At 35.2% G+C, this 63,021-nt stretch overlaps 3 protein-coding genes across 6 annotated transcripts; 2 read left to right on the top strand and 1 right to left on the bottom strand.

The window, feature by feature from the left end:
• The first annotated feature begins 16,302 nt into the window (after positions 1-16,302).
• LOC125494659 (uncharacterized) lies at positions 16,303-17,373 on the top strand. Its single transcript, XM_048638340.1, has one exon. The coding sequence runs from the start codon at positions 16,303-16,305 to the stop codon at positions 17,371-17,373; it is 1,071 nt and encodes a 356-aa protein (XP_048494297.1).
• Positions 17,374-22,800: 5,427 nt separating this feature from the next.
• On the top strand, positions 22,801-29,019 carry LOC130590325 (uncharacterized). 2 transcript variants are annotated; one of them, XM_057392457.1, is made up of 7 exons: positions 22,801-22,950; positions 23,063-23,149; positions 27,328-27,600; positions 27,721-27,868; positions 28,155-28,290; positions 28,394-28,598; positions 28,726-29,019. In XM_057392457.1, the coding sequence occupies exons 2-7, from the start codon at positions 23,080-23,082 to the stop codon at positions 28,827-28,829; spliced, it is 936 nt and encodes a 311-aa protein (XP_057248440.1). In that variant the 5' UTR covers positions 22,801-22,950; positions 23,063-23,079; the 3' UTR covers positions 28,830-29,019. The 2 variants fall into 2 exon arrangements, with proteins under 2 accessions (XP_057248440.1, XP_057248439.1); XM_057392456.1 differs by having other exon boundaries at positions 27,299-27,600.
• A 23-nt stretch (positions 29,020-29,042) lies between these two features.
• LOC104887542 (U-box domain-containing protein 11) lies at positions 29,043-56,849 on the bottom strand. 3 transcript variants are annotated; one of them, XM_057392458.1, is made up of 8 exons: positions 53,728-56,849; positions 52,955-53,022; positions 52,356-52,781; positions 52,022-52,119; positions 51,866-51,911; positions 51,026-51,085; positions 37,369-37,410; positions 34,807-35,426 (listed from the first exon to the last, which is right to left on the bottom strand). In XM_057392458.1, exon 1 carries the CDS (start codon positions 56,618-56,620, stop codon positions 55,625-55,627), a length of 996 nt encoding a protein of 331 aa, XP_057248441.1. In that variant the 5' UTR covers positions 56,621-56,849; the 3' UTR covers positions 34,807-35,426; positions 37,369-37,410; positions 51,026-51,085; positions 51,866-51,911; positions 52,022-52,119; positions 52,356-52,781; positions 52,955-53,022; positions 53,728-55,624. The 3 variants fall into 3 exon arrangements, 1 of the variants encoding a protein (XP_057248441.1); XR_008967911.1 differs by lacking the exons at positions 34,807-35,426; positions 37,369-37,410; positions 52,955-53,022; positions 53,728-56,849 and adding exons at positions 29,043-29,475; positions 29,597-29,878 and having other exon boundaries at positions 52,356-52,849; XR_007271749.2 differs by lacking the exons at positions 34,807-35,426; positions 51,866-51,911; positions 52,022-52,119; ... (1 more) ...; positions 52,955-53,022; positions 53,728-56,849 and adding exons at positions 29,043-29,475; positions 29,597-29,878 and having other exon boundaries at positions 51,026-51,850.
• Between the last annotated feature and the right edge of the window lie 6,172 nt (positions 56,850-63,021).

The raw sequence follows: 63,021 nt of genomic DNA, 5'->3' as shown, positions 1-63,021 counted from the left end.
GTGTAACAATAGTGCTCATCAGCAACTTTTGGTTTTGATGCAGTCTTTTGCTTTTCAGAAGTTTCTGACTTGGCAACTTGTTTGCTTTTGTCCTTCTTAATAGCAATCCCAATCCTATTGAGCGATTACCCTTTACTTACCCTAGGAACATCATCATGTTCTTTTCCTGGCTCGTTAAGGATGTTTCGCTCAGTCTGAGTTAGCCTTTCATGCATTTCTTACATTGTTGTTTCCTCCCCTTGCATGTGAAAGTCGTTAAACTCGTCAGTTCTGAGAACGATTCTAATTTCCCTTTCACTTGCAATGAAAACGTTCAACATTCAATTTCTCTTTCGAAAGGAGAAGTATAAATTAAAAGTAGAATTGTTGGTGTTGATGTTGTTGTTACTAAACATACTTACTAGAAGAAATAATAAAGCAAGATTCAATCAATGTTTATCAAGAAAGCAACAATTAAATAAATTTTAATTAACTATTACCCTTTGTTCAAAATGAAAGTTCCTTGTTGAATAAACAAATAACCAAGATCCCCTCTCACTACAATCAAACGGACTTTGGCCCTACCTTCAATTTATAGTAGTTAAGGTAAGCAAACACTTTACTAGTAATAACTAATCATAATTCTTGGTAGACAGGTTAACAACTCCTTGTTTACTCCTATTTCTTAGCTTCAAAACCCAAAACTTTGTCTTTTGATGATTTTGTTGAGTTAAACCAAACATTAACATGTAAGTTTCAAATACCTACCCTACTATCCCCGAAAATATGAGCAACACCCTGCTTTGGCAGAACTCATTACTCATCATCTAAGGCTTTATAGGTGTTGTTTGGAAAAGCAATTAAAACTAAAGCAATTAAAACTCAATATTACTTTTAGGGACCTAAGTTTACTAATATGGTCAATCAATAGTGAACACATGAATCAATTAATCATAAACAAACTTAGAAGCAAGCATTTAAACAAAATAAATGCAAGAAAATTATAGAAGCAATAATTAAATGATTTAGTATGGCCCTATACTTAGGAAAATAACTAATCTTCATGAATCTTCCCTTGAATCTCCGTGGATCACCATCCTTGAAACTCCTTGGATCTCATGCTTGATTAAATAATTTGAACTAAATAAATAATGAAAATTTAAAGTTACAAAAATACAAACGATTCGCAGATCATATTCAATTTACATTCAAACATAACGATTCGTAGATCGTATTTACTATCCCAATTTAGGCCATAATACTAGTCATCACATGCAAAATATAATATTATACATATTATATTAAACATACACGCATTTATAATATCAAAATAAAATAAATACAAACTATTTACTTATTAACAATTAATAAGCAAATAAAACTTTCCATAATAATCATAAAACTTAACAAATTTAAGCTAGAAATTATTTAGGAAATTTTATTATTTTAATTCAATTACTTATTTAAATATGAAAATAATATTTATTATACATAAATTTGCAAAAAACAAAGAGGAAATTATGGATTTATGCTCAACATTAAAAACTGAATTTTTCCCAATTTTTTTTTTGTTTTATTAAAACTGCAGTAAGTTACTACCTGTAAATGACGACAAGCATGGAATCCCATCAGTAGATACCAAACCCACCACCGCCTACCATGCAAGCACCAGGACACCGTCCCGCTGTCGAAACCAGACCGCCGGCCAGAACCCACGTCGCACCTCATCATAGCTTTCTCGGTCAGAACATTTGAGCCCCTTGCCGGCACAACAAAGCTGCCAGCGGGACCAATATAACGGTCGTTCCAAGCGCGCCCCATTCTACCCCACCACTCCTCGCAAGCGACCCAACCCCTATTCTCGCCGACCCAAAACAACCCTCCATCGTGGCTCTACAGATGTTGGTGGTGCCTCCCAGCCATGGTGGGCAACCCTTTTGAATTTTGTAACAATTTACCAAAATTCCAATTAATCTTTAATAAACAATTTATTTAAAGATTTAGGATTTAATTGAGTTTTAATAATCCGAAAATTAAGGCAAATTTTTTTCAATCCATCAACAAATCTTAAACAAATTTTTAGGTTTGTTGAGATTAGAGTTTAATAAATAATCTTCATTAAACATTAAATCTTACAAGAATTTAAGATAAGGGAAAAAAAAAATCAAATTATATCCAAAAAATTCAAAAAATTAACAATTAAAATCTGAAAAATACGAAAATAATTTTTTGGGTGATTTATTAAATTATCATAACAAATTCGATCAAATATCTTTATTATTATCCTTAAATTCTATGAATAATCAAATTAAACATAAAATTTAACTAAAACTCACAAATAATATGATAAAAATTCGAAAATTATTGGGAAAATAATCAAATTATTTTCAGCCATCATATCATTCTAGATCTATTGGGTGATTAAATATTAGATTTATTTAACAATTCAAAATCAAATATATTTTGTTAAAAAATTATTTCAATAATTAATCAAATTAAACATAAAATAATTTTAAATCTAATAAATTATATATTTAAAATCCAAAAAATATGAATAAATTAACGGTTAATTTTGTCCATAAATAACAAAAATTTCGAACCTTTATAAATTATTTTGAACACAAATCCCTAATAAATCAATTATTTACAATGTCTAATTAATTAATGTTAAATTACATGGTAATTTTAATGTGAGTCAACTGGTCGGATTTTACCGCTCGGGTAATTTTAAACACCTCTGCCCAACGTATTATTTCACATATAAAATCATTGTACATTGTGAGATTAGTAATAAAAAAATCAAACAACTTTATTTTCCATGAACATATATTATATATACACTCGTATAGCGACACTATCATGTCAGCATACCCAAAAAAAATTGAATTTCACTTAAAAAGAACCCAGAAAAAGGAAGTTAATATCATTCATACATTCGTTACGTTGATTAAAAACTGGGGATAACCCTCTTGGAACAGAAACGTCATAGAAAGAAAGGGGTAAACCAGTTGAAAATGGATAGTAAATCTTCCAGAAAAGCTTCACTTTCGGGATCCGTCAAAGGCCCGGTAAGTGTCGCAAGCATCCGACTGAAAATAGTAGCATGAAGAAGCTGGATAGCCGGTGGTTGATTCGACAACTTCATTTTATTTCCAGTGGTATAATGGTAGGTGATGGGTGCATCAAACCAAAACTCGACGAGGCGAGGGTGGATGCAGCAGCGAAGAAGGTAGAGGAGAGCAAGTACTTTCTGAGATTTTGGAGGTCCAAGGGTGAATCCTGATTAAGTCCAAGTTTTTTGAATGTTTTATTTTTCGGTGTAGACCGAAAAATAAACAATTTTTTGGTCCAAAATTTTTGAAGTTTGATTTTCGGTCCAGAACATAATTTTCTTTGTTGACTTTTACATAACTTCTATAGTAATCTATTATTTTTTGGCTATTAAAAATATTTTATTGTGTCTTGATGATTTGAATCAAATTTTTCAACTTAATAAGAAAAAAAAATCATTACATGAAATGTTATTGTTTATTATATGTATATTTTTAATTAAATGTAAGGGAAATTCTAGGCAGTTTTTGAGTCAAGTATGTTTAGTGATGAGTTAGTGGTGTTTTTTGAGAATAAAAATGACTATTTATATCCATGTGAATTGTGTTGATAAAAATTGGCATAAATCGAGATTTTGAGAGAAATGATGACTTGGAGTTTTTGGGTATTGATGACATAAAATTCTGCTTTGGAGCAGAATTTGGTGCACTAGAAAAATTAAATGTGATACTCCTTCATGTTTTCTGACAAAGAAAGGTGGAGTTGAAAATTTTCAGAGGTGGACGTGGATTTTTGGGCCATAAAAAGAAAATTCCAAACCCCAAAATTTATAATACGGCTACATTCACAAAGTACACATCCCTAATGTAATACGGCTATATTCATTAAATATAATTATTAACTAATGTGTGTTGTTAATATTGCTCATGTACCGGTATATTCTTAATGTTATGAACCTAATAGATAAATTCGTCATATTTGTATTTGATAATAATAGGATTTAAAATTAAAATGTAATTTTAACGATAATGAATTACTAGTATACAAATATCTTTAATTGAAACTCTAGCATTAATGAGTAAGCATGACGTGAGACATTGGATTGGTCATAATTTCACAATGGTTAAAATAATAATTTGTGTAATTTAGACCATTTAATTCTTTTTTAAAACTTGATGGTCGATTAAGTATTTAAGTTGGTTTCATACATAGATAAAATAAACAGATATATTTCTTCTAAAAATAGGTAGGCAAACAAAATTTTGTGATGGGTTATATTCTTGTAAAAATCTATAGGTATCGACCATATCGAAGAATCGCATACTGAATAGACCAATCCAAGTTTGGTTTTCCTCATTACACTCAAAATCATAGGACCAATCAATAAAATATCTTTTCCCATTATGTATAATCCAAAAGATATATATATATAAAAAGAAAAATAACATTAAATATCAAATAAAAACTGTGTTGGAAACAACATTTTGAATAGGTCTTTTGCGAAAAACAACCTTTCAAAAAAATTGGCAACTTAAATCTTTAAACTAACTTTTTTTTTCTTTTTAAACATAGGTCTTGTCGTCCATTGAACATTATACTTCAGCCCTTTATCCCTTTAATATGATTATTTTTCTTCTCATAAATCTACAAATTTCCCCCTCCCTTACAAACAAATTTTAGAGGTTTTAAGTTGCCATTAAATAAAAAAAAAAAGCGGTTTTTCGCAAAAAAAGTCTTATATAAAATATCGTTTTTTATAAATTTTCCTAGATATAAAAATGTGCGATTAATCAAATTTACCTTTTTGGCTTTTTTGTTTTAAAATCTTCAGTAGCAACTATTCCATTGTTTTGAAAATGAATCAAAAATGCTGAAATTGTTTTTTCTGGTAATGATCTAAAAACTTGAATCATATGATTCAATGATAAATCAGGCACATCGACACCATCCAAAACACCCATAAGATTCAGTTGAAACTGAATCAGATTTTTTAACTTCAAATTGAATACATAATCCTAAATCACAACAACAAATTAAACATTAGTAGAAGTGAGAAAAAACCATTATATTCTTTAATCAAACTAATAAAGTAACTAATTAACTTAACTATTATACACTTTTTTTTCACAGGGTCCAATTATTGGATAATAACTGAATAAAAACACACACCTCGCCAAAAACACGAATACACAAATACTAAATGCCAAAAGTACAGGTTCACTGACATTTGGCACATAAGATTCTAATTGTCCCCTACAACTCTGAGAAGGTTCATATATTTAACTATATACATTGTCAATTTGTCACCAATATAATTTATCATGATATATCCAAGTCTAGACGAAAATAAATCACCCTCAACAACACACAACGCTCAATACTAGGGGTGTTCATAGCCCGTACTCTTTTTCGAGTAAGAAGCGAGTTAATATCATTCATACTTTGGTCACCTTGGTTTAAAACTGGAGGGTTAATGCTCTAGGGACAGAAACAGCATAGAGAGAAGGGGTAAACCAGTTGAATATGGATGGTAAACCTTCCAGAAAAGCTTCACTCTCGGGATCTGTCAAATGCCCGGTAAGTGTCGCAAGCATCCGACTGAAAATAGTAGCATGAAAAAGCTGGATAGCCGGTGGTTGATTCGACAACTTCATTTTCTCTCCGGTGGTGTAGTGGTGGGTGATGGGTGCATCGAACCAAAACGCGACGAGGCGAGGGTGGAGGCAAGTAGAGGAGCAACCCCGAATATGAGATTTTGGAGGTCCAAGGCTGAACCCTGATTAAGTTCAAGTTTTTTTTGAATGTTTTATTTTTCGGTCTAGACCGAAAAACAATTTTTTGGTCCAAATTTTTTGAAGTTTGATTTTCGGTCCAGAACGACAATAATTTTCTTTGTTGACTTTTACATAACTTCTATAGTAATCTATTATTTTTTTGCTATTAAAAATATTTTATTGTGTCTTAATGATTTGGATAAAAATTTTCAACGTAATAAGAAAAAAAATCATTACATGAAATGTTATTGGTGTTTATTATATGTATGTTTTTTATAATATGTAAGGGAAATTCTAGGCAATTTTTGAGTCAAGTGTGTTTAGTGATGAGTTAGTGTTGTTTTTTGAGAACAAAAATGGCTATTTATATCCATGTGAATTGTGTTGATAAAAATTGGCATAAATCTGGATTTTGAGAGAAATGATGACATGAAGTTTGGGTATTGATGACATAAAATTCTGCTTTAGAGCAGAATTTGGTGCACTAAAAAAATTAAATGTGATACTCCTTCATGTTTTCTGACAAATAAAAGGTGGAGTTGAAAATTTTCAGAGGTGGACGTGGATATGGATTTTTGGGCCATAAAAAAAAAATTCCGAACCCCAAAATTTATAATACGACTACATTACACTAATACGGCTATATTCATTAAATATAATTATTAACTAGGGTGTGTTGTTAATATGCTCATGCACCGGTATATTCTTAATGTTATGAACCTAATAGATAAATTCGTCATATTTGTATTTGATAATAATAGGATTTAAAATTAAAATGTAATTCTGACGATAATGAATTACTAATATACAAATATCTTTAATTGAAACTCTAGCATTAATTAGTAAACATGACGTGAGACATTGGATTGGTGATAATTTCACAATAGCTACAATAATAATTTTTGTAATTTAGACCAAATAAAAATTGTGTTGGAAACAACATTTTAAATAAAGTCTTTTGCGAAAAACAACCTTTCAAAAAAAATTGGTAACTTAAAATTTTAAACTAACTTTTTTCTTTTTAAACATACGTCTTCTCGTCCATTGAACATTATACTTCAGCACTTTATCCCTTTAATATGATTGTTTTTCTTCTCATAAATCTACAAATTTCCCCCTCCCTCACAAACAATTTTAGAGGTTTTAAGTTGCCATTAAAAAAAAAAAAACTGTTTTTCGCAAAAAAGTCTTATATAAAATATCGTTTTTTTATAAATTTTCCTAGATATAAAAATGTGCGATTAATCAAATTTACCTTTTTTTGACTTTCTTTGTTTTAAAATTTTCAGCAGCAACTATTCCGTTGTTTTGAAAATGAATCAAAAATGCTGTAATTGTTTTTTCTGGTAATGATCTAAAAACTTGAATAATATGATTCAATGATAAATCAGGCACATCGACAACACCCATAAGATTCAGTTGAAACTGAATCAGATTTTTAACTCCAAATGGAATACATAATCTTAAATTCACAACGATAAATTAAACATTAGTAGAAATGAGACAAAACCATTATATTCTTTAATCAAACTAATAAAGTAAGTAATTAACTTAACTATTATACACCTATTTTTTCACATGGTCCAATTATTGGATAATACCCGAATAAAAACACACACCTCGCCAAAAACACGAATACACAAATACTAAGTGCCAAAAGTACAGGTTCACTGACATTTGGCACATAAGATTCTAATTACCCCCTACAACTCTTAAAAGGTTCATATATTTAACTATATACATTGTCAATTTGTCACCAATATAATTTAGAGAACGTATTGTGTCGGACTCGTCCGACCATAATCTTTGGTCGGACGACTTTCAGGTGGTTCCAATTTTTTTTTCAGTTAGTCTTAATTTTTTTTCAGGTAGTCTTCATTTTTTTTCAGGTAGTCTTCATTTTTTTCAGGTAGTCTTCATTTTGTTTTCAGTTAGTCTTCTTTTTTTTTCAGTTGGTTTTTGTACTTCAGTTAGACTTACTTTGGGTTTCAGTTGGTCTTTATTCTTTTTCAGGTAGTCTTCATTTTTTTTCAGGTAGTCTTCATTCTTTTTCAGGTAGTCTTCATTTTTTTTCAGGTAGTCCAACTGAAAAAAAACAAAGTCCAACTGAAAGAAAACAAAGTCCAACTGAAAGAAAACAAAGTCCAACTGAAAAGAAAACAAAACACTAACCTCTGCTTTCTCTCACTTTCTCCTTCTTCTTCATTCCTCTTCTGCCATCTTCTCTCTTTGTCATCAAGATCTAAAATCTAAATGATTTTGAAGCTTGCTTTAAACAGATCACCTCAATTAATGGATTATGCTTTTCAGTTGGTTGTTTGATAATTTTAGTTAGTTGTTTTATAGTTTCAATTGTTTGTTTAATGATTTTAGTTAGTTTCTTTATTGTCTCAATTGGTTTATACTTTATTGGTTTCTTTATGTTTTATTGGTTTCAGTTAGATATTCCTTCTTACTCCAGTAACCAACTGTATATTATTTTCGTTGCAAGTTTGCAATAGAAGACCTAGAAGTTTTGGTGCAAGCTGCACCTTACAGCAAAACGATGATGATGAATGATGATGTTTCAGGATTCTCTCTTTTAACAAACCCAAATCTCTGTCTTCTTCTCCTTTCTCTCTCCTCTCTTCTTCTTCTTCTTTCTTCGCTCGATCTTTGGTCACCTCTACCATGGATGACCTTACTGCTGATTCTACCATGGATGCTATTCAAAGACGACTTATGTTTGAAGATGACCTTACTGCCGATTCTACCAAAAACATCACAATTTTGTTTTCAGCAAAGCAAGGGAAGTTTCAGCGAAGAAGAAGGAGAGAAAATGGGTCTGTAGCTTTGGATATTTTGAACCTTCTTTTCGTTTTTCTTTTTAATCTTTCTTTTCTCCTTTGCTGTATATTATAGTACTGGGCTCAGCCCGTCTGACGAGAATATTGGGTCAGACGGTCTGACCCAATACTTTCACTATAATTTATCATGATATATCCAAGTCTAGACGAAACTAAATCACCCTCAACAACACACAACACTCAATACTAGGGGTCCCCGCACTCTTTTTCGAGTAAGAAGCGAGTTAATATCATTCATACCTTGGTCACCTTGGTTTAAAACTGGAGGGATAACGCTCTGGGGACAAAAACAGCATAGAGAGAAGGGGTAAACCAGTTGAATATAGATGGTAAACCTTCCAGAAAAGCTTCACTCTCGGGATCCGTCAAATGCCCAGTAAGTATATAGCAAGCATCTGACTGAAACTATTAGCATGGCCTGAAGAAGCTGGATAGCCGGTGATTGATTCGACAAATTCATTTTGGGTGTGTCGAACCAAACAATGACGAGAAGAGAGCAGAGCAAACAAGCAGAGGAGATAAAAGAAAGAGTTCGACGAGGAAGATGTTGGTGTAGCGGCTGGTACGCACCACGGTGGACGTTCGTAATGCTAGACGGCCTACGATTGAGTGGTGATGTAAGTTGTGCGAAAACAGGGGCTTGAGGTGGCGAATGTAGGGAAAATTCCGGGGAGTATTTGAGTGAAATGATTTAGTGATGAGTGAGTACCGAGTAGTGGTTTGAGGGAGCAAAAATGAGTATTTATATCCATGTGAATTGTGTTGATAAAAATTGGCACCAATGTGAATTTTGAGAGAAATGATGACATGGAGGTTTGGATATTAATGACATGGACTTCTGCTTTGGAGCAGAATTTGGTGCACTATAAGAATTAATGTGATACTCCTCCATGTTTTCTGGCAGAGAAGGATGGAGAAGATAGGGAAAATTACAGAGGTGGACATGGATTTTTGGAGGCATAAAAAGAAATTTCTAAACCCAAAATTTATAGTACACCTCCCTAATGTAATACGGCTATATTAATTAGATATAGTTATTAACAAGAGTCGTTGTTAACATTGCTCATGCACCCGTATATTCTTAATGTTATAAACATAATAGATAAATTCGTCATATTTGCATTGGATAATAATAGGATTTAAAATGAAAATGTAGTTCTAATGATAATGAAATACTAATATAAAAATATCTTTAATTGAAACTCTAGCATTACTTAGTAAATAGGACGTGGGATATTGGATTGGTGATAATTTCACAATGGCTACAATAATAATATGTGTAATTTCGACCATTTAATTCTTTTTTGAAACTTAACTGTTGCTTAAGTATTTAAGTTGGTTTATAAATAGATAAAATAAACATATATATATTTCTTCTAAAAATAGGTAGGCAAACTAACTTTTGTGATGTGTTATATTCTTGTAAAAATCTGTAGGTCTCTTTAAAACTTTTTTTGGTAGGCTATTCTGGAGATTCTTGTACTTTGTCGTATTTATTTATAAAATGTTCAATGAATACATATTTTAGGATTTCCTTACCATAAACAAAATGCAAGGGCAAGATTAGTTAATATCACTAAGGTAAATTTGCCAGAAAAAACCTTATAAAATGTCAACTCGTCAAAAAAAAAAAGCAACCTTATAAAATTTTTCTTGTGACTTACTAACTTTAGCTTCATTTCTTTTGCCAAATGAAACATCTAGCTTCTTTTCCGACGTTGATTGTTACTTTCAACCTTTTCCCTCTTTTTCTCCCCTATTTACCTTTTTATTTTCTTCTAGATTTATTAATCCAACAAATACCTCAACTCTATATAATATAATCCAAGTTCGTAAAAGCTCTGATCCAAAAATTATAATTTTTCTCTAGTTTTTAAATTACTAAATGATGTTCTAAATGTGGGTCAATGTCGGGAAGTGGCTAGTTAACGCCAAAAAAGAGATCAGAGGTTTCATCTTGCAAAGAAGTTGAAGTTAAAGGTTGAAATAATAAAAAGAACTTTTATAAGGTTGTTTTTTTTGCAAAACGAACATTTTAAAAGATTTTTTTGACAAATTTTTCAATAAATAAAAGTTTTAAATTCAAGCAATTTCAATGGCTAGCAATTGAATAACCTTCCCTAATTTTGTAGATGTTCTAATTTTTATCTTGATTGGGTACTTATTCCGTCGGTAGGTGGTTATACGTGATTTAGGAAGTAAAGTTTATTTTTTTTTGTTGTACCATTATAGAGTACAATTATAGAGTTTTAGGAGAATTTGGGTAAAATCCTAAACTTTTTGCAAGGGAGAGCTGCCGAGTGCACACAAATACTACTACTCCCTTTCACTTTTAAAGGTCCAAGGACAACAATGTTTTTTTTGGTCCTACTACGAGGACAACAATGTTAATATTACAATATAGACAACACTCTTTACTATTCCGTAATTTTTAAAAGTTGAACACATTATAATTTTTGGAGAAGTAACAAAGATATGATTGAGGAGTAAAGAAAAATATTTGCTTGTCCGTAACTTTTTTTTTAGGGAACTTGTTCCCAACTCTTAGCACACAACATAAATCAACTACGTGAAAAAATTATATAATATTGATATTTATTAATTTAATATATATTATATATTGCAACAAATTTAACAAGATTTCACATGATCATATTATTTCTTATAGATCAATAAGCATCTATTCTTTTCAACTTATTTTTACTTATTAGAACTTATCTAAATTATTTAAACTTATTAGACCTAATTTGAACTCTCTTTTGTTTTTCCTTATAATGACTAAAAATAAGGTGAAAAGAACAAATCTTGAGCTTTCATGATCAAATTTCCTAATATTTGACCAAAAAAATGCAATAGGGCAATCCTAAAAATGCAATTGCAATTGAAGACTGAGTAATTCTCTTAAAGAGCAGGTATTATAGACTAGATATTAAACAAAAACAAAAGAAAAAAACATCAAATTTTTAAATTGATGATGATACTTATAATAATCCTATGTTCTTAGATAGATGCTACGGATTCACTTTAGCACTATTCACAATCTCTACTTTGACCATATGTTTTTAAATATTTATGAAATTCAATATTAAAAATACAAGTCGTTGAATTATTCTCGACGTATATTTTTCGAATATTATTTTTGTATTATTGATGGTCAAATTTAAAGTTGTGTATTAATAAATGTATAAGTTAATATGAAGCATCTAAAAAAAAAAGTTAATATGAAGCCTCTTTGAAAAAAACAAAGGGAATAATAATTACTTATTTAGATTTGAATTAATTTGTTACAGTGGACTTATTTATGGACTGTACATATCGTGTAGATGTAAAACCCCACACAGCAATCAACCAATCCAGATTTGGCTTTTTCCTTGATCATTGGAAAGTGGTAGTGGTTTTCGGAATACTGTCCTTTTGGAATATTTCTATAGTGGTCGTGATGAAATTTTAATGAATCCCGAATAATTATGAACTCACATTGTAAAATATAAAATCATTTTAAACCACTAAATATTTAGGATTACCATAAAAATTTCAAACATTGTAAAATATTTAGCTTTCCGGAACAGGCAAGTCTTCCAGATCTTTTTACAGCTTTTTATAAAAAAAAATCACTTTTTTTAAAAAATAATTACCAATATTAATATTTTTTTTACAACAAGTCATTTTGCACCCATTAGCTAAATTTTGCTAAAACTAGTGGTTGGATCTAGTGCGGAAGGCTAGAATTTAGAAATAGCTAGATTGGTAGCACAAGTCACCAAATAGCCTATCCTTATTTCTAGATAATAAAAAAAGAAAAATTGACTAGAATAATCTCAAGTTTCACTATTCTGCTCAAATAATTCCAAATTTAAGAGACACCTTATCAAAATAATCCAAACTATAAATTTTTAATGTATTGTAGACCTAAAATAAATTAGTGGTCGTTTGGTTGCTAACTAAAATCATGAGAATTTCAAATTTCTAAGAATTGTGAAATGGGGTAGTTGTTTGGTTGACAAAAAATTTTAAAAATTGAAAGGGTAGACATTCCCATGAATTTCTATTGCCTACAAAATGTGAAAATTAACTAGCCTACTCCCCCCTAGGTAAGTAGAAATTCCTATGAATTTCCACTTTCCTTATACACTACTAACAAAAAAATCAGATTCCCATAACGAAAGAATTTATGTCACGTGTATTGAAATTCATGGGAATTTTCAATTCCTATGATCAACCAAACGACCACTGAATATAAGCACAAAAAGTGATAGTTCGACTGATGTGAAAATTAAAAATTGAAAGGGTAGACATTCCCATGAATTTCTATTGCCTACAAAATGTGAAAATTAACTAGCCTACTCCCCCCTAGGTAAGTAGAAATTCCTATGAATTTCCACTTTCCTTATACACTACTAAACAAAAAAAATCAGATTCCCATAACGAAAGAATTTATGTCACGTGTATTGAAATTCATGGGAATTTTCAATTCCTATGATCAACCAAACGACCACTGAATATAAGCACAAAAAGTGATAGTTCGACTGATTTTGAAAAGGTCCCCTAAAAAATTTTGATTATTCTGAAATAATTTAAAGTTGAAACTATTTTAAAAATACAAATAAAAGTTGAAATTATTTATGTAAATTTGTCCTTAAAGAAAAACAACTTGTATATGCATCCGAAACCTAGCCACATTACTACCTATGGCTCTACCATAATATAAATAGCATGGCATTTAGACATATCCTGAGCTAAAAATAACATTTTGAGTACCCATTTAACTCTTTACTAACAATACTAGTAAAAAAAAGAACTTTCTCTCTCTTCCCACATTTTCTCTGCCTTCTCTCTACAAACAAAAACACTCAACCCTCCAAACCCTAGAACTCGCCGGAGATCCGGCGCCGCGCAAGTTTCCGGCGGGTCTCCGACGAGTTCCATTGTGTTTCTTTCTTTGTTTTTTTAATTTTCTCAGTCGGTTTTTTCTGTTTTCTGTCCGGTTTATCATAGTTTCGTCGCGATTGTGGTCGATTCGGTTCGTTTCGGGCGCCACTGTCCCTCCAGCCTCGTCGCCTCTTGGACGCCTCTTCCCTTCAAGTTCTCTTCATCGTGTTCGTCGCGATTGTGTCTCCACCTCCCATAGTGAGTCGGTTTGTTTGGCTTCCCCTCCCCTTCCCCCCTGTTTCGTGGTTAAGTCTCTTCCCCTACCCCTAATTTTCAGTTTTGGGCTTCCCCTCCCCCGTCGTTTGGTGTCCGGTTCAAAGACATAGTGTAGGGCTTCCCCTCCCCTTTCCCCCTTAGTGTTGTGTAGGCTGTATTTTAATTTGCAGGGCATCCTTTCCCCTCCCCCTTAGTGTTGTGTAGTCTGTCTCCGGTGGTTGTGCTCTAAACCCATTCACTTAGTGTTTCTTTGGTTCTTCGAAGTGCGTCCTTTACTTTTCTGTTTTAGTTATTGAGTTCTTGGTTGTACTAGTATGATGGCGTTGTCTGTTAATTCAGTCTGCTTGGTTTTTTTGTTACTTGGAGGTAGTCTTTATCTTCAAAAGGTTGGATATGGTTCTTGTGGTTGGTTAGGATTTGTGTGGAAATTAATTTCATGTTCAAGGTTTATCTTATCCGATTTTACTAATCGGACGGTTCTTCGAGCTCTAACCTTGGTTAGATCTCAAACTCGCTTGGTAATGATTTTTTCAATTATTGCCTTGACAAAACGATATATGAAGACGGCTCCCCAATTTGTCAATTGGGTTTATAGCGCGTCAACTCATTTGCGCTTCTCTGTGATGGAGACGCCAGTAATACCCTTCCAAAAGGGTATCAAGTCACACAGGAATGTGAATGTGACTCATTCAGGGAACATGACCACAGAATTCCATGTGATAGGAGGTCACTAATTTTGGTCCTGTTGCGAGATCCTAATCTCGCTGGTACTTGGTTGCCCCGCTTATGAAATCAGGCTTTTCTGCCCACTCCTTTCAACAAGGTTTTGGCGTTCGTCATCCACCAGAAGAAGAGTTTCCTTACAATTATCTATCAATTCAGACCTCCAGATCGAGTAGTCTTATCCTAGTTTAAGTTCTTTATGGTTTTGTAGTTGTTGTGTAAGAGCGATTGTAGCTCATTTTAGTTTTATGTTCGTTTGATTGTATTAGCCTAGGTTGTATTCTCGTTTTTAATTAATGCACATTTTCTCGATGTAAACAAAAAAAACAATACTAATAAAACAACTCCATATATAGAGGTTCAGTTGGTTCTTTTTCAAAGTAGTCATGAATTATATAAGTAGCAGAGAACATTTCACATAAGACCCAAAGAAAATTAACTATATTGATTACGATTGGGCAATATTACATTTCACCTCAGACCAAAACAAATCTATAATATTGTTTTTATGAGCTAGAGTATTAAAAAAGTGTTTCTAACACATATCGTTTAGTGTAGCCTCCAGTCCCGTCCTTCCTTGCAATTCAAGAGCTCATTGACCACATATCTTCCGCTTGGAAAAGCAATGTAACAAGTCTTTGGATCTAATAGCAAAAATCTACTACACATTTACATACCATTTTATACCAACACATTTACAAACCATTTCAAACTAACAGTGCTCATATCTGTAACACATTTACACACCATTTCAAACTAACAGTGCCCATAGCTTAGAGATTTCTGAGCATACTGGAAGCAATTTTTAAAATTTAGCAGGGATGCTTCTTTTGTCGATAGTCGTTACATAAACGCCAACGACAATAAATCAAGTGGTGATACTGGATATTTGGTTAAAGAGCACCCTATTTAAAAACTCCTTCTCAAAGGGAAGGGAAATAGAACATACATAAGAAAGTATGAGAAATACTGAAGTAGACGCCCTTACGCATGGTTCCTTGTCACCGAAATTCAAATAATGGGGTTGAGATATAGTTTTTGAACATAAAACGTGTCTTCAAAGGTTAATAGCAGAAACTGCAAGTAATCAAGGCAGCTAGTTTTTTAAGTGATTGAATCTACAATTTTGGCCAAATTAACAAGTCACCATCTTGAGATTAGTAGAACATTTCAAAACAAAAAATTTAGAAGGACGTAAAAGCAATGACATGAATTCTAGACCCCCCATACTATAATTTCAATTGTTTAGAACGGAATCACATAACAATTTTCACCTAAACAAAGCTTATTCCTCTCCTGTGCTCTCTCTTCCTCCGTCTTCTCGTCTCATATGTGTACTTGAGGAGTTTAAAGTAGAAAGGGGTCATAGTCATTATAGGCCTAATTATAAAGACTAAAGAAGCCACCTTTCATCAAAAGAAGACTAAAGAATTCATACAGAAATTGGTCTAACCTCAATGGTTGCCTCCTTCAACTCTTAGCATGGGGAATATGGCACATAAAAATTTAGCCCTCTTGTTTAAATGGATACTGATAGATTATGTAATTATTTAGTTAGAAATATTGTATAATCTTCTATATTAGGTTAGTCAAATTAGTTCCTAGTTTATAGCCTAAACTTACGTTGTAATCTTTGTATATGAACATTCTGAGTCAATGAGAATAGTCAAGCAATTACATTCTTTTATGGTATCAGATATTAGGGTTTCTTTCTTTCCTTCTTTCTTCTTCCGCTGCCCTATTCCTCTACCTTCTCCATTACTATTTTTTTGAAGCTTCGCTCCATGGCAGCCTCCAAATTCCACCCTGCTTTGGCTGTCACAAACATCAAGAATAATATCCCTATTATTCTTGAAATGGAGACCGATCATTATTCGGCTTGGGCCGAATTGTTTAAGCTTCATGCTCGATCCCACCGTGTTCTATCTCACATCTTGCCTACTAGGAAGGAACAAGCACCTTCTAGTGATGAAGAAAAGGAGATGTGGTCGACGTTAGACGCCACGGTTCTTCAATGGGTGTATGCTACCATCTCCACTGATTTGCTACACACCATTATTGCTGAAGATCTCACGGCAAATGAGGCCTGGGATCGCCTTCGAGATCTTTTTCAGGACAACAAAAACTCTTGCGTGGTTACCCTCGAACATAATTTTTCGCATGTCAAAATGAGAGATTTTCCTTCTGCGTCAGCCTATTGCCAACGTTCAAAAACGATGGCTGACCAACTGAAGAGCGTCGGAGCCCCCGTAACTGACAATCGCCTAGTTCTTCAATTGGTGACTGGCCTCACTGATGCATACAAAAACGTGGGTACTCTCCTTCGACAAAGCAAACCTCTTCCTTCCTTCTCTGAGGCACGTTTAAGCTTATGCCTTGAGGAGAAGGCTTTGGCTGAAATGACTGATGATGCACCGACTGCTATGGTGGCTACAACCCCTCAAGACTTTGATGACTCTTCCTCCTCTCATGGACAAGCCCATCAAAGTCGAAATAATAATTCCATAAATAAAAATGGCAACAAAAAAAAAACCGGCGGCGGTGGCCGTGGTTCTGGTCGCGGCGGTGGCAACCGTCGTGGTGGTGGTGGCCGTAGTTCCGGCCACAGTCTGCGTCCTCGGGTCCAGCAGCAGTGGCCACCTACTGTTGCTCCTTGGCAGTGGGGTTGGATGCCACAGCGGGCTCCCCCACCCTGCCCATTTCCTACTTCTCAATGGGCGTGTCCCACTTCTGGGCCAAATAGAGGTATGTCTCTCCTGGGATCTTGGGATCTCAGCCTCCTCAAGCATATGCAGCAGCCCAGTCAGTTTCTCCTTATGTTCCCACTGATGTTGAGAATGCTCTCCACACTATGACGTTGACTCCACCCGACCCCAATTGGTACATGGACACGGGCGCAACTTCACATATGACGTCCACCAATGGTAATCTCTCGTCTTATTTTAATTTGAGCATTCATAATAATGGTATTATTGTCGGTAATGGTCATTCAATTCCAATTCGTGGTTATGGTCATGTTACTTTGTCCGCCCCCCATCCTCCATTATGTTTAAAAAATGTCCTTCATGCTCCCAAACTCATTAAAAACTTAGTCTCCGTTTGTAAGTTTACTACCGATAATTCTGTTAGTGTTGAATTTGATCCATATGGGTTTTCTGTGAAGGATTTTCAGACGGGGACGCCTCTCATAAGGTGTGATAGTCGGGGTGATCTTTATCCATTATCCACTTTCACCAACACCACACATTCTCCATCAACTTTTGCAGCTTTGTCTTACCCTTTTTGGCATGCTCGTTTGGGTCACCCGGGTGCTTCTATTTTGAATATTCTTAAACGCAATAAATGCATTGAATATAATAGTCCTAGTTCTACTACTATTTGTCATTCTTGCGTTCTTGGTAAACACATTAAGTTGCCTTTTGCTACTTCTAATTCCGAAACTTTGTTACCATTTGATATTATTCATAGTGATTTCTGGACCTCTCCTATTTTGAGTTCAATGGGACATCGATACTATGTTTTATTTTTGGATGATTTCACAAATTATTTATGGACGTTTCCCTTAGCTAGAAAATCCGATATTTATGCCAAATTCTTAGCTTTTAAGGCTCATGTTCAAACTCTATTTGCTTGTCCAATTAAAAATGTCCAATGTGATAATGGGAGGGAATATGATAATGGTCAATTCGGAAAATTTTGTGAAGAAAATGGAATGTCCTTTTGCCTTTCTTGTCCACACACATCATCTCAAAACGGTAAGGCCGGAAGAAAAATCCGTTCCATTAATAATATCATCCGTACTCTCCTCCCTTCCCCCTTCTTTTTGGCATCATGCATTGCAAATGGCAACTTATCTTTTTAATTTTTTACCAAGTAAACTCTTGCACAAAAAGTCTCCCTTGGAAGCCCTCTACCACAGGAAACCATCCTACTCTCATTTGCTGGTTTTTGGGTGTTTATATTATCCTCTTTTTCCCTCTACCACAATTCACAACTTACAACCGTGTGTTTTTGGGATATCCACCTAATCATCGTGGCTACAAATGTTTTGATTTATCTTCTAATAAAATCATTATTTGTCGTCATGTTGTGTGTGATGAAAGTCGTTTTCCTTTTTCCACTCTTCACAAATCCACAAAATCCACTTATGAATTTCTGGATGATGGTCTCTCACCATATTTAGTCCATCACCTTACTCAAGGACCCCCTTCCCAGCCCAATTCTAACCCCAGCTCCCCCTCGCTGGGCCCCGCTACCTCTCCTGGGCCGTGCGTTTCTCACGCACCTTCCCCCACTTCTTCTCCTGGGTCGCGTCCTCTGCTGGCTCAGCCAGCTTCTTCCCCAGCCAGTCCGTCCCTTTTGGGGTCGTCTCATCCTTTGCCCCAGCCCACAAACACATCTCCCTCTAATCCCATACAGCAGCCCGTTTCCCACACTCGCATGGTCACTAGGAGTCAGCTTGGTCTTTTCAAGCCCAAACGTTCTCTTAATTTACACACCACAGTTCTGAAGTCTCCTTTACCCCATAAACCCATACACACTCTTCGTGACCCGAATTGGAAAATGGCTATGGATGATGAATATGATGCTCTTATTAAAAATAAGACGTGGGACCTGGTGCCCCGTCCGCCTAATGTGAATGTGATTCGTTCTATGTGGATATTTACTCATAAAGAAAAAGCTAATGGTGATTTAGAGCGGCATAAAGCCCGTCTTGTAGGTGATGGCAAAACTCAGCAGGTGGGGATTGATTGTGGTGAGACATTCAGCCCGGTTGTCAAACCGGCTACTATTCGCACTGTTTTGAGTCTCTCTCTCTCGAAACATTGGCCCATTCATCAGTTGGACGTCAAAAATGCTTTTCTTCATGGTGATCTGAACGAGACAGTCTATATGCATCAGCCCATGGGTTATCACGACCCGTCTCATCCTGATTATGTTTGTTTATTGCGTAAGTCCTTATATGGGCTTAAGCAAGCACCGCGGTGTTGGTATAAACGGTTTGCTGATTATGTTTCTACCATTGGTTTCACTAACAGCAGATCTGATAACTCTTTGTTCATCTATAGACAGGGCCGTGAGACAGCTTATTTGTTACTTTATGTGGATGATATCATTCTTACTGCTTTTTCAGATACTCTTCTCCGTTCTATTATGACTCTTCTTGGCTCGGAGTTTGCAATGAAGGATCTAGGTCCTTTAAATTATTTTTTGGGCATTGCTGTGACTCGTCACAAAGGAGGGATGTTTTTGTCCCAGCAGAAATATGCTCAGGTTATCATTGAACGAGCGGGCATGTCATCTTGTAAGCCTTCCTTGACTCCTGTTGACACTAAACCCAAGGTTAGTGCCTCTACTGGTGCCCCGTATGAAGAAACCATTCTTTTTCGGAGTCTTGCAGGTGCTCTACAGTACCTTACTTTCACTCGCCTGGATATATCATATGTTGTTCAGCAGATTTGTCTCCATATGCATGCTCCCACTGATGTACACATGCTTGCTCTCAAACGGATCATTCGGTATATTCAGGGCACACTTAATCATGGGTTACATCTTTACCCCTCTTCAGTTACTAGCTTAGTGTCTACACTAATGCTGATTGGGGTGGATGTCCTGACACCCGCCGGTCCACATCGGGTTATTGTGTTTTCTTGGGCGATAACTTGATTTCTTGGTCTTCGAAGCGGCAACCTACCCTCTCTCGTTCTAGTGCAGAAGCTGAATATAGGGGGTTGCTAATGTTGTTTCTGAGTCTTGCTGGATTCGTAATCTACTTTTAGAACTCCATTGTCCGGTTCATACAGTTACCTTGGTATATTGTGATAATGTGAGTGCCATCTATCTTTCTGGAAATCCTGTCCAACATCAGCGCACAAAACATATAGAATTGGAAATTCATTTGTTCGTGAGAAAGTGGCGCGTGGTTAAGTTCGGGTCCTTCATGTTCCATCTCGATATCAGATCGCCGACATTTTCACCAAAGGGCTACCCCAAGTCCTCTTTGAAGATTTTCGTGACAGTTTCAGTGTTCGACAACCTCCCATTCCGACTGCGGGGGTGTGATAGATTATGTAAATATTTAGTTAGAAATATTGTATAATCTTCTATATTAGGTTAGTCAAATTAGTTCCTAGTTTATAGCCTAAACTTATGTTGTAATCTTTGTATATGAACATTCTGAGGCAATGAGAATAGTCAAGCAATTACATTCTTTTAGATATGATGCTTTCTTGAAGAATCCTCTCAATTATGGTGTCAAGTGATTAAAGCTAAGTACAAATATCCACGCTCCTTCACCATTAAAGACCTAAAAACTCCCTTGAATGGAGGTCCTTGGAAGCACATATGTTCAGCCATTTTGAAACATCCCGGAGCTATGGAAATAGCGCTAAAAGGTGTGAGGAAATGTGTAAGCAAAGGATCCTCATGTCTCTTTTGGCATGATTCGTGTCTTGGAGCTGGCCCCCTCAAAGAAGAATGTCTGAGGCTTTTCTTATTGGAATTTATACCAAACGCAACAATTGAGAAGGATGGTTTTTGGGAGGGCCTAAACTGGATATGGACTTTTGCTTGGAAACGTGATCTTTTCCCTCGAGACATGGAAGAAAAAAGGCATCTGGACGAACTTCTTCAGCAAGTTTGCCTCGCGTATGATCGTGATGACAAATTAATATGGGCCTATTCATGTTCAGGTCACTTCGTTCTCTTCAAAGTCTTTCAATCTGGAACTTGATAAATTAAATCCGGTGCCTCATCATGATGCTATCAACGGAGTATGGAAGGGGTTGGTTCCTCATAGAATTGAAGTATTTGTATGGACAGCTTTGCTAGAAAGAATAAACACGAGGCAGAAACTTGCTAAAATAGGCATTATTTCACCAGAAAACAACACATGTCCAATGTGTATGAATGCACCTGAGAGCTCGAATCATCTACTACTTCATTGTCCATTTGTGCAACAATTATGGTGGTGGTGGAATGACTTGTGGGGAGTGATGTGGGTCTTCCCATATAGCCTTAAAAAGGCCTTTGAGCAGTGGCACATACAATAGGGTGGACCTTTCTTCAAAAAGGTATGGCACGCTTGCTTCTTCATTATTGTTTGGTCTATATGGAAAGAACATAACTCGCGCATTTTTGAAAACACGTTAAGCCCCTCAAAATGCATTCAAGACATGATTCTTTTAAGGTTAGGGTGGTGGATTAAAGGTTGGTGTGAAGAACTTCCTTACTCCCCCATTGACATTCAAAGGAACCCTCAATGTTTACTATGGAATGGAAACACTCTCCTATCACTCACACCGCAAATCACTACTTCTTGTGAATGGAGCCCTCCGGAAATAGACTATATAAATTGAATGTGGATTCTTCGGTGAATGTAAGCCATAAGTCTTCGGCCATAGGAGGTGTTCTTCGCAACCACCTTGGTAATTTCTAGTGTCTATTCTCCTCTCCCATTCCGTTCATGGAAATAAATTGTGCGGAAATCTTGGCCATACATCGTGCAATTAAAATCTCCATTACTTGCGAATTCACAAAAAATCGCAAGCTACTTCTTGAATCAGATTCTTCCAATGCGGTTCTTTGGTGTAATAGTGATCATGGAGGACCTTGGAACATGTGTTATCACCTAAACTTCATCAGAAATGCTCTCAAAAAAGATCTTCACATCCAGATAGTTCACAAAGGTAGGCGTTCGAATTTTGTTGCGGACTCTCTAGCAAAGCAAGGACTCACAAGGCTAGATGAATTCATAGCATGGCTCTAAATATGCAGACTGACGTGAAGAGGATCCTTTCCTACATTGTAGTAATCTGACCCATTATTGCATAATCTCATGTGGAAGGCAATGTATTCATGCTGGTTGTATTTCAGTTTACTTTGTAATGGCTAGCAGAATAGGAGATAATGACTTATGTTGCAGTCATTATGAGAGCTCAAGATGGAGAGAAAAAGTGGATGTATGATTGCTTTATCAATCTCTTGAATGAATTGATCTCCTTCTAACTGGGTGTGTTATACACTATGAAAGTTTCCCTCCTTTTGGATGGAATACCCAGCTTTGAGTAGAGATTGATCTGTTCTTGAGATTTCATTAATAAAAAGTCCAAATTATCAAAAAAAAATGAAAAATATAGTCAAGTGAGATCTTGTTAGATTTGTGTCGTTAAATATTTTCGTAATATAACTTTTTATAATTTTTACATATATATTATAGTACATATTAACCGTCAAAGTTATGTTTCGACAAACGTGAAAAATGAATTGTTACTATTAAATCTAGACGGATGAAGTATTAACATTAATATAGCTTACAAAAAAAGGAAGAGAGAGCGAGAAGGGGGAAAAGGGTTAAGCAAAAAAGCAATGGGTACGGAAGTGATGACGAATTGGCGCAATCGCAGGTTGCGCTCGAAGCCTCACCGTTACAGGTGAATTTCGCTGTATTCAATTTGGTGAATTGTAATTGCATGTTGCTAAAATTTCGATTAAATTTCAATTGTCATAGTAATTCTAATTGTTGTTTCCTGATTTATTTGGAAGAGATGAGTTGAGCGAAGATGACTGCATGCCTGCGTTTGACATGTCAGCTGATGAATCTAAATACTTGCGCGATCACAAGGAATTTTGGTATGTATTTTTCTCTCTTATTTACTTCATTATGCCAGAATTTTTTGTGATCATAGTAGTAATTTCGGAGAAATACACCATTCACGCCCCGTTTGGTAGTTGTTTATAAATGGTGGTAATGGGAATGAATTTGTGTGTTAATTTGTGAAGAATATCATTGTTCATTCCCATGGTAATGCTAATTTCTCATATAGTGTCCACTTTCTTTCTTGAATTTTCATTCCCATCCAATACCACCTTATAGGTGGTAATGAGTGGTAATGGAAATTGCTTCCCCTTGTAGACAAAAACACAAGTTTAGGGGTGAGATTGCTTGCCCATGGAGAAAAAATGTCTCCCCATGGAGATTTTAAAGATGCTTCCCTAATAAAATTACACTTAAAAATCATTCCCATTACCGCAATTCATTAACGACTACCAAACGGGCCATGAGGGTTTTGAGAATTGGATAATCTTGCAGTAATTTGAGTATCAAAGAAAACCCTAGATACCTTTCCGACTTTTGTATTTTGCAGTTATGTAGGGTAAACAAGCCGGCAAGCTGTAATGATAATAACTAGTGTGTTGGCCCTGGTGTTGCCCCAGGTGTTACTTTTTTTCTTTTTCACAATTGATATGTATTTTTCCACTCTTGTAAAAATTATTTTAAATGAAAACTAACATGTAACATTATGTGGATTTATGAACAACTCAAAAAAGTTGGTTGAGATGGCAAGGTCAAACTTCTCTTTGCAAGAGGTCGCATGTTCAAATCGAGTGGCAAACAATTATTTTGTAAAATGACGTGGCAAAGCTACGTGGCGCATATATAGTGAATGACATATAGTGAATATTGTCATGTGGCAACGTTTATTTGATAAGACCACCTTTTAATATATAGTATAGATTAATAGATGGACTAAACTCATAAGTCATAACTACAATTAGTTATTTATATTTAGTAGTGTTGTCTTTGATATTTTATTGCTCTTGCTTACTACTACTAACTTGCAAATTGAGTTTCAAACTTTCTTGTGTTTTGTTTTAGAGCCAAAACTCTGTTTAGTGTATTCTACGACAAAAGATTACCTACGGATCCTAGTATGTCTAATTAGGTTTAAGTAAAGCAATCTCCCAATTTATCTCCTATACTTCTCCGCATATTTCATAATCTCACCTTGATCTGTAGAGAGCTTAATCCCCTTAGGAAAGGGAATTTTTGCTAGTTGCACTCTTTAAGACCTGGATACAAGGCATACTTCTTTAATTTAACATAATCCCTTCTGCTCTTCTACCAACTTCCAAGCCCAAGAAGTACCTTATTTTCCCCAAATCCCTCAGTGTAAATTCATCTTCAAGCTTATGTTTTATCACTTCAATGTATTCAATTTCATTCTCACTAATTAACAAATCATCTACATAGACTAATATGATGCAGAATTTGGTCCCTTTTCTTTGATAAAAGAGATCGTAGTCTCTTTTTGATTGCTCAAAACCTCCCTCCAAGTTCCAACAAGAACTTTCTTATTTGAATATTCCATTGCCTAGATGCTTCAGGGCATATAGGCTTCTTTGAAGTTTACAAACATTCCCTTCTTTGGAGGTGGCCTTATGTGAAGTTATTCCTCTATATAACCATGAAGGAATGCATTGTTAGTGTCCAACCGACGCAATTTCCAATTCTTCATAGTTTTTTCCCTTCAGTTGCTCGTCACCTCTTGCAACTAATGTGGGTTTTTGACCTCTCTGTGGTTCCATCTGGCCTCATAATAGTTTTATGAACCCATTTACTGTCTATGGTCTTCATGCCTGGCAGATATGTGAGAGTCCAAGGCTCATTGGCTTCCAAAACATTAATCTTCTTCTTCATAGCTTCTCTCCACCCTGATTCCTGAGTGCTCTGGAGCCTCTTTGTAGCGTGGTTCTCTGACTTGCACCACATTTTTTCAAAGAACATATATGTTCTGGTGAGTAATCAGGGGCGGATCCAGGATTCTAGACCAGGGGTAGCGCAACTTTACATTACTAGAAACTAAAAAAAAAGTTCGTAATTACTAAATTCATATATCATATATCACTACAAAATTTCCACAAATTCAACCCAATTAACAATTATACTTCACAACAATCAATCAAATATCCACAAATTCAGCCTAACTAACAATGAAAAAAAAAACGACAATAATCAATCAAAATTCAACCTCACAAGTCACAATCAAAATTTCAACCCAAATTCCACAACAATGAAAAATCAATCAAATTCCACAACAATGAACATTCAATCAAATTCCACAACAATGAACAATCAAATTCCACAAACCACAAATTCAGCCTAATTCTTAACTAACAATAAAAGATCCGCCAACTACTAATTCCACAGACCACAATTTCCACAAATTCTGAAATTCAGCCATATATAACTAACAAATTCCACAATCTGCCGACTGCCATATAACAATTTTAGAGGAAAGAGAAAGAAAGTTACCTAAATGCAGTGGCTGACAACTATTTCGCTACAGCTACTGTCGCCGTCGCCGGTCGCCGGTCGCCGGTCGCCGGAACTATATCTGGAGAGCCGAGAAGAAAGAGAAAGAAACTAAGAAAGTTAAGACTTAAGAGGGGATTAAGATTTAAGAATCAAAGTTAAGAGGAGATTCAAATTTAGGGCTAGATCTAGATTATAAATTTATAATTCGCGGACGGCGGAACAAAAAACAAAAAACTGAGTTTGAGGAATTAGGGCTAGAAAGAGAAAGAAACAAAGAACAATAATTCAATAAACTTACCATTTAGGAATTAGGGCTACCTCGAATGGTCGAACCTCCTCGGTACTCGGTTTCTCCGACGAGACCAGCAGACCACGATCTAGACTGATGAACAAAAAACTCCGGCGACTGGCTCGATGTTGCGACGACCGACGACACAGCACGTCAACACCGAGGTCCGACACTCCGACTTCCGAGAATGAGACTATGAGAGTTGAGAGTTTGAGGAGAGAGAGAGAGAGAGACTGAGTTTGAGGAGAGAGAGTGAAATTTTCAAATGAAACGTCAAACGCGTTCCTTATTTTTTCTGCGATTTTTTCTGATTTTTTGATTTTTTTTTAAAAAAACAGGGGTAGCACGTGCTACCCCTTGTTACCACGTGGCTCCGCCACTGTGAGTAATGTTGTACTACCCCTGGTAAAATCTCCACATGGAAGCTAGAAACTTCTAGTTTTTACTTCCTTTAGATTTCTAGGTGGGAGATGAAATTCATAATCTTCAAGCCTCCTAGGGAGAGTTGTGTCTCTTGTTGACCTGCATTATTTTCATCTTGTTGTCTTATTTTTGGTTCCTAGGCTTCTTCTCAATATCTATGCTCTATATTGGACATGTTCAATCATTTTCCCATCTTCCTCTTCTTGTTTTGCTGGCAGCAGATAATAAGGTTTAGAAACCTGCATAAGATTAAAATTGCAAATAGGCTTAGAGTTAAGAGTCAGTTTCAAGGAATCTTTCTCTTTGGAAGGGTTTAAGTCTAACAATGGAAAAATTTCTTCCTTGAATACCACATTTCCGCTCACAGAGACCCTTCTTTTTTCAAGATCATATAGCTTGTATCTCTTTTGAGCATAGGGATATCCTATAAGGTTACTTCTGATCTCCTTCTCTTCATACTTGTCAACCTTGTTTCCATGTTTGCTTGCATAACAAAAGCATCCTATTACTCTCAGTTGCTTATAGCCAGGTTTCTTGTTCTTTAATCTCTCATATGGTGTCTTCAGCTCTATCACTGCACTAGGCGACAAATTTATTAAATGAGTGGCTGCTAAAATGCATACTCTTCATAAGAACTTGGGAAGTGTAGCATGAAGTCGGCAGTGCTTCCTTTCAACTTTCCCATTCTGTTGGGAACCCCGAGCATACTCTTTTGGTGAACAATGGATTTAGATATGCTCTTGCAGCTCCACCTTCATCTTCTTTTCCTGCCATCTCTGAGTTCTTCAAAATCTTCAGTTTTCCTTGAAAAAATCATACTTTCAGCTGCATTTTACTTTGCAGCTCTATTTACATGTCTATGCACTCACAAGCAGAACTAGAGCAAGGCTCTTGTTCCTTCACAACTCCTTATGTGTGCTATGCTGTTTGGACTTTGTGTTGTAACTCTTTGTTGTCCATGTTCACTCAGTGACTTATTGTCCAAATCTGGAGATGAAGATAGTGAGGAGGGAGCAGAAGCCAGTAAGAAGCGGTATGCAACCATTGCACTAAGCTCCTGTGATGACGTGAACTACGAGCTTGTGGAGACTGGCCCCTTAGCAGTGGCATACACTCCAACGGGTCGTATTTTGCATTTTAACTTCAAAGCTAAGGATATAGATGAACCTAGTGCTGCAGTAGAGACTCTTTTTGGTGAGCTCATCGAAACCAATACCAATGATTTTACTGTCGAGAATGTCATCTGCTTGGGCTCAAGCGACTCACTACCAGGTAACGTTACTTCTACTGTCTTGATCAATGTAGAAGTTTTTGTTTATTGTTATTTTGCTCTACATTTGTCATCACCATGGTCATAACTTTATTGGCAATTCTGTTTACACATTGTTGCAGCTAAACCTGAGACTCATGGTTGCCTCTATTGTGGTTCTCGTGCTATTCATCATCCTGAAAGCCCCATGTGCTTCCGAAGAGGTGGGGAATATCATTGGGAATTCTTGTGTTCCGTAGTCCCAAAGATCCGTGATTATATCAAGGAGGGGTATGTTTAAGCATTCGCTTTATCATGAACCAAGTCTTTATATTATACTAGTAATTATTTTGGATTTGTTATTGCTCCTTTTTATTAGATTCATATAGCTCATTTGTATTCTGCTGAATGAGTTGTAGTTAATAATCTGAATTTAAGTGGCAATTGTGTAATAGGATTAATTTGGGTAATTTGTCAATTATCTTTTTATTGTGCACTTTTTTCGGAAATCAATTCAATTGCTAATTCTAGAGTGATGACCCCCCCCCCCCCTTTCTTTTTTTTTTTAAAAAAAAAGAAAAAAAAACAAAGACGGAAAAAAGTTCATTCCTAGGTTCTTGCATCCTGGAATTCAGTTAGTTGATAAGCTTGATGCTTGCTCTACAGACAAAACGTATGCAACTGTAGCCTTACGCGTGTTTAATGCAAAAGAGGTGTGTTTCTTGTTCCTATTCCCCTGCAATTAGTGACCATTTGTTGTATTTTTGCCTTTCCTGTCATATGGTCATTTGTTTATATATATTGTTCTGAATTTAGGGTACAAACTTTGAGCTTGTGGCGACTGGCTGTGTCCGACAAGCATTTACGTCGATATGTTTTGTCTTGCATATGAACTTCAAGGCGAAGGACAGAAATGATCCTAATGCTCCAGTCCTGACTTTTTTTGCCGAAGTGATCATAAGTTTCCCTATTTGGTTTGCTGACTTTTGCAAATGCTTGGGGCCATCTGATTCCTTGCCAGGTCTGGATATGTTTTCTTAGAATAAGTTGATTTCATTTGTCTAATCATGCTGTGTATTTGTATTATTGATGTGCTGGTCACTCTTGGTATTATCATTGACACATTTTTGACATTCTTTGTTTTTCAGATGAAGCTGATATTCGCGGTTGTTGTTATTGTCAATCCTCTGTTCATCATCCTCCTGGTCCGGGGTACCTTACTGGGCGGTCGTCGTATCGAAATTATAATTAAAATCTGATGCAGTTATGATAGTCTAAATTATGATCTTGCACTTGTAGTAGAAAGGCCTGTGTGCCCCTTCTAACTGTGATAAAACTTACGTGCAGCCTATGTATCGTTTAGTGTAGCCTCCCGTCCTTCCTTGCAGTTCAAGAGCTCATTGACCACATATCTATTGACCACATATCTTCCTTTTGGAAAAGCAACGTAACAAGTCTTTGGATCTAATAGCATAAATCTACTACACATTTACAAACCATTTTATACTAACACAATTACAAACCATTTCAAACTTACAGTGCTCATATCTGTAACACATTTACACACCATATCAAACTAACAGTGCCCATAGCTTAGAGATTTCTAAGCATACTGGAAGCAATTTTTTAAATATTTAGCAGGGATGTTTCTTTGTCGATAATCATTACATAAACGCCAACGACATTAAATCAAGTGGTGATACTGGATATTTGGTTAAAGAGCACCCTATTTAAAAACTCCTTCTCAAAGGGAAGGGAAATAGAACATACATAAGCAAGTATGAGAAGTATTGAAGTAGACGCCCTTACGCATGGTTCCTTGTCACCGAAATTCAAATGATGGGGTTGAGATATAGTTTTTGAACATAAAACGTGTCTTTAAAGGTTAATAGCATAAACTGCAAGGAATTAAGGCAGTTAGTTTTTTAAGTGATTGAATCTACAATTTTGCACCATCTTTAGATTAGTAGAACGTTTCAAAACAAAAAATTTAGAACGGAATCACATAACAATTTTTACCTAAACAAAGCTTATTCCTCTCCTGTGCTCTCTCTTCCTCCGTCTTCTCGTCTGATATGTGTACTTGAGGAGTTTAAAGTAGAAAGGGGTCATAGTAATTATAGGCCTAATTATAAAGACTAAAGAAGCCACCTTTCATCAAAAGAAGACTAAAGAATTCATACTGAAATTGGTCTAACCTCAATGGTTGCCTCCTTCAACTCTTGCCTCTGGTGCAGCTTTGTTTTCAACTATATGTTCTGCACCATCTGCTGGTGGATTGTAGGTTGAGGCGTTGAGCGCCTGTTATATTGAAATAAGCATCTCACACATCAGTAGGACATCATAAGCTTTGCCATCAAATAGTAAACCATAACAAGTAACCAGCTAAGGAAGTACAAAGATGACTACCAGACTGCTAATAAACTATTTACTAGTACAGGGCATATATCTCATGTTGAAATTCTATTCATCACCTGTTTCGTAGGCGCTAATAATTGGTGGCGATAGTAATGCCTTTTGTAGGTATATTTATGAATTTTCTCTCATCCTCATGTCCATGGTAACGGCTGTCCGTCCACAAAAAGACTTCATAATTTTCCATTACCACCTATACTTTGAGTATTGGGTGGTAATAGAGTTCCTAAAAAAAAAATCACGTGTGGAAATCAATTTTGAATACCCAACTATTTATTACTGTCTAGCAAGCGAGCCAGCTCGAATTAATATTCCCGTGTTAATTTAGATAGGTGTTGGATTCAAGATGTATTTTGACTCTTCACAGTGTAAGTTAAGACCTAGTTCTAACTTCTGATTGAAAATATTAAACCTACGTAATTCTTCTTTTATAAAGATTTGGTGATTTTGGTCTCCAACTAAATTATGTGCGACCTCCAGTAACATACATAGAATGTCAAGACAATAAATGAAGATGAAAAGTTTGTCTGCTTCTGTAGAGAGATTTATACCCACTCACCAATCAACTATGCTAGTGTTGTGAGATATATGGAAAGAGAGAAGCTATATAAATATATCAGAGAGTATTGTATTCGTATTGATGTAAAACTGATTTCTTACACCGGTATTTATAGGCAAAAATTCTACTGTTTAACATTACATATCCAACATTTTCTGCGCAGAAGAAAAGCTTTTCCTAACATGCATTAAATGCATGTCAGGACCTTCACCATACTTGAACAGTGGAATTTGCATTGTTATTCCATTGTTTCTCAACACTCCCCCTTGCATGTCCATTGATAACTCATAATAGATGTTGTCTCATTAAGAACCTTGTTAAGAAAAACCCTGTGGGAAAGATCCATAGCTAGGGAAAAGAGTACAACTGTTATGTATCCTTATATGTTTATAATTAACTGCCTCATTAAAAACCTTGTCAGGAAAAACCCGGTGGGATAAAAACCCGATCGAAGGGAAAAAGTGTGCAGCGCATATAATACTCCCTTCCTTTAGCATACATCACAAAGATGACGCATTCCAATTTTTAGGACTAATTCTTCAAATTTCTTCGCCGGAAGGGATTTGGTGAATAAATCTGCAAGATTCTCACATGATTGGATTTGCCGGATGTTTATCTTCCCTTCCTTTTGGAGGTCATGAGTGAATAAGAGCTTTGGTGATAAATGTTTAGTTCTGTTTCCTTTGATGTACCCTTCGCTTACTTGGGTGATGCATGCAGTATTGTATGTCTTCGTTAATGATAGTTAGATTTGTTGTTATTGTTTCCATCCCACATTCTTCTTGGATATTCTTGATCATTGACCTTAGTCATACACATTCCCTTCCAGCTTCATAATGATTTGATGATGTGACCGTCAAAGTCTGCTTCGTGAATTTCCAAGATATTGCAGTACCTTCATAAGTGAATAGATATCCGGATTGAGACTTAGCCTTTTGTGGGTCTGATAGGTAGCCAGCATCTGCATATCCAATGAGTGGCACATTTGGTCTCGACTGATAGAATAATTCGAGATCTTGTTGTCCTCGAAGATAACATAATAAGTGTTTGACTCCATTCTAATGTCTCTTTGTTGGTGCATTGCTGTATCTAGCTAACAAGTTTACTGAAAAAGCTATGTCAGGTCAAATATGGTTAGCCAAGTACATTAAGGCACCAATTGCACTTAGATATGGTACTTGATGACTAAGAATTTCTTCGTTTTCTTCTCTGGTCGAAGAGATCATCTTTCTCATTCAGGAACGCACTACCATTGGAGAACTTATTGGGTGGGCTTTGTCCATGAAAAAACGTTTCAGAATTTTTTTGTATAGTTTGATTATGGACAAAAATCCCATTTCTTAGATGTTCCATTTGCAGGCCAAGGCAAAATTTTGTCTTTCCGAGATCTTTCATCTCAAATTCTTTCATCAAGTACTTTGCAGTCGCTTCAAGTTCTCTAGGAGTTCCGATAATGTTCAAATCATCGACATATACAGCAATGATGGCGAATCCTGATTTAGATCGCTTAATGAAAACACAGGACTGATTTGATTATTTTTGAATCCTTCTTTCAATAGGTATTCACTAAGATGATTATACCAATTCTTCCAGATGTTTTAACCCATAGAGTGATTTTTCAATTTTATTGAGAACATCTCTTTGGGCATGTGAATTTTCTGGTAGTTTTAGTCCTCAGGAACTTTCATAAATATATTGTGTCAAGTGAGCCATACAAATAGCGGTCACTACATCCATAATCTCATTTGCAATCCTTTCGAAACTGATAAACTTACCAGAAATCTTAGTGTAGTTGCATCGACTACTGGAGAATATGTCTCATCATAATCAATCCCTGGCATTTGCGAAAGCCTTGGGCTACTAATCTTGCCTTATATCTAGTAACCTCATTTTTCTCATTTCTTTTCTCACGAATACCCATTTGTACCCAACTGGTTTTACCCTTTTGGTATTTGGGTTATTTGACCGAATACTTCACTTTTTCAAGTGATCTCAATTCTGCTTGAATTGCTCTTTCCATTTTGGCCAATCTTTTTTCGGCGACATTCATCAACTGTATTTTCTATATCATTTCATCGTATGTCATTTCAACCGCTATCGAGTAAGCAAAAATTTCATTCAAGACAACATCTTTTCGATTCCATTGTCTCTTTGTAGAAACATAATTAATTGAAGTTTCATTGTTGTCTATGCTTTCATGTTCCTTTTCTTCTGGAACCGTTGTTCCTCATTTTTTTTTCATTATGATTTATCATGCTCGTTGGAGGATTTATATTAATTTCGTTCGTTGTCTCCCCTTGCCTTTTCATTTTTCTCGGTTTTAATCTTTGAACCGGTGGTCTGCCACGTTTTCGAGTGCTATTGACTCATTTTCAATGCCTTATTGCCATTAGGAATTTCAATCTGTTCCGGAGCATTCGCAGCAGGTACATGTGACTTTGTCACTTTCTTAGTATCTCTGAATGCATCTAGCAATTGGTTTGCAATACTTTGCAGATGAACAATTTTCTTAACTTCTTGTTCACATGAATTTGTTCTCGGGTCCAGAAACGACATTTGCGATGCGTTCCATGAATTTCCGATTTTATATTTTGTGGGTCCACTTTCTCTCCCCCTAAGGATGGGAATACTGACTCATTAAAATGACAGTCGGCAAATCGAGCCGTAAATAAATCACCAGTTGTTGGCTCTAAATATTTGATAATTGATGGAGATTCAAATCCAACATATATTCCCATCCTTCTTTGTGGACCCATTTTAGTACGTTGGGGCGGAGCAATAGGTACATGTACACCCAAAAATTCTCAAATGTGAAATATTCGGTTCTCGACCTGATACTAATTGTAACGGGGAGAATGTGTGATAGGTGTCGGCCTTAATCTTATCAATGTGCTGCATGTAATATGCATGACCCCAAGTAGTAGATGACAATTTTGACCTCATTATTAATGGTCTTGCAATTAATTGTAGTCTTTTGATTAATGATTCAGCAAGACCATTTTGTGTATGTACATGAGGTACAGGGTGCTCAACAATAATCCCAATAGACATGCAATAGTCATTAAATGTTTGGGATGTAAATTCCCCAGCATTGTCTAATCTTATTTTCTTTATTGCGTGATCTGTGAATTGAGTTCTTAATCGAATTATTTGAGCCAAAAGATTTGGAAATGCAACATTTCTGCTTGACATAAGACTCACATGTGACCATCGATTAGAGGCATCAATTAATACCATGAAATAGCGAAATGGTCCGCATGCAGGGTGAATAGGCCCACAAATATTTCCTTGAATTCTTTCTAAAAACGTTGGAGATTCAATGGCAATCTTATTTATAGATGGTCTGATTGTCAATTAATAAGAGGTTTTTAGTGTGTCGTTAAGGCACTAAGAACCGCTTTGCAAACAATATTTATAAGTCCTAACAAGCAATTACTAAGAGAATGGTAAGGGCAAGCCAAGGGTCGATCCACGGGGAAAATGGGATTGATTAAAGTCTATCAAGTCCAGAATTCCTAATTGAAAGGTATTTGGCGGTTTGAAAGATGTTTGGTAACAATTAAGACTAACTATCAACTAGAACAAGCAAATATCAAGAGTTTAAATATCAAATAAAAGACACCAGAGTTAAGGTTACTAGTATGAATAAGAATAGCCAATGATTGCTAATGCGATTGTGATGTACGGAGATGATTTTGCAAGGTTTAGTTTCCCTCTAAATTACTTGAGTCCTCTCTCGAATGGTCCTCAAGAGTAATCACTTAATCAATCAACTAAATCCTCTCTCGAATGGTCTTTAGTCAATTGATTATGAGATTCAATAAGTTCGGAAAACCCCTAATAAAGAATCCCCTTAATTTCTACCCAATATCTTGGCGTAGAAATTAAGTTGATTCTTGGGGATGATAAAAGAGTTCAAAATTCGATTGAAGAACATTTGAAATCAAAATACCAAAGTATAAATGTGATCAATATCTATCCTAAGGTTTCAAAACACCAAGATCAATGCATGAACTTCTCTAAACATCACAATCACAACAGCAACACATTTAAAACCCTAATTCATACTTTCACCCTAACCCTAGATTATGAAACTACTCACTAATCATGGAGTTAAAGCAATTAAACAATAAATCTATGACTAATCGAAAGCTAAACATGATTAAGTAATGATTAAACTAATGTAAATCGCAATTATGGGACTAAGAGAATAAAGATCTAGAATAATCAAAAGCAAGAACAAAGACGGAAAGAATGAAATAAAAACTAAAACTTTGAATTGAATTGAATGAAAAGTGCCTCGAATGTCAATCGAATCACACTATGATCACTAATCTCAATTATCAATGGAAACTAAAGTTTTCTCTCTAATACAAAACCCTAAAATATTCTGTAAAAACTAGAATAAAACGTAAGTCTTCGAAATAAAACAAAAACTCGTTTAATGAAGCCACGAGCTCAATTTTCCGAAAACGACTGGTGCGGGCGCACCAAGATGAGGTGCGGGCGCACCAAACAGAGGTGCGGGCGCACCAAAATCAGGTGAGGGCGCACCTCACCCTTCTGCCTCAAACTGGACAGTTCAACTTAAAACGAGCATAACTTCTTCATTTTATATTCAAATCAAGCTTATGACCAGTCGTTGGAAAGATATCGAAACGAGCTTTCACCTCCAACTGGAATTACCTTCATCCGATATGTGGTTTGAAAGTTATGTCCATTTGAAGTTCTCCGTTCAAGATTTCATTGTGCAATGTGCTCCTTTGTGCGAGCGGACATGGGGAATAGTGCAAGCGCACCATTTATCAATGTGTGCTTTGTTTTCATTGATACCTTTTCCAACTTTACAAATCGTAGCCATCTTAGTAGTTTCACCTATATCAAGAACATGGCAAAACAAGGTCAAAGCAAATGTACTAGAAATTCGGTCAAAAATGACTAAAAATTTAGCAAAATATCACTATGATCAAGTGAATGAAATAGAAGGGGAAAGGGAGAATAAAGAGGGAAGAAAGGGGAGAAAGAGGATCAAAATGAGCTAAAAGGAGTCCATAAAGTACGTTTGAAACACACTTATCAAACTCCCCCAAGCTTAGCGTTTTGCTTGTCCTCAAGTAAACCAAGAGTGAGAATGAAGGAAAGAAGAAGAAAAAGAGAATAAAAAGAAAAGGGAAACATGCAACAAACTAACCTATATGCTCTAAATGCAAGGTTACAAACATGACATGCAAGCTAAATAAGTTCAAAGCAAGATTTAGGAGACCAACCAAACACAAGAGGGATGATGATTAGGAAGCACAAGAGTGACTCTAAGAGCTCAATCCACCGATCAACCGAGTCTTTTTGAAAGAAGGCTTTCCAAGAGTGATTTCTCACTCTTCTCCACTTCCAAGATCCAAGTTTGACTCCTCCCTAGGGATGCTCAACCATAATTGCTCGCCTCTACCACATTTTGATGACCCTTATCATGACTTGCACAAACTCTCGCCCGCCACTACTAAATCGACCAAGTACAATCTAGAAGTCAAAAGGGACTTTGTTAAGGTTGTAACGGGGCTAGGTTAAGGGTGTGGATGATAGTTTAGGAATGTGGTGCAAAAAGGGTAAGTGGAGTACAAACTAGGGGTAAATACTCCCCCAAGCTAGTCCTAACACCAATCTCAATTCAAGAACTCACACATAACCTTGATTTCCACTTTGACTCTTTCACCTTTTGAACTCTTTCACTTTTTGAATATTTTTCATTTTTCTCATCAAATTGCTCTTTCTTTCTTTTCTTTCAATAGAAATTCAAATGAAACACTAAGAGCTTTCTTTCTTTTATTTCTTTTGTTTTTTGTTAGCTTTTGCAAATACTTGCATATAACTAACTTTCAACCAAGACTCAATATCAAAACAACTCAACTCAACACAAACTAGACATGCACTCCACTTTGGGGAAAGTTTGGCCATGACTTATTATGAGGGTTAAGCAAAAATAGGATAGAAAGGCTCAGATGGGTTGAGAAGCGGTAATTATGCCGGTATACAAGCTTTTGGCTTTGTAGCTCCTATTTCTAGCAAAAAGAAACGCCCTAAATCATTCTTCTAAAGGCTCGTCTTATGCAATCTTGGGGAGCTAAAATGCAAGTCACAAGTTAGGCGATCAATGGTGAGGTTGGGAATGAGTCTTACGAGGTTCTTGGCCCTCCTTCGGGATTCGTCGCACAAGGGGCAAGGCAATCCATTCATCCAACTCGCCTAATTTCAAAGAGACTCTACCAAAAGTTATCGTTCTCAAGAGTCACTTAAAGTCACAACAGGGCTTCCAAAACCATCAAGTCTAATGTAGGGAAGGTCTTCCAATCAAGTTATGAACACTTTTAGCCACAAATCATGCATGCAACCAATCTATCCTAAATGCAGGAAAAAAAAATATTTTTGTGTTTTTTTTATGCAAACCTAACATGCAAAAGCACTAAAAAGAACCTAAATGCAAAGGGAGAAAAAAATGTTGAGATGGAGAGAACACATGCTAACTAACTCCCCCAACTTAATACAAACTCCGTCCTCGGAGTGTACAAGCAAAGAGAAAGTAAGGGATGAGGTAAGGGCAAAAAAACAAGAAAAAATCCTAACCAAGTAAGATAAGGAGAAGGGTCTCAACATACCTGGCAAAAAGAGCTCTTTTAGGATAATTAGCTAGACCTTATCACTAAATAATTTGACAAAGATCTCAATAGTTTGTCATAAGCATTAGCACACATTTCACAATGGATCAAATAGGTATGATATAGATAAAGAGCATGCACAAATTTCAATGCGTCTATATGCTTACCAAGTAATGAGTGCCGGAAATAATGAAATTTCCAAGAGAATCCTGGAAAGTATGAAGAACAAACATTAAGATTCAAATAAAAGAGAAAAAACAATGAGTTCTCCTTTTGATGATCCTTGCAAATCTTAAGCCCGGTACTATCCTCGATGACGTTCATTTGGGTGTGAAGGTTTAAAGAGGTCAAAGGATCTTCCAATGGTGAAACTTTGAGGCGAGGGAATAAGATGGGAAAGGAAGGAACTAAGTCGATTTTCCTTGAAAAAGGAATATGAAGAGAACGAGTAGAAACAAAAGTCTCATCAACTACTTTTTCAACATCATTAGACTTTATAGTGTAAGCTTTCTCAACAAATGATTCCTCTACTCTGGGATTCTCATCCATATCCCACTCATCATCTTCATTAGTTATGGTCATACAAGAGTGATTTTGATTATTGATAATTTGACCCAATGTTTCAATTGATATTTTGCTAGATTCGACAATGTTTCCATCATAGAATCACATCTCTTTAACAATGCCATATTTTCTTCAAGTGAATTAAGAATTTCAGAATAAACATGGCGTTCACAGCTAGAGACATCTTCTAAATTTGAGAAAGTGGTATTTCCATGGTCCCACTCATAAGTATCTCTAGACAACCACCCAAAGAAACTCCATGCTTCATCAAAGTGTTGGAATCGAAATTCACCATTAAACATAGACTCCACAATTTCTCTTGTATGCATATTCAAACCATCATATATCACCTCACACATCTCCCAAATCTCAAGTCTATACTAGTTAGAAGAGTGTTCTCAAATCTCTGATAATAATTCCAAAATGGTTCATCCTCATATTGAGGAAAAAAGAAGTTCGTCATTTTTTGGAATTCTCTTAAAAAAAAAATTTATAAAAAATTATGTACAAAACCCTAGACTCATATAAACAGCACTTACCACATAAAATAAAGAAAAAAAAACCAATAAAGAAAAGTAAAAAAAAAAGAAAAAAAAATCAATTAAGCAATTTCAAACTTAAGAAAATTTCAATCAATAGCATATTTCCCCGGCAACGGCGCCATTTTGATAAGAGGTTTTTAGTGTGTCGTTAAGGCACTAAGAACCGCTTTCCAAACAATATTTATAAGTCCTAACAAGCAATTACTAAGAGAATAGTAAGGGCAAGTCAAGGGTCGATCCACAGGGAAAATGGGATTGATTAAAGTCTATCAAGTCCAGACTACCTAATTGAAAGGTATTTGGGGGTTTGAAAGAGTTTTTTGGTAACAATTAAGACTAACTATCAACTAGAACAAGCAAATATCAAGAGTTTAAATATCAAATAAAGACACTAGAGTTAAGGTTACTAGTATGAATAAGAATAGCAATGATTGTAATGCGATTGTGATGTACGGAGATGATTATGCAAGGTTTAGTTTCCCTCTAAATTACTTGAGTCCTCTCTCGAATGGTCCTCAAGAGTAATCACTTAATCAATCAACTAAATCCTCTCTCGAATGGTCTTTAGTTAATTGATTAAGAGATTCAATAAGTTTGGAAAACCCCTAATGAAGGATCCCCTTAATTTCTCCAATATCTTGCGTAGAAATTAAGTTGATTCTTGGGGATGATAAAAGAGTTCAAAATTCGATTAAGAACATTTGAAATCAAAATACCAAAGTATAAATGTGATCAATATCTATCCTAAGGTTTCAAAACACCAAGATCAATGCATAACTTCTCTAAACATCACAATCACATCACAACACATAAAACCCTAATTCATACTTTCACCCTAACCCTAGATTATGAAACTACTCACTAATCATGGAGTTAAAGCAATTAAACAATAAATCTATGACTAATCTAAGGCTAAACATGATTAAGTAATGATTAAACTAATGTAAATCGCAATTATGGAACTAAGAGAATAAAGATCTAGAATAATCAAAAGCAAAGAACAAAGACGAAAGAAGAAATAAAAACTAAAACTTTGAATTGAATTGAATGAAAAGTACCTTGAAGTCAATCGAATCACAACTATGATCATAATCTCAATTACAATGAAAACTAAATGTTTTCTCTCTAATACAAAACCCTAAAATATTCTGTAAAAACTAGAATAAAACGTAAGTCTTCGAAATAAAACAAAAACTCGTTTAATGAAGCCACGAGCTCAATTTTTCGGAAACGACTGGTGCGGGCGCACCAAACAGAGGTGTGGGCGCACCAAAATCAGGTGCGGGCGCACCTCACCCTTCTGCCTCAAACTGGACAGTTCAACTTAAAACGAGCATAACTTCTTCGTTTTATATCCAAATCAAGCTTATGACCAGTCGTTGGAAAGATATCGAAACGAGCTTTCACCTCCAACTGAATTACCTTCATCCGATTTTGGTTTGAAAGTTATGTCCATTTGAAGTTCTCTTCAAGATTTCATTGTGCAATGCGCTCCTTTGTGCGACGCGGACATGGGGAATGGTGCAAGCGCACCATTTATCAATGTGTGCTTTGTTTTCATTGTACCTTTTCCAACTTTACAAATCGTAGCCATCTTAGTAGTTTCACCTATATCAAGAACATGGCAAAACAAGATGAAAGCAAATGTACTAGAAATTCGGTCAAAATGACTAAAAATCTAGCAAAATATCACTATGATCAAGTGAATGAAATAGAAGGGGAAAGGGAGAATAAAGAGGGAAGAAAGGGGAGAAAGAGGATCAAAATGAGCTAAAAGGAGTCCATAAAGTACGTTTGAAACACACTTATCATCAATTTGCCAAGTGAGCATGTTAATTCATTTGACCCAGGAATTTTGACATTCTTTATAGAGTGTCCATTTGAATTTTCAATGATTCTATGCATCATGCCATAAAGTAAATGATTTTCAGTTATCTAACTTCTGTTTAGATATCATATTAATTTCAATCGGGCGTATATCTATGCGATATAGTCCCGAGGAAATTGCTGGCAATTTTTCATAGATGTATTTCTTGCCGTATTTCTCTGCCGTTAAGCATATGAATTCCTCTTTGTTCACCGTCATTGTTTCCAAATGGTAACCATTCTGACGTAAATCTTTAAAAAATATGAGGTTCCTTCGAGATTTACTCGAATATAATGTGTCATTGATTATCAATTTTGTCCCATTTGGAAATATAATGCTGACTTTTCCAAAACCATCAATTAACTTGGCTGTCTCATAGATTGTACTAACATTTGCTTGCAATATTGTAAGTTTTGAAAAATACTCTTTATTTTTCAATATGGTGTGTGTTGTCCCACTGTCCAGGAGATATTGTTCTTTGGTTCCAACTTCAGATGAATTCATATCTTCATAAATAATAAATACGATGATCAGTGTAAGAAAAATACAAATTTTTATTAATAATCAAGGAACGAATACATGAAAGTGAGTATTGAAGCAATAAATTAAGCACATTAATGGATTGTTATCTAAACAAAGTTGTTTTCTGCTTCAGCATCATCCATAAAAAAATCTGAAACATCAAGGTTGGGCATGGATGTAGTAGTTTCATTAACAAAGTTTGCTTCAGCATTTTTTCCTTTGTTTTTTATTGAAGCTTGATATAGGTCTACCAAATGTTTAGTAGTACGACATGTGCGGCCTCAGTACCCAGTCATGCCAAAACTGTGGCAAGTATCATTTCCTTTATAGGACGTTTGCCTCTGATTTCCAGATGATTGTCCATAATTTTTATCAGAATGTTTAAAATTATTATTTTTTGGGAAAATTCGGCCTCTGCCACGTCCACGCCCTCAGCCACGGTAATTACCACTTCCTCTCCCACAACTGTTGTAATTACCGCGTCCACCCCTATGTATACCATTTGCTTCTGGTGAATTAGAGCTTTCTATTGCATTTATCTCATGGGTAGTTGAAGACCCCGTAGGTCTAAGATTATGATTTTTCAGCAAAAGATCATTTTTTTGTTCAGCCACAAGTAGTACTGAGATTAGCTCAAATTACTTTTTGAAAGCTCTGAAGCTGCATTGTTCTGCCAATATGATATTAGAAGCGTGGAAAGTGGGGAGCGTTTTGTTTATCATTTGCTTTTCTCTGATGGGATGATCACGATATTTTAACAATGATACAATTCTAAACAATGTTGAATTATAATCACTGGCTGTTTTAAAATCCTGGAACCTCAGATTTGTCCAGTCATAATGTCCCTTTGGGATGTGCACATTTTTGTGACGCCCATATCTTTCATTTAGGCTATCCCATAGTTCTTTTGGATATCCACAAGTAGATATTCAGTTTTTAAACTTTCATGTAAATGATGATTTAGGAGGACTAAGGTTTTTGCCTTTTCTTGTACAATCGCAATTTTAACTGATGCGACTGTTGTAGTTGCATCCCCTTGTTGGGTTGTCACATCTTTAATTGTATGTTTCAGTCTTTGGGTCTTTAAATTCATTTGGGCGTCCACTGTCCATTCTAAAAACTTTTTGCCCAGATAGATCTAGTATGTTAAATTCTCTTTTCACTAGATCTCCCATTCTTTTGACTACAAACAGGTAAATATTTGAAATTAGTAATGATGATAAATCACATATATATATTATCTCCCCCTGATTTATATCATTATTATTATAGATAAATAATATAAACAAAAAAAACTAAAAATAGCGTATAATAATAATGAAGCAAAAATAAAACATACCAAAAATAGAAACAAAATACAACAAGCGAATAAACAAAAAAAAAACTTCCTAAAATGCACTTAAAGACAAAAAAATTGATATTCATGTGCATTTTTCGTCATTCTTCCGGGGGAAAAATAAATTTTTGTCTCCTACTTATGTATTAGGAGATATATCATTAATGTCATGAGGAGGAAAAAGAAACCGGCTATAAGAAATAAGTAGAGTCTTATTTTCCTAAAATCCTCTTCAAAAGAAGAAGATGACGGTGGAGGACGGTTGTTGTCGGCGTTAAACATGGTGGTCGGAAGGTTGAGGAAGAAGAAAAAAAAAATTGTGGATTTAGAGAAAAAAAAATCAGAAGAAGATAAAGGATGTGTGGTGAAAATAAGGATGGATAATCCACTTTTATGGAGGGTTATTTCTAACTGTGCAGTTCATCTACAGTTAAAATATACAACGCAATAAAATTTTAAGATTGACAAATATATATTAGAGCATGTTGGTAAATTAGTAATATAATATATGTAAAAAAAAATAGAAAATTAGAGACAATAATATATAATAATGTTCTGAATGCTTGTTCTCTGCATACATACGACATTATTGCACATATAAGAGATAATAATGTTATCACTTCACTAGGCCGTCCATATAGGTGGCAATAAAAAAAATTAACCTGTCTATATAGGCGGTTTAAGAACAGATAAAATAACGTAAATAAAATGTCCTTGCCCTCCATGAAGGTGGCGTTATTATCAAATTATTTGTTTTCTGCGTTAGCAGCATCGTGACGTTTACTACTAGTTTCTTCCTGTTCGTCTCTATCTCTTTTATTACTTGGCGGAGGTTGATTTTCAGTTAGTTGTATAGGAGGGTTATTATTGATGTTGGGAACAAGGGTTTGCGGGTTTTTTCTCTGGTATGGGTATTTGTATCATTGTTATGGTTACTGGGTCGGGGTTGTATTACAGTTCCTGTCGTTGGGTTGGTAGTGAATGACACATTGTTTCGCTCTATCCAAAAATAAACACCCGAGACATTATGTAAAACAATGTTAATCCCGTTACTTTGTTGATCCATGTTTGGATAGTAAAGAGTTGGGTTTGGAGAAAAAAAATTTAAAACTTAAAACATAATGGATGTAAAACTAATAAAGATACCATTAAACTTTTTTTCGGTAGAACACTCGTGCTGATAACGTGTTGTGAGAAATATGGAGAGAGAAGCTATGTAAATATATCAGAGAGTATTGTATTCGTATTAATGTGAAACTGATTTCTTACACCGGTATTTATAGGCAAAAAGTCTACTGTTTAACATTACATATTCAACATTTTCTGCGCAGAAGAAAAGCTTTTCCTAACATGCATTAAATGCATGTCAGAACATTCACCATACTTGAACAGTTGAATTTGTCATTCCACTGTTTCTTAACACTCCCCCTTGAATGTCCATTGATAACTCATAATAGATGTTGTCTCATTAAGAACCTTGTTAAGAAACAGTGGAATGACAAATTACACTGTTCAAGTATGGTGAATGTTCTGACATGCATTTAATGCATGTTAGGAAAAGCTTTTCTTCTGCGCAGAAAATGTTGAATATGTAATGTTAAACAGTAGACTTTTTGCCTATAAATACCGGTGTAAGAAATCAGTTTCACATTAATACGAATACAATACTCTCTGATATATTTACATAGCTTCTCTCTCTCCATATTTCTCACAACACGTTATCAGCACGAGTGTTCTACTGAAAAAAAGTTTGATGGTATCTTTATTATTTTTACATCCATTATGTTTTAAGTTTTAAATTTTTTTTCTCCAAACCCAACTCTTTACTATCCGAACATGGATCAACAAAAGTACGGGATTAACATTGTTTTACATAATGTCTCGGGTGTTTATTTTTGGATAGAGCGAAACAATGTGTCATTCACTACCAACCCAACGACGGGAACTGTAATACAACCCCGACCCAGTAACCGTAACAACGATACAAATACCCATACCAGAGAAAAACCCGCAAACTCTTGTTCCCAAAATCAATAATAACCCTCCTATACAACTAACTGAAAATCAACCTCCGCCAAGTAATAAAAGAGATAGAAACGAATAAGATGAAACTAGTAGTAAACGTCACAATGCTGCTAACGTAGAAAACAAATAATTTGATAATAACGCCACCTTCATGGAGGGCAAGGACATTTTATTTACGTTATTTTATTTTATCTGCTCTTAAACCGCCTATATGGACAGGTTAATTTTTTTTATTGCCACCTATATAGACGGCCTAGTGAAGTGATAACATTATTATCTCTTATATGTGCAATAATGTCGTATGTATGCAGAGAACAAGCATTCAGAACATTATTATATATTATTATCTCTAATTTTCTATTTTTTTTCATATATTATATTACTAATTTACCAACATGCTCTAATATATATTTGTCAATCTTAAAATTTTATTGCGTTGTATATTTTAACTGTAGATGAACTGCACAGTTAGAAATAACCCTCCATAAAAGTGGATTATCCATCCTTATTTTCACCACACATCCTTATCTTCTTCGATTTTTTTTCTCTAAACCCACAAATTTTTTTTTCTTCCTCAACCTTCCGGCCACCATGTTTAACGCCGACAACAACCGTCCTCCACCTCATCTTCCTCTTTTGAAGAGGATTTTAGGAAAATAAACTCTACTTATTTCTTATAGCCGGTTTCTTTTTCCTCCTCATGCATTAATGATATATCTCCTAATACATAAATAGGAGACAAAAAAAATTTTCCCCGGAAGAATGGCGAAAAATGCACATGAATATCAATTTTTTTTGTCTTTAAGTGCATTTTAGGAAGTTTTTTTCTGTTTATTCGCTTGTTGTATTTTGTTTCTATTTTGGTATGTTTTTTGTTTTATTTTTGCTTCATTATCATTGTACGCTATTTTTAGTTTTTTTTTTTTATTATTTATCTATAATAATAATGATATAAATCAGGGGAGATAATATATATATGTGATTTATCATCATTACTAATTTCAAATATTTACCTATTTGTAGTCAAAAGAATGGGAGATCTAGTGAAAAGACAATTTAACATACTAGATCTATCTGGGCAAAAGTTTTTAGAATGGACGGTGGACGCCCAAATGAATTTAAAGGCCCAAGGACTGGAACATACAATTAAAGATGTGACAACCCAACAAGGGGATGCAACTACAACAGTCGCATCAGTTAAAATTGCGATTGTACAAGAAAAGGCAAAAACCTTAGTCCTCCTAAATCATCATTTACATGAAAGTTTAAAAACTGAATATCTACTTGTGGATGATCCAAAAGAACTATGGGATAGCCTAAATGAAAGATAGGGCATCACAAAAATGTGCTCTCCAAAGGACATTATGACTGGACCAATCTGAGGTTCCAGGATTTTAAAACGTCAGTGATTACAATTCAACATTGTTTAGAATTGTATCATTGTTAAGATATTGTGATCATCCCATCACAGAAGAGCAAATGATAAACAAAACGCTCTCCACTTTCCACGCTCTAATATCATATTGGCAGAACAATACAGGTTCAGAGCTTTCAAAAGTACTCTGAGCTAATCTCAGTACTACTTGTGGCTGAACAAAATAATGATCTTTTGCTGAAAAATCATAATCTTAGACCTACGGGGTCTTCAGCCACTCATGAGATAAATGCTAATAGAAACTCTAATCCACCAGAAGCAAATGCTATACATAGGGGTGGACGCGGTAATTACAACGGTCGTGGGAGAAGACGTGGTAATTACCGTGGCCGAGGGCGTGGACGTGGAAGAGGCCGATTTTCCCCAAAAAAAAAAAAATTATAATTTTAAACATTCTGATAAGAATTGGGGACAATCATCTGGAAATCAGAGGAAGACGTCCTATAAAGGAAATGATACTTGCCATAGATGTGGCATGACTGGGCACTGGGGCCGCACATGTCGTACTGCCAAACATTTGGTAGATCTATATCAAGCTTCAATAAAAAACAAAGGAAAAAATGCTGAAGCAAACTTTTAATGAAGACTATACATCCTGCCAGCCTTGATGTTTCAGATTTTTTTATGGATGATGCTGAAGTTGAAAATAAGTTTGTTTAGATCACAATCATTAATGTGCTTAGATTTTGCTTCAATATCCACTTTCATGTATTTGTTCCTTATTATTAATAAAAATAGTATTTTTCTTATACTAATCATCGTATTTATTATTTATGAAGATATGAATTCATCAGAAGTTGGAACAAAGAACAATGTCTCCTGGACAGTGGGACAACACACACCATATTGAAAAATAAAGAGTATTTTTCAAAACTTACAATATTCCAATTTCTGGGACAGCCAAGCTAATTGAAGGCTCTGGAAAAGCTTGCATTATATTTCCAAATGGGACAAAATTGATAATTAATGACGCATTATATTCGAGTAAATCTCGACGGAACCTCATAAGTTTTAAAGATGTACGTCAGAATGGTTACCATTTGAAAACAATGACGGTGAACAAAGAGGAACTCATATGCTTAACAGCATAGAAATACATCTATGAAAAATTGCCAGCAATTTCCTCGGGACTATATCGCATAGATATACGTCCGATTGAAATTAATATGATATCTAACCAGAAGTTAGATAATAGAAAATCATTTACTCTATGGCATGACCGATTAGGCCATCCGGCACAGGAATGATGCATAGAATCATTGAAAATCAAATGGACACTCTATAAAGAATGTCAAAATTCCTCGGTCAAATGAATTAACATGCTCTGCATGCTCACTTGGCAAATTGATAATCAGACCATCTATAAATAAGATTGCCACTGAATCTCCAATGTTTTTAGAAAGAATTCAAGGAGATATTTGTGGGCCTATTCATCCTGCATGTGGACCATTTCGTTATTTCATGGTATTAATTGATGCCTCTACTCGATGGTCACATGTGAGCCTTCTGTCAAGCAGAAATGTTGCATTTGCAAAACTTTTGGCTCAAATAATTCGATTAAGAATTCAATTCCCAGATCATACAATAAAGAGAATAAGATTAGATAATACTGGGGAATTTACATCCCAAACTTTAATGACTATTGCATGTCTATTGGGATTATTGTTGAGCACCCTGTACCTCATGTACATACACAAAATGGTCTTGCTGAATCATTAATCAAAAGACTACAATTAATTGCAAGACCATTAATAATGAGGTCAAAATTGCCATCTACTACTTGGGTCATGCTATATTACATGCGGCAACATTGATAAGATTAAGGCCGACAGCCTATCACAAATTCTCACCTTACAATTAGTATCTGGTCGAGAACCGAATATCTCACATTTAGAATTTTTGGGTGCGCTGTACATGTACCTATTGCTCCGCCCCAACGTACTAAAATGGGTCCACAAAGAAGGATGGGAATATATGTTGGATTTGAATCTCCATCAATTATCAAATATTTAGAGCCAACAACTGGTGATCTATTTACGGTTCGATTTGCCGACTGTCATTTTAAGGAGTCAGTATTCCCATCCTTAAGGAGAGAGAAAGTGGACCCACAAAATATAAAAATCGGAAATTACATGGAACGCATCGCAAATGTCGTTTCTGGACCCGAGAACAAATTCATGTGAACAAGAAGTCAAGAAAATTGTTCATCTGCAAAGTATTGCAAACCAATTGCCAGATGCATTCAGAGATACTAAGAAAGTGACAAAGTCACATGTACCTGCTGCGAATGCTCCGGAACGGATTGAAATTCCTAATGGCAATAAGGCCATTAGGGGTGTAAGTTCGGTTTTTGGTTTGGTTTTAGGTCAAAACCAAACCAAACCGAAATAAATTCGGTTTTGAAATTTCCAATCCAAATCCAAACCGAAATTCGGCTCAATCCAAACCAAACCAAACCAAAATATGAAACCAAAAAACCAAACCAAACCAAACCAGATTTTTTTTATCTTTCAAAATCTAAACCAAAACAAACCAATTTTTTTTCATATTCCAAAATCCAAACCAAACCGAAATGAAATAAAATCAAACCAAGATAAAAACCAAACCGAATTTAAACCAAACTTTCTGATAATTTGTATTTTAAGTGACAATATTTTTGTATTTTCGTAATTAATATTAAAAAACAGAAACACAAAAAAATAATAGACAACATTCATATGTTAAGTGACAATAATTCGGTTTTTTTCGGTTTTCCAAAACCAAAACCAACCCAAACCGAAAAACCGAAAAAATAATTTTTTTGAATCCAAACCAAACCGAATTTTCAAAAAAACCAAACCAAATTACTAATTCGGTGGTTTGGTTTTGTTTTCGGTTATAACCAAATAACTTACACCCCTAAAGGCCATTTAAGATGAGTCAATAGCACATCAAAAACGTGGCAGACCATCCGATTCGAAAGATTCAAAACCGAGAAAAATGAAAAGGTAAGGGGAGACAACGAACGAAATTAATATAAATCCTCCAGCGGAGCATGATGAAATCCATAATGAAAACAAAAATGGGGACAAACCGGTTCCAGAAGAAAAGAAACATGAAAGCATAGACAACAATGAAACTTCAATTAATTATGTTTCTACAAAGAGACAATGGAATCGAAAAGATGTTGTCTTGAATGAAATTTTTGCTTACTCGATAGCGATTGAAATGACATACGATGAAAATGATATACACCAAATACAGTTGATGAATGTCGCCGCAGAAAAGATTGGCCAAAATGAAAAGAAGCAATTCAAGCAGAATTGAAATCACTTGAAAAACGTGAAGTATTCGGTCAAATAACCCAAATACCAAAAGGTCTAAAACCAGTTGGGTACAAATGGGTATTCGTGAGAAAACGAAATGAGAAAAATGAGGTTACTAGATATAAGGCAAGATTAGTAGCCCAAGGCTTCTCGCAAATGCAGGGATTGATTATGATGAGACATATTCTTCAGTAGTCGATGCAACTACACTAAAATTTCTGGTAAGTTTATCAATTTCGAATGAGATTAATGGATGTAGTGACTGCGTATTTGTATGGCTCATTTGACACAAATATTTACATGAAAGTTCCTGATGGACTAAAACTACCAGAAAATCACATGCCCAAAGAGATGTTTTCAATAAAATTGAAAAAATTACTCTATGGGTTAAAACAGTCTGGAAGAATGTGGTATAATCTTCTTAGTGAATACCTATTGAAAGAAGGATTCAAAAATAATCAAATCAGTTCTTGTGTTTTCATTAAGCCATCTAAATCAGGATTCGCCATCATTGCTGTATATGTCGATGATTTGAACATTATCGGAACTCCTAGAGAACTTGAAGCGATGGCAAAGTACTTGATGAAAGAATTTGAGATGAAAAATCTCGGAAAGACAAAATTTTGCCTTGGCCTGCAAATGGAACATCTAAGAAATGGGATTTTTGTCCATCAATATACAGAAAAAATTCTGAAACGTTTTTTCATGGAAAGCCCACACAATAAGTTTTCCAATGGTAGTGTGTTCCCTGAATGAGAAAGATGATCCATTCAGACCACGAGAAGAAAACGAAGAAATTATTGGTATTGAAGTACCATATCTAAGTGTAATTGGTGCCTTAATGTACTTGGCTAATAATACTCGACCTGACATAACATGACCATGACATGTTAATTTAGATATAGGTGTTGAGAAACAGTGGAATGGCAAATTCCACTGTTCAAGTATGGTGAATGTCTTGACATGTTAATTTAGATAGGTGTTGGATTCAAGATGTATTTTGACTCTTCACAGTGTAAGTTAAGACCTAGTTCTAATTTCTGATTGAAAATATTGAACCTACGTAATTCTTCTTTTATAAAGAATTGATCTCCAACTAAATTATGTGCGACCTCCTGTAACATACATAGAATGTCAAGACAATAAATGAAGATGAAGAGTTTGTCTGCTTCTGTAGAGAGATTTATGCCCACTCACCAATCAACTATGCTACTACTTTATATACATACCCCAAAAATCATTATGCATTTAATTTATTAGTCCGCCACACGCATATTTGTAGGTGGTCTTGGGACTATATAGAGCATCATGCTCTCTATCCAAAATGCAAAAAATGAAGGATAAAACGCTGGTGTTGCTGCTAAACTAAACAACTTCCTTATTTTGCGCGGGCAGTAGATATATGGTTTAAATTTTTTGAAAGGTATCTTCTTATAATCTCCTACATCAGGTGGAGGGATGTTCAATTAATAATAATAAAAATAATAAAACTTCCTAAGCTAAATTACAACATGTGCAGATTACTCCAATTATTAAATAGTTGTTTTATTATCTAGAAAATATGTGTTTTTTAATTTAAATGGGTAAATACTTTTACTATAAAGCTTTCCAATGTCACAAGTACTCACAAATGTTCTTTTATGAATAGCCATAAGACATGTTCATTAGTTTATGAAACACCTGTTTTTTCTTACCTAGAATGTATGTTCTTTACTATTATACTATATCTTCTTTTAACCAAAAAACTATAGTGTTTTTACCTAAAAATTATGTTCTTTACAAAAAAATATGATTACTTACCTTTTTTTTGAATGAAAATTATACAAGTCTTAATTTTGTTTTCTTTTTTAGGTTTCATGTTTTCTTATAGTTGGAGATTAAACATCATACAAACTATAAAAGAACATGTGTATATAATACTTGAGAAACAAAAGACTATTTTAAATTCATAAACATGAAAAAAAAAAATTAAGGTATAAAACAAAGAATACCATACTAATTATAAAAGAACATAAACATATTAGATTTGAGTAACAAAAATATCATTAAAAAAAATCACAAAAATAAATAAAAACATAAAAAAAAAACATGAAGGTACTAACGAAGAACATTATACTAATTAGAAAAGAACTTAAGCATATAAGACTTGAGATATATTTCTATTTTATGTAAAACACAGTAAATCTAATAATAGGAAAAATAAGAGCACTGAAATAATATAAAAATACCTTCTCCTTCTATGTCGATTCCATCCAATATATCTTCGTCATTGTTAACGTCATCCGAAGCTATAAAACGACAATCCGAATCATCTCGAAATTCACAATCAACCATTATTGGTGTTATTTTTTTTGCAAAATGAATATAATCCAGTACTTCGTAATATTAGTGTCAGTAATACGTCAAACTAAAAGATAAAAGTGTTTGCCAAAACAAAAACTAATAAATAATAGTAGTTTATTTTTTAAAAAAGAAAAAGTTTAATATGATGGAAGTGGAGTTCCCTTAGCCACAATTCGTGGGAGTTATCTGTTGAGTTGTGCCATTTTGTTTTTTTTTATTTATTTATTTACTTTTCTTCACTAAATAGGATTGCTTTTGATATTATTTGCTCTGTGTTTTGAGCAGAAGCACGTAGAGAAAGATGGTCTTTAGTCCACCATCCATACTTTGCCACAAGAAGCAATCTAGAAAGGGTGACAATAGCATCTTACGAGGCTTTATTCTTGGCGAGCTAATTCCATGAAATGCAATAGCCAGTGCATCACAATGTTGTGGTATACTTCATATCATGAAACCCCCCACCAAAACCCCTTTTGCTACTTACATAAAATTTCACCAATTCCCTTCTGCAAGCATTAAAGTTGACTAATCTCTCACCGAAATTGTGATTGAAAACCATGCCCATCAGAATCCAAAGTTTTTTTCTTTCCCCTTTATAAACACCAAATCCTTCCAATATTGGAAAGATTTAGAAGGAAGACATAATACCTTGAAAGGCATAGATCCTCTTTCGAATTTCAAATTCAATATAATTTCAAAATCAATATAAAACTCTCTTTGCTGACCTGAGCTTTCCTCTAAACTGGAAGCACCACCTGAAGCAATCAGAACCTACAAAATCAACCAACACCACAATGAAAACACTAAAAAAAACGAAGTAAAAGAAATCGATCTGCTTAACAGCAAGGAGTTCACCACAAAAGGTTCATTCTCATACATACCCTGCCGAAAGTGCCACAACCAACCAAATCACCCTTCCGCCATCAAATAGGGGAATCACCATTTCTACGATTTTAATTACAGTTGGAAATATGCAGATCTACACGATTTGTATCAAGAGATCAGCAGACCAGTGGAAAGAAGATGCACAACTCTAAAACTTAAAATCAACACTGAGAAACAAACATCCAAGCGAAAAATTCTAAAATCAAAAAAACAAAATGCATCATTGATTTTGTAAAATCACTGAATATGCCGAAAAAAGATCAGATAAGTAGATAATAGCACAAAAAGATAAATCAAGCAAATCTTAGAGAAAAATAAGCAAATAAATACCTAATTCTCGATTAACAATGAGAAAACTGAAAATCCAATTCTCCATTCATAGCAAAGACTACATCTAACCTAATTTCCAAAGATTCATATGAAATCGAAATTGGAACTAAGATTTGCAGCTCCGAGACATACCTTTGAAGAGTATTGAGCAAGAGAGGAAAGAGGAGAGAGAGAGAAGCATGTGGGTCTGCAAAAGGAGGAAAGGTAGAGGAGTGGAGAAAAGCTGGCAAGAAAAGAGGTGAAAAAAATGTAAATTTTCCTCATCTAGAGTAAATATCAACCTTTTTCCACTCAGGTCATTATTGTAGTGAACAGTAGCTTAAGTTCCTACTTCTAAAAGGTTTGTTGATATCTTTTCGTGTAGCGACAATAACTCTGCTTCCTTTTAGCCCGTGTTTGGAAGGTGTTCGGAGTCGATTCCAATCACTGTAGTTCTCAAACGAAATATCATCAGGAACGATTAAGAACTTTTTGCCTCTAATCAAGACAGTGGACTAAAAGAAAAAAAGTTTTCAACCATTATTGATATGTGTAAGACTATTAGTCTATTATATATACAGACCACTTCTAGTGTTCCATCTTCACCATCAATTACTCACCTGCAAGTGTCTATTTTTGGCTCGCCCGTCTTCACCTTTTTTTATCCTTGCTAATCGGATGGTGCAAACTGTGTCCATTTTAATAGGCAGGCATTAACACATAGCTTGACAACCAATTGATCATGAATCCAGTCATCCAAGTCCACTTTATTAACTCTGAAAAAGATGTAAATAATAACTGGGGCCATTTTTATCTACTTCTGATACAGCTAAGTCAAATATTGAACAGTTTCTACAGCAGGAACAGCTAGCATATAAAAGTCAAATTCAGACATTCTAGACGTAAAAAGTCATAAATTAACCTTGGGGGTTGGAGATGTTAATTACCACGAAATACAAGCCAACACCAATCACCAGGGCATGGAGCATAGAAAGGAAAACGTTCTCAGAATTTATATTTATAAATATGAAACATGACTTTTCAATTTACATAGACAGCATTCTTGTTAGAAATGTATCCAACTCGGCACAAAGATATTGCTAACTTCATTATCTTTAATAGGAAAACATGAATATTTTGACAGATTCATAACTTGGGCTTTTAGCAACTGCAATAAACTGCCCAAAATCAAGTGCTCTAGGTAAAAGTTGATGTTCTGATGAACGCTGCTGATAATATACATGACAAACATTAAATCTTTGATAGTGAAACACATAAGTTGATATCCAGACTGTTGTGACACTTAAATTCAGGCCAAGAACATATAACTGACCACATATCCCCAAAATTATAAAGCAACACCTAGATATGTAAGGGTGTTAGATAATTATACCTGAACCCAGCTACAGATTTAGCACAGAGCTGAATCAGGGGCTTCTCAAAGACGTGCGCTCTCAGCATGAAATGTGAAGATTGTTTTACAGCTGGCTTATCAATGTGCAAGTAACATAAACTACCAGACCATAGCCTTGTGTGAGACTAGTAGTTGTATGTCTAGCTTTAAGCACTAAGTTTGAGGCTTTGAGCTCTTCCCGAACCGTAAACCTAAAGCTGACTGTCAACTGAACTTCCCAATATTCCTGTATGTCGACAGTGTTCCACTTCGCACAAGCCAAAACAGGAGCACCAAAATACTGGACAATGAAATTCATGTATCTCAAACCTGAAAAAGGAGCTTCCCAAGATGGACCATGGAAACAACATAAGAATCTGAATTTAAATAAATACTGTTGAGAATGTACGGCAGGTTCAACAATTCAACATAAATGTCGTCTGGAAAGAAGGAAAGGGGGCGAGGACTGAGGATATCACACCCAAAATACTGTACAATTATGAAAAGAAGCTAGATTTTAGCCGCAAACTACATCAAAACAGAACAACGTTGCAAATCCAAAATAGCTCCATGGTAAGAAACATGTCCATCTGAGAATATGATAAAAGAGAAAAACGATGAAGAGCCAAATACTCGTAACTATCAAGAAAAAATTAACGGAAAAAAAAACAAGTTCTGATTTTGACTCATGTCATCAACAAGCCTGCATGGTAAGAAACAGAACAATATTAAACCTTCCTTAGCTATAATCATATAAATGGTATAAAAAGAAAGGTCACTTCCAAATTATAGCATAACTTGAAGATGAGTTCATCTTAAGATATCTCATTTCTACTTTGAAATGTTCTTTTTTTTTTTTTCTGTCTGTACAACCAGCACAAAGATCAGTAGCAGATAATCCTCAACAATAGAGTCAAGGACACAACTTTAGAGTGGAGGGAGGAAGGGATGGGGGGATTTTGGGCCTTAAACGTCTTGAATGTTACCATTCAGAGAAACAAAAGATATATGGGCCTGTTCTCTTCGGCATAAAACAGCTGAACTGAACTGAACTGAATTGAACTGATCTGAACTGAACTGAACTGAATTGAACTGAACTGAATTCAATAGTGATATGTGAGAGTAAAAGTATTGTCAAGAGCTGAACTGAACTGGTCTGAACTGAACTGGTCTGAACTGAACTGATCTGAACTGAATTGAACTGAAAATAAGCTGGGGAGAACAAGCCCATAGTAATGACGGGATCTGAATAAGAGAACTTAGCACAATTTTCCAGGATAATATGTTCACAAAATCTTGAGAATATTCATCTAGCAAGCTTTATCCTCAATTTTTTGCAGCAAAACTAATAATATCACACTAAATATAAAAGCTATACATAGAGAAACCACAATGCCATACGTAGCACCTTCAGATTCGGAAAACTTGGTAGTTGAGGCAGCAGCCAGCAGTGGGATTCATTACCAGCCCATGATGCATAAAAAAGTTGAGCAAGGCAGTTGTGTTTTGACCACAACAGGCAGGCACACAAGAAAATAGTACTAGTACACCTAAAAAAAGTTCTCTTCAAGTTGATAATTCTCGATAGAAGGACAAGAATCAGATACCAGAAAAGCACGAGAATCAAAATACCAGAAATGCACGGGAATCAAATTACCAGAAATGCACAGGAATCAAATACTGAATTTGCATTACCGACAAGTTTACAGTGCTAAAATTCAATTTACAATGAGACAAATGTTTGTACACTCTAATTCTCATCAACATGAGCAAAAACAACAACAAGAATCATATGTATAAATACTCTATCTATCAACTATCACCTAAAATCTAAAGAAAAACTAAAACTAAGTCACACTCCTGTATCTACATTCATCAAACATCATGATCACAAAAATCAATATGAAAACGAGTTTGAAGAATCCAACATTGGACCGGAATACAAATCGGAACCCGAATCACTAGCATCCTTAAGACTCAAACTCATACCATTTTCAAGAATCTTCATCAAAGCTTGAGCTCTTTTCTTCCCTTTATCACTCCCACTATCAACCACTTCCCCCAACCCATCAAAAACCAACCCCAAACCCACCTCCCTAATCTCCTCCGCAACCTCCTCCCCACCAATCTTCACCAAATTCAACAACCCAGAAACGGCATTCTCTCGAATCCTCGAGCTCGAACCGGTCTCCGGACTTAACAAATCAACCAAAACCCGAACCCCGAAAACCCTCCTAAACGCCTCCACACTCTCCTCACAATCCGCAACCTGAGCAATCACAGCCGTCGCATCTTCCACCACCCCAACTCTCCCATCCCTAACCACCACCCCAAAAAGCGCATCCACCACCCCAAACTCCACCATCAAGGCCCTATTCAACGGGTACAAAGCCAGCCCAAATAGCGCTTTCAGCCCATCTTTCATTGACCTAGATGGGCTTTCCCTAAAGCCCACCAAATCAATCAAAGAATACACTATATCCCTCTTCCCACCAATAATAGGGCGGTGATTCTCGTCTACGGAGAGACTGTATATCGTGGCGGCTGCTGATTGTACGGCGGCTGGTGGGTGGGACCGGTGGTTGGAAACCACGTAGGAGAGAGAATCGAGGACGCCACGTGTCGACATGAGAGAGTTTTTGCAAGAGATAGAGAGATTTAGGAGAGTTGCGGCGGCGTTTTCTTGTGCTAGTGGTGTAGGAGAGTAAAGGGTTTCTGAAAGGAGAGAGATTGCTGCACCTTCGTCTTGTTGGGCGATGATGGGTCGGGTTTCTGGGTCGTTTTTTGTGAGTAATCGTAGCTCGCAAAGGGCTGTTATTCGGGTTTGATCGGATACTGAACTTAGGTTTGAGATTAGGGATTTTATTAATTGGCGTTTTACTTGTATGTCCATTTTTTGTTTTGGAGGTTTTTTTTGTTGGGGTTTGTTTTGTTGGGGGAGTTGGTGGATGGGTGGTTTTATGGGGATGTGAATATGACAATATGTAGTGAAGAAGAAGGTGGGAATTGGGAAGGTGGGGATTTCAAAAAAAAAAAAGAGGAAGATGATGTAAAGAAGTGAGAAAACTTGAGACTTGAAAGAGAACGGAATCTGACGGTGGGAAAATGCAGGTGAAGTAGCACCTTGGTGTTCTTTTTTTTAATATTTCTTAACAAGAGGCTAATTCAAAGAAAAAGTCAAATGGTAAGCTAAACAATTGCCAAAGAGATAAATTGGAGATTTGGCGAGTTCATCTTGGACGTGTATAAAATTTGACATTTTCGAAAATAAATTTCACTAGTATTGAGTTGTATGAGTTTGATATTAAGCTAGACAAAATCTAATAAGATTTGTCTCGAAAAAAACAACGATAGTTTTTTTAGGTAATATGGAATCTTTGTAGCTCGGAAGAGCGGGCTGTTTTATATATATATATATATATATATATATATATATATATATATATATATATATATATTATATATATATATATATATATATATAAACAGAAGTAAGTTCATATGAGAATTCATATTTACATAAGAAATGAGAATGAATTTTACGCACTATAACTCTTATGAATAAGTGATGTAACTCTAATGAAAAAGTTATGTAACTCCAAAAAAAATATTAGCAAAAAAAAATCAATTTTTTTTTTGTTTTTTGGCTCAAAACATTTTACAGGGGTATAACTTTAATGAACAAGTGTTATAACTCCAATCCAATCGTGTGGTTGAATTTCTTTGAACTCAAAAAAAAATTCAATTTCTTTTTCTAATATTCTTTTTTTAAGTTGCATCATTTTTTCATTAGAGTTACATCACTTATTTATAAGAGTTATAGTGCGTAAAATCCTTTCTCATTTCTCATGTAAGTACGCATTCTTATATGAACTCTCTCTGTGTGTGTGTAACAGCCCGCTCTTCTGAGCTGCTAGCGAAACACACTCAACAACCATAAACAACAATTAACTCTTAATTAAATAAAATTGCAACGGAAAAATATCCTTAAATACACCAATATTAAACTAAATTCCCAAAATGATATACAATGAAAATATATTTGACAACTATTCTTAAATCAACTATCTAAATACAAACTTAATCCATAATACATCTTTATCTTGCTCCACTTCCAGTCCCGAGCTCTGAATATACAACCTTCAAATTCAGGGAAGAAATAGAAAGCAAATAAATTTTAAAATGAGTGGAAAACTCGTAACCTTTACTTTATCCCGTTATAAACTATTTTATTTGTCAAATCATTTCTTTCCGTTACAATGTTGGCATAGCTCATTCTCTTAAACAAATCAGTGGCAAGCACAGGATTTAGACAAATGCTATCTCCAAGGTTCATTATGGAGCTCAGCAATACTACACCTAAGGTTCGTTATAGAGCGTAGCCGACCATATCAGGTCAAAAGGGTAACCATCCTCCACCCATACCTTGTCCACTTTCTATTTTCAGTTCATAAACTAAGCCAACAAAACAATTGCGTATTTATATCATCTAATAATATTTCCAGAATCAACTCACAACATCACATTCATAACTATGGGCACAGTACGAACTTATTTATCAAAAACTGAACAAAGAAATCCACGCACACATGGGCTTGAGTAAATGACTTTACTGAACATTCCAATTCCAATGATACCATCTCCTTCATTAATGATCTCCAAACGATACTCAACTCCATAATCATTCTCCAACAATTTGCCTCACAATAATAACAAGAATTAACAGCCATTCTCCCTATAATTCGAATGAAAGTATTGACTTGCTTATACTTTCTAAAACTATTTCATGAACCAACTAATTGATCCTTGCCTATCTAGCAGTAGTACAATTTAATTTCTGTGAGCAAAAATTGTTTTGAATGATTCGAGTGTTCTAATTATTTGGGGTCAGGTTTGGGTCAACATATATGGGTCGTTTGTTGCCTTATTACGTTGAGTCATTCTCTTGATAGCTTTCCTATGAAAACTGTTGCAGTAATCTGACGTGTATCTTTCAAAGAGGCATAGACCTATTGAACATCAGGTTTGGGTGGGTGAGACGGAGGGGGTCTTGGATTCTTGACATTCTTCTGGACTGTAGGGCTGTAGAATAGTAGAAGGAGCTCCGATGAGGCTTCCTACTTTAGGTCGTAAGGGCGGGTAGAGAGGTGGGATTTGGGATGGTTTTTGGTTTTTTTTTGTCTCCAACACTCTTTCGCTCTTATTAGATTTTTTCAATGTTAGGAAGTGATGTTCATTCGAAATATGGGACATTAAACATGTAGGAGAATACTCATTTGCTACTAATGCCAATGTTGTTACTGTCAAGAATGTCATCTGCTTGAGCTCAAGCAACTCACTACCATGTAACATTACATAACTGTGAACAAATCTGTATGTAGATGGTTTGTTCATCGTCAGTTTATTCTGCATTTGTCATTACGTATACCTTGATTGCAGCTTAGCCTAAGACTCATGGTCGCCTTTATTGTGGTTCTCGTGCTATTCATCAATCATCCTCTTGAAAGCTTCATATGCTTTCGAAGAGATGGGGAATACCATTGGGAATTCTTGCTTTCCGCGGTTCCAAAAATCCGTGATTATATCAAGGAGAGGAATTTTTAAGAATTCGCTTTATCGTGAACCAAGTCTTTGTATAGTACTAGTCATTATTTTGGATTTTTTATTGCTCCTTTTTCACTTGCTTTTCATAGCTCATTTGTGCTCTGCTGAATGAATTATACTATCTCTATTTTTTATTATTTGCAAAAATTTCTTTTTGTACAAATTTTAAGAAAAGAGAGTAAAATTTGATCCAATTATCCATATTTTTCGCATATAGAGTAGTCCAAAAGGAGATAAAATTTTCAAATTGCCCCAAAACCTCTACTTAGAAAGGAGATATTGCAATTAAATAAAAATACCTATAAATAAAAATTATTGCAATTAAAAAACCACAGGAAGTAATTGTTCATAATCTGAATTTTAGTGGTCTGATTGTGTGATAGGATTAATATGGAGAATTTGTTGACTATCTTTTTAGTGAGCACTTTTTCTGAAATCAACTCAATTGCTAATTCTAGAGTGATGAAACCCCCCACCCCCCCCACCCCACCCCCTTTTAAAAAAAAGAAGAAACAAAGAAGGGGAAAAGTTTATTCCTAGGTTCTTGTATCATAGAATCGAAGTTGATAGAAGTGAAATGGGTAACCCAATAAGGAGGAAAGTTTTGTCCACATACAAGCTCAAAAGAGGTTGCATACTAAAACAATTGACAATAGTAGGAGTAACTCCTCTACCTTATATTGTGGTACTTTTTCACTTACTTCTCCCACGTGGGACAACTCACATGTGCACAATATATATGGGGTTCAACACTCCCCCTCAGATGTGAGTGTCATTCGTATTATAGCATATTGGTAAGGTACATAATAATCATCCTCATTAGGAATGATCGTCCGATAGAGGTCCTTATCCAGTTGCTTGACAAATGCCCAATATGAAAGGCCCAATAATCTGGGTCTAATACCATGATAAAGTTGATAAAAGCAAGAATGGGCCTAGGCAAGGAGGAGGAGAGTTTGGTCCACATACAAGCCCAAATGAGGTTCCATACTAAAACTAATTAGTAATAGTAGGAGTAGCTCCTCTAGCTTATCTTGTGATACTTTTTCTCCTCTTTTTCCAATGTGGGACAACTCACATGTTTACAATATATATGGAGTTCAATAGTTTCTTATTCCCGTTCTCCTACAAATGATGACTATTTGTTGTATTTTTGTCGTTCTTGTCATATGGTCATCTTGTTATAACGAACGCAATAAAGCAATGAAGAATTAATAAACAATCAACACAAGAATTAACGTGATTCACTAAAAACGTGTTAGCTACATCCACAAGGAGAGCAGAAACATTTTATTTTCTTTCTAAAATAAATTACACAATTCTTGATGCAAAAGTTAATTATAGGGTTTATATGGAGTAGTACCCTTCTCGTTAACCTAAACAGAATGAGCCTTGGGTTTTAACTCGAAGGGTAAATTTGGAGAGTTGGTAGTGGAACGTTGATTGACATTTGGGATGCCCCTTGCGTTGCAGGTGATAATGGCTGCTTTATTACTAGTGACCGTAAGGATAATCTCCATCATGTTAGTGATTTGGTGGATTTTAAATCGATGGATTGGAATGCCCCCCTCATTGAAGCATCATTTACTGAGATTGATGTGAAAAATATCCTAGCTATCCTCCTCAGCTCATTGGTGACGAAAGATGAACGAATTCGGGCACTTCCAAAAAATGGAGAGTATTCGGTGAAAACCGCTTATATGCTTGGTAAGGGTGGTAACTTAGATATGTTTCATCAAGCTTGGGTTCATCTTTGGGGTGCGGAGACTAGTCCTAAGGCACGCCACTTCCTCTGGAGATTATGCACTAGTTCTCTTCCCACCCGTGAGATGCTTCATTACCGTCATTTTATTGAAGATGCAAATTGTCCTTGGGGATGTGGTGAGGTGGAGACCATGGCTCATGCCATCTTCCTTTGCCCTCGTGTTTCATCTCTTTGGGAGGCTTGCAGTTGTGAAAAGATGTGTCCAATGCTTCGGAAGTCCAAGTGTACGAGCTTATGGTGAATTGGCAACTTGTTGAACCAAAGGTTCATAAGGTGGGTTTGTTCCTAGCTCATTATTTAGCAGAGCTGATTCCCTTTGGAGTCGAGCAAGTTTGGGATAGAGATGGCAGTAGGTAGTGGACCCTACCTAGATCCGTGGATCCAAATCCATTTTTGACGGATCTGGGTCCTTAAATTTTGGATCCTATGGTAGAATCTGGATCCTCCTTAAAAACAGATTTGTGTCGGGTCTTAGATTATTACTCGGATCCAAATCCGTTTATCCGTTTTTATAGTAATATTATTATTTAACGAGGTTTTTGACCCGTGCAAAATGCACAGGATTTTTTTTATTTATAAATTTTTATGATTTTATGATGTTTCTTCCAAAATCATGGAGTGAATATTAGATCGTGATTTAAATTTTTTATAATCATGTCGTTTATTAGGAATATTTTAAAACTGACTTATAACTGTGCGTTCAATGACTGATGTAGTTAATATTATCGTGCGACGACTGAAAAAGTCTTTGCTCTACCCATTGCTTCACTTTGAGGATCAAATAAAATCACAATTCGCTCCATTATTGGGATTCAATCATGCAACCACTTCTTCTCCCACTTTCTGCCGTCCCTACTTTAAACAATCCCTCTCACCCCCACTCTTTTGTTGTCTTGAGATCGCGTGATCTTTATGACAAATAAAATTTCAAACCCTAATGCTGGTAACTGTTGATATAGCTAACTGAACCCGTTCAAATTACAAACCAAAAATGAAGATTTAAACATAGCTAGAAATTGTTATATTTAATTGAACATTTCTCCTGAATTTGGGCAATATCATATTTAAATAAAATGGAGATTTATTCGAAAAATTACTACATTCGATCAATTGAATCTTATGTTATTAAATAAAAAAGTTCCCGTTCAATACCAGATTTATTCGAAAAAAGTTATCCAAAAAGTTTGACCACAGATTCATCGAACACACTTGATATTTTCGAAAATGGAGAAAAACTGAATTTGATTGTGTTTTTATCCATTAACGTTGGATGTGTGAGACTCAGATGTTATCTACATGAGTTTTTTATATGAAGATGATGATTCACTTTCTAGATGTTCAAGAAGATGGAAAAAGACAGAATTTATATGATAATGATGACTGAGAGTTCACAAAGGTTTGTTACAGTTTGGAACTTTATTAGCAAACTTAGATTTTGTTAAGATTATATTTGGCTTCAAGATAGAAGTACGATTCTATGCACCTCTCTTAGAATTTAAAGCTTGTAAGTTTCATATTTTTTGGAAAGTAAAATATAAAATAAATTGTATTGTCAATTATTTGTTACATGCACAATTCACCCATTTTTCATTTTTATTGTGAGTTTGTTTTAACTCACTGATCCAGGTCAATAATACTTGTTCCAAATGAACGATAATATATATAAATAAAAATCAATTTATATGTGGAAATATATCATATGATATTTTTTCTTTTCTTTGAGATGAACACCTAGAAATTATGAGCTCTCAAATTTCATATGTATGGTAATATTATTTCTTTTTAGTTTTGATTTGGTTGTTGTGAATAAACTGAACAATATATATGACTTAAAAATTTCACAAAGATACAACTACACTAAAATTATGGACAATAAATTTCACATAAGTTCTATATGTAATTTTAATCTTTAACCTTACATAGAG

This window comes from Beta vulgaris, chromosome 2, assembly GCF_026745355.1.
Source record: "Beta vulgaris subsp. vulgaris cultivar EL10 chromosome 2, EL10.2, whole genome shotgun sequence".
NCBI lineage: Eukaryota > Viridiplantae > Streptophyta > Magnoliopsida > Caryophyllales > Amaranthaceae > Beta > Beta vulgaris.
This window is presented reverse-complemented; position numbering and strand designations above follow the sequence as displayed.

What these genes read in the sequence shown, in the direction of transcription:
- LOC125494659 (XM_048638340.1), top strand. Translation starts at nt 16,303, where the DNA reads ATGGCAGCCTCCAAATTCCACCCTGCTTTGGCTGTCACAAACATCAAG.
- LOC130590325 (XM_057392456.1), top strand. Translation starts at nt 22,886, where the DNA reads ATGGGTACGGAAGTGATGACGAATTGGCGCAATCGCAGGTTGCGCTCG. An exon ending in GCGTGTTTAATGCAAAAGAG is followed by an intron (nt 28,291 to 28,393) that starts GTGTGTTTCTTG and finishes TTCTGAATTTAG; the next exon opens with GGTACAAACTTTGAGCTTGT. An exon ending in GCCATCTGATTCCTTGCCAG is followed by an intron (nt 28,599 to 28,725) that starts GTCTGGATATGT and finishes TTTGTTTTTCAG; the next exon opens with ATGAAGCTGATATTCGCGGT.
- LOC104887542 (XM_057392458.1), bottom strand. Translation starts at nt 56,620, where the DNA reads ATGGACATACAAGTAAAACGCCAATTAATAAAATCCCTAATCTCAAAC.